Source organism: Electrophorus electricus, chromosome 8 (genome assembly GCF_013358815.1).
Source record: "Electrophorus electricus isolate fEleEle1 chromosome 8, fEleEle1.pri, whole genome shotgun sequence".
NCBI lineage: Eukaryota > Metazoa > Chordata > Actinopteri > Gymnotiformes > Gymnotidae > Electrophorus > Electrophorus electricus.
The window spans coordinates 24,840,674-24,912,762 of record NC_049542.1 but is presented as its reverse complement, the minus strand read 5'-3'; the positions used below and the strand labels follow the sequence as shown (position 1 = coordinate 24,912,762).

Below are 72,089 nucleotides of genomic sequence, written 5' to 3'. Positions count from 1 at the left end.
GTTACCACTTACCAGTTACCCATTATCATTCAATTAACTAATGAGTACATAGACTGTCTGTTGTTGGCCAGAGGAGGATTGGCCCACCCTTTGAGTTCCTCTCAAGGTTTCTTTCTCATGCTCTAGGGAGTTTTACCTCATCACTGTTGCCCTTGGCTTGTTCACTGGGGGCTTGGACTCGGACATTTGTAAAGCTGATTTGTGACAACTGTTGTAAAAAGCACTATATAAATAAATTTGACTTGACTTGACTAGAACTGAACTTGGTACAGCTGAACACAGAGGTACAGAAAATAGAGGTGTAGCTGTGAGGTAGATATACCTAATAAACTGGCAACTCAGAATATATTTTTTAGAATATATTTGTATGTCTATAAATGCAGTCCAAACATTTCCAGCACTGTAGTTTTCTTAGGTTTGTAGCTTTGAAATATAGCAGAAAAATGATCCAGAAAGAAATGCATAAAAACAGTTTAAAAAATCATTGAAACTGAGAGGACAAAGATCAATGTTTCACTCTTTTTGTTTTCCTAGGCATGACTATTTCCTCATTGTTAATCATCCTCATCTTTATCATTCACCCCCTCCTCAGGACTGCATTAATAGCGCTTTGGGAAAATGCTGGTTGTTGCTTTCCAAATGTATTTTAATTCCTCGAGGATAGCCACATATCCACACCAAACTATAGTTATTAAACTATAAACAGTCAAGGTCAAGAAATGAGCCTACAGTCATGACTAGAAAAAGGAGTGAGACATTGCTCTTTGTCATTTCTTTCTCCCTGATTATTTGTACCCAGTTTTCTAGCTTTTGTAAAGAAGAAACCTAACAACAAAGCCAAGACATCCTCTGGCTGAAAAAACCCCCCAAAAAACCCCAAAAAACTTTTGAGTATAACGTGTCAACAATGGAGTTGACACTTTATAAAAAAAGTAATGTATTAAATCTAATATAAATTCATGATATCATTAGTGTGACAAACTCATCCATAAATGATATATAGTATTGTATTTGTATTTATTTACACTCTTTTTTTAAATCAAATGTGCATTATTATCTACCTATCTTGCTATGATACATCACGGATGTAGTTATTGCTGGTAGTATTGTTGTCATCCTTGCTTTGTTGCTGCAGCTATGAGGTGTAATTTCCTCCTCTTTCTGTTTTCTTTCCTTTGTTTGTTTTCATCTCCTTCTTTTTTTAGAGTGGTCTCGTTTATTCACACTGCATAAAAGAAACAAAAAGATAAGATATGTGTGTATATCAAAAACACCTTGTGGCTATAGACTTAGAAACTAAATATCTAAAAATAAGATGGAATACACACATTGGGCATGGTACAGACATCAGGCCTTATTAGCAGTTATTCTTATAGCTCAGAGTTTTGTATACATAACAAGTGCTTAAATTCTCACTGGCCCTCACTGGTATTGATTTTTCACTGTATGGTATAATCACCACAGCATGATTCTCTGTGGAAATGTATTACAAAATGTTCTGATAAAGTACCTAACCAAATTTGCTCCTTTATCAGGCATGATAAATTCATTCGTATGCAAAAGCCTTCACCATGTTCTTTTGTGTTCAGCAGTGACTCAACTGCTTCAAATGTTTCATATCAAAGTTCGTGGATGGGAGTGCTGTGATGGGCTGGGATGCGCACACTGAATTATGCTTTTAGTACTGAAGGCATAGTCACTGAAATTCTTCATCAAAATCTTCATAGCATCCTCAGTATCAGACTGAAATATTTAATAGATCATTTCAGAAAGTGCTGCCAATCCTTTGAAGGTGACAGATGACCCTGCTGGCATATTCCAGAACTGGAAGCCAGAAAATCATACTGTAAGTGTTACTGGTTTTATTGTAGGTCTAAGATATCATACTAATATGACTATTTGCAATATAGCCTATTATCAGTGTTCCAGTGTCACGGCACATAATCATCAGTCCACACAGGCGCTGCTGTTCCCTCTGCTGTGTGGCTTTGCCTCGTGTCTGCAGCCTATGAAATGAATAGATAAATCCTCCCACTGATCATTTCTGCATTTTAAGTTGAGCTCTATCCCCTCTCCACAGGCACATTATTCTTCACTGTGGTTGATGACATGGCCCTCTTCATGCATTTTTGTTCTATTGCTAAATTTGCCATTGATTTGCCATGCTATTTTCTACAAGTGTGGTCCTGCTTTTTGCAGTGTGCATTTGCTTGTTTTACTCTTGCATATTAGTCCTGTTTGGTGCGATCGAACGCGATGCTGTGTGTTAATGGGAAAGCGAGCAGAGCCGAGTGTGGACCTGCATTCCTAATCCAATCATGCATGCCTCGCAGGGCCCACCCGTAGTCCCCTCCCCTGCTGGTGCTGGCCGTAACCAGGCCAGTCGCGCTGCGCCCTCTTCTCTGCTCACACTTCTGCCCTCAGGCCCCAGCAGGCTTGCCACATATTCTACTGCTGGTGCTGAACACTGGCTAGGAAAACTCACCCCCCACACACAATCATTTGGGTTTATTTATCTGTCCCATCTTCTCTCTCTCTCTCTCTCTCTCTCTCTCTCTCTCTCTCTCTCTCTCTCTCTCTCTCTCTCTTTTCTTCCTGTCTCTCTCTCTCTATGCCGTTCTCGTTTCTCTCTTTCTTACTGGTAGCAAATCCCGCTGTCCTGAGTCTTTCCATTTGTCATACGATCATGCATGTGCATGTGCATGTGCACGCGCACACACACACACACACACACACACACACACCCACACAGATTCACACACACACACACACACACCCACACACACATTCACATACACACAAACCTTTTTTATAAACACATGCATACATACATACAGAAAGCGAGAAGGAGTAAGAGTATTCCATCCCCATCATTAAGATTCTTTTTCTCTAATTGCTGTTCCTGTGACTTAGCCTCTCTCTTCTTCCCCCTCTCGCTCTCCCTCTCCCTCTCTCCCATTTACTGTCTTATTTCTTTCTTTTCTGCCAGAGAAGTTATAATTTTCAGTATACAATAAAAAATATGTGTGAATTTGTGTGTATGTGACTTTAGTGTTTGTCTGTGTGTGTTTGTGAGCATGTGCTTGTGTGTATGTGTGTTCATGTGTCATAGCCTCAGGACACATTCCCTTAGCTGTTGTATATTACGATTTTTTCCATAAAAATGTCTCAACACACAGTGACACACTTTCTGTAATAGTAACACTTGCTGTGAAGTCCTGATTGAAGTATGACCCCACATGGAGTGCAGAAAGAGCTACATGGTTACTTTTACAATCATAGCTTTGAACTGGACAGTAGTATAAAATGCAACAGGGAGCAGCCAAATCATGGAACAAAAAAATCCGACTGGGAGAAAAAGAGAGACATATTTTTCATTACTCAATTTCTGACATGAAATTTCAAGGACATGGATGGATTTGCAAAAAAAGGAATAGCTTTTAATAGAGTTGATATTCATGAGGAACATTAACAGAGCCTTTTTTCTTCTCCTCTTCCCTGGTCTGAGAAGAACTTGGGTCTGCAGGCAGGGAAATACATGCTGTGACCCATTCTGTTTTGTGCCCATATGGAGATGCAACAGAGGCTCCTTTAATCTGACATGTGTAATTTACTTCTTTGTCACTGGAGTCTTTGTTCCAACATAGTGAGGCGTCTTCCTGCTGTATTGTGCTGGGGGTGGGTGGGGGTGATTTCTAGGAGGAGCCGTGTAAGCGCGCATGCGAGTGTGAGGAGTATTGTCTGAGTCATACGCTTTACCCTCTATCCATCCAGGCTGTCGACAAGCTTGTGTGGAAGAACAAAAACAAGTCTGTTTGGGAACTGAACACTGGGTCACTCAGGGCAGAGGATTTACAGGGTTGGGCAGGACTGTGGAAGGGACTGTTTTGATGAACAGATATAGCAAGGAAGAGAAATATGGAGGGTGTAAGAGAGAGAGAGAGAAAGAGATGGAGTGAAAAAGGTGATAGAAGGAATGAGAAAGAGAATGAACGTCGGTGAGAAAAGCCCAGTGTTCTAGTTGGGTATCACAGCCTATTTTGAGCCAAGCAGCTGTTTCAGAGCCTCTGCTCTGTGTGGAGAAGTATTTTCTTGTCACAATACAGTTACAATATGGTACTGTTTGAGGACACTCATCCAAATAAATTATTTACATCTGAATAACATGCAGCACTGATTCCTACTCTCATTCAGGTCATGCTGGTAATTATAAACATTTGTACAGGAGTTTCTATTGTGGTGGATTTTAAAAGGTCAGGTAGTAGAGTCTTGGCCTTTATTTTCAAGAGTGTTGACTGAAGCCACAAGAATTGTGGGGATAAAGAATATTAAACAGTTGCTTGTTGATGGAAGATGTGTGGAGCAGTAACACTGTTCTTGACAACAAACACACATTGCCACAGTGTGCACTGGATTTCTTAGCCAAGGCAGGTGATGATGTCGATAATTATGTCCAACATTGACATTCACAGGACAATGTGGAAGCAGACTGTTCATCAAAGTAGAAGCTCAATCAAAGGCCACTAATTTACTGGGAGATCAGGAAACAGGATTATGTCTGTGGTAAATCTTATAGTATAGATTAATGTGCTCAGCATCGTTCAATATTTACATGTGGTTCCTCCTCCAAATCATGGCCTCTGATCATCATAAAGTGCCTGAACATGGATCTCTATTGAGCTGCTTTGTGCTATATGCTATTTGAAAATACAAGGTAAAACTGACCTGACCCTAATGCACTGAGATTACTATTTTTACTGTCTCTGCCCTAACCAAAATGCTAAGAGTAAATGCAGCCTGATCAGCTAGTCTATGGTGGTCAGTGAGAGGCTGAAACCTTGGTCAAGAGGAAGGTTCTTTCCAGTAGGTGATTGTTTCCTCTGCCTCCATAATTAAACTTCCTGTTTAATCAACTGCTCTGATGGCTGTGAGGCTGGTAGAGCCTGTTTTCAGTGGTGCCTGTTTATTGAAGAACATGTTTTTATTTTCTTGAGTAGGGGTGGATAACCTCATCAGTCGTAAGACTCCCAGTCAAGTTTACAAGCTGATTTTGAAGGGTAGTGTGAAGTACCAGCAGTGGGACATAGTATCCAACCAAGGGTGAGGCCACAAACGCATTATGGGGTGGGTGTGAGGTTTAGGTGCTTAAGCACCAAAAGGAAACACATGACAAGAGGAGAAGTGAAGTTAGAAAAGTCTCGATGTATTTATAGTGAAGGACTGCTCCGATTACACTCTTGTACTACATTAATGCCTGTCTGAGCACAGTGAAAGGAGCACTCTTTTATAGAGTAGGTGGCAGTGAGGAGATGACCCTGATGATCCGTCACAGCTCCATCTCTCTGAGGGAATATGGATTCGGTGTTATTCTTTCTGACTGACGGTTCGGCAGCAATCTCTAAAAGGTGTTTGCTCTATAAATCAGATGCTGGCTGGCTGCCATATACTGCCAAATGACAGAGAGCCAGATGGAGGTTTTGCTTGGAGAGGAACGTGCTATCATGTGTAAATACTGACTGCTTTGGAGACTTTGTTACTGTTAAAGGGCATGGACAGAACAAGACTATCAACCTTCTACAAGCACACGTTTAAAATCGAGCACAATGATCTAGCAGATTTACATAGCTCTGGGTACAGACAATCCAGCAGAGAGGGGACAAGTAACTCTTAGCATAGTAAATAAAGAGAGTAGCTGCTCTGAGATTCTGTTCATAAATTTCATAAGGATCCTGACTGCTAGCACAATGACATGAGCTTTATTTAAGTTTTGGGACTCAGGGACTACCAGCACAATTCACATGTTAGTGCAGGCAAATTCTTTCCATCAGAGAGATAGATTTCTGTGTATAGCTGGGAGTGAAAGCTCCTGGTGTTAGCAGTTAGCGTGACATCATGCTAGATAAGTGATGATGATGATGCCAAAACTATTTGACCAGTTGGATATCTGTGATATGCTATGCTATTGCAGGTTTTGTGTTGTGTTGAAGATGATCAGAAATTTGCTGTTACATTGTACATATAAAAACGTTGGGGCAGTAGTAGCTCGAGTGGTTATGGTACTGGACCACTCATCAGAAGGTTGCCAGTGTTAGTCTGATCCCTGAGCAAGACCCTTAGCCATCAAATGTTCAAGTTGAACTCAGAAATATTTGTAAGTGGCTTTGGATAAAAGTGTCGGCTGAATTTATGTAGCTAGGTAGTGTGAACCTACAGTGGAACATAGAAGCTTTAGTTTATTTAATAATAGATCAGCAGCTAATTGAAACAGGAGTTAAATCTTCACACTTTATTTATGAGGTACAATAAAAATGCTCCAGCTCCAGCTAAAATGAGACGCAGTGTGTAAGTGTGCGTGTGTATGTGCGTGTGTGTGCTTTCGCATGAGTGCACGTGTACTTGAATGTGTGTGTATGTGCGCGCATGAGGTTATGACCTTGTGGACCAGGAGGGGGCAGAATCTAACTGGCAGTTACTGACGGCAAAGCTGGCAGGGGTAAGAGACACGCAGGGAATAAGAGAGGAGGAATCTTAAGACGTCCTGGACTATTAGTTTGCCACGTCTATCTATCAACCAACAACGACCAAAGATGAATTTCACCCATTTATTCCCTAGAGTGGCAGAAGGTTGAAGAGCACATCTTAAATGATACATCATGTGTCCAAAACATTCTGTTGCAATTCAATGTCAGTTTGTTTCTTCATGCATTGAGTCTGGTTCAGCACCAAGGTTAGCAGAAGAGGATCCTGTCAGACAATAGTGCAGTGCCACCATTCTACCTGAAAGGCAAAGGCTGATGGAGATAGATTACAAAGGAAATTACTCCACACAGGAAACACTAGACATGCACATATGGTATAGCCTTCACTGACCACAGCCGCTATAGCTAGTACTGTGCTCTGTGCATGTAGACAGTGGTTCTTGGTTTTTATCACAATAAAAACATTTAAATTGTTTATAGAAGAACTTTGGTTGACTATAAGTTAGTATATTATCAAATTAAATAAAAGCATTTGTAATTTGTAACTGGAATGTGGAGAAGTGAAACACTTTGATTGTTATTTCAATATCATACTCCACTAACAAGAACCAAAGGCAGAAGTTATTTGAGAGAGCAGGTTTCCCCTAATTGCAACTATGGTTACTAAATATGCATGTTGGCTTTGCCAATCAGAGTAATATCTACCAAATTTTTAGTTGATTAATACTTGAGTCCAATTATTAATGAATTAAAATACTATTTGAATGGCTTATACTATGGATTTAAATCCAAATGCAAAAGTCTTTCTTTTCCACTGAATAGAGTAACCATTCTCTATCAGCCAGCTGGTGCTGGTACTTTCCCCTTGTGAGAAAAGTCATGAGAATATGCCATAGCTTGTTGGTAGAGCCATGATACTGAGGGAGCCGTTCTGAACTCTTTGAACACGGTGGTAACACTTTATAGATAAACAAATACTTCAGTATTGAAGCTTACCATGTAATGAATAGCTCTACCTACACAAATAATTGAACCAACAATGATCAACAGCACAATTTAATGTGTAGTTCAGATGTTTTAGTTCTCAGGTCTGGCCTTTTGAAGCAATGCAGTAAAATTATTATAATAATATCAATTCTGAAATTGTAAAAGCACTGTTTTGAATGCAAATCCTCATATAAAGCATTCAATGTAAAAATATTTACTAACTTGAGCAGGTCTACAGTGTTGTCAGTTTTGTGATCAATATCACAATAGTGCTGTGTTTCATAAGAGTGCATTTATGAAATCTAACATGTAAGCACACAAACAATCTTGGAGGTTAATTATGATATGAAATGCATCACTGAAAGAAAAGAGAGAGAGAGAGAGAGAGAGAGAGAGAGAGAGAGAGAGGGGGGGGGGGGAGTTAAAGGTCAGAATTAGTTTGATAATGCTCTGGCTGCCTACTGAGTGGAATGGCTGTTGACAGAGATAGGCCCCTACCTTTAAGAGCAAAGAGGGAGAGGCCTTTATAGTCCTCCTCTATTAGCAGAGGCCAGAATGATATTTCTCACCATGGCAACAAAAATGGAGGGCTTTCATCATGGACCAAGTAGCCATGGTGTTCATTTTTAAAAAAGTACTTTGGACTCCACAGCAATCAGGGAGAAAATTGGAATCCTTGAAGGTTTGGCTGCAGTCTCAGGGGCAAGATGATTGGAGCAGCTCTGGGAGACAGTACTGATGAGATACACAGCATCAAGACCTTCAAAACTACAAAGTGAATTGAAAACAATGCAGATTAATATGTTATGATGAGAAGCTTGCAAATATGACCTTACAACTACTCATTGCTAATTCATGATTGAAATGCTTCTTAGGGTTATATGCTGGCACTTTTAATAAGTCGTTGCTGAAACAAAATTTGACAGCACTAATTCTGAGATCCAGAAGCTCTATCACTGTGGCATTAAAAGATGCAATTAAAAAAAATTAATGCTACTAGTATGGCATTGCATGTTGCCTGTCAAGCCAGATATTATATAATGTAGTGGATAAGAGGAGGTAGTTTGATTAGCTATAGAGTAGAAAAACAAAAACAAACAACATAAACCAGACTATGGGCATTGTTGGTCCCAATAGATTTTGACAGAGAAATCCTTGAGATCCAGCCTGGCATTGGTATTTAGGCAGTGTGCCAGTTCTGTAGATTAGCCTAATCTCACACTAAATTATGCTATAAATCACTGTTCTCCACTCACAGTTCATCTTATTGTGGAATAATGGGTCCACTCTGAATCTCTGGGGAAAGGGCTGTGTAAGCGCATTACTCACGTTTAGGTTTTCCTGCTGCAACACACTTGGTTTTAGTTAGGCAGCTCTGCTCTGTAGGGACTAAAGCAGGAGTGGTACAGGACTAAAGCATGGAACCCAGATCATACTCAGAGATCATAAGTCATTATAGGTTCTCCAATTGTGTCTGTGAAAAAGAAGTGAAATAGTTCAAGTTAAGGGGGGTGTGGAACTGGGGCAGGTAAGATGAAACCTTTGTTGACAACATTGTCTAAATGATGTGACTGCTCACTTTTCTACATGGAGTAAACACAAACATGAACAAACAAACAAGTAAACAAACAATCAGAATGCTTCACAGAGAAAAGGATGACACACTGAGACCAGGGTGAGACTCATGTCAGTGAAAGCTGATCACTGAAAGCCACTTCGTTCACTGATAGCTACATTAGTAGCTAGATTACAAATCAAAGCGCAGTTGTGCTGATTAACAGCTCCACAACATCCCCTCCCCCCAACCCAAATGAAACTGAACTCTGCATCTGTGTCTCTGGTCCTGCAGTGCAGATCTCCCACCCGCTGTGTTCTCTATCACTCTGTCTGTCCATGCTGCAGCAAGTGCCTCCTCTCACCCATAATGAAACTCGTTCCCATTACTAATACATAGCTCATCTCCAGTTCCCTGCATTGTCCCCTGAGGCACCTGTCCAGGATGTTCAGTGATACAGAGGCGTGTTGAGAGGCCCACCACACCTGCCTCCCACCAGCTGCCTGCATGGTACCTGCACTTCCATCAGGCCCTCACCTGGAGCAATGGCTACCCAGCTTCCCATGCCCATGACAAATGGGCCTCTGTCTTGCCTTTACAACACTGATCTGAGCCTTTTATGCACCACAGGTGTGCTATAAGGCCAGTGTGTAATGGTAGGTTGGGTGTCCCAAGTCCCTTTGCTGTACTCATCCTGCATCACTTCATTCCGCTTGATGTTTCCCAGTCCTTAATGGCCTTTTCATTGCCCCATAATTCAGCACTAGCTATGATAATAACTGAAGATATAAAAAATATGCTTACATTGATATATAAAATAGATATATAATGAGCTATTAAAAAATTAAACATGCTATAGCCTACCTGATTATCTGCAAAGGGAAAAGAGGTGCTTTATGTGGTGTATTATATATTAATTTTTTTTTTCTTTCAAAGCTCTCTTGACATGTAGGGTTATGCTTAACATTCCAACTTACATGCAATATATCCAAATGACCTGTCCGGTTACAAAATTAAGAGTATAAGACTATTACAAACCTTTGTGATTGTGACTGTAATCTACTGAATATTACTTTGTACCTAATATAATTGGATGTGACAGATGATTAAAAAAATCTGCAAATCCTTTTGGTTAAGTGTATTGAAATCCATTTGAAATTACTATTATAATTCACAATTTGTATTTCTATCAACCAAAAATCTCTACAGGACCTCTGAGGCAACAGTCATTACTATGCAAGAGCTTAATCTTAGTCAAACAGATTTAAATGAAGAGCTGAATTGGAGTTTAAAGGGTTGAGGTGGAGCTAAAAGGGTTAGAGGCATTGGTGAAGGGGTTCAGGGTGGAGCTGAATGTGTTAAAGTGGAGCCTACAGGATTGGGTTAGAGCTGAAGGGGCTAGAGTGAATTCAGTAAAAAGTAAGTAAAAGGTCACAATTTTGGATCACAATGGAATAGAAAAATATCAAAGATCATAGATAATTAGTGATAAAATACAATAAATTAGATATGAAAAGCATTTTAGAATTCCTGATTGTGTATTTATTACACTTACTGTGAAATCCAGCATGAACTTTTCTTTTTTTTTTAATTATAAAAAGAAGTTCCAAAAAAACCCCCAAAACTTGAATGTGGTATTCTGTTTTGCAAGAGATTCCTCTAGACACAGAGGACAGAGGGCTGTGGAGTGCAGTATATTATCTGAACTCATTTAATAAAGCCTAGAGCACTTCAGATAAATACATCCTTTCAGCCCTATGGGACATCATACACCTTCACAGCATCTAAAGAGGTTATGGCCAGTAATGGTGTTGCTTTCTGAGCAGTCTAAGAGAGTAACAGTGGACAGGTAAAGGATTATAGATTTAATATGTAAAACAACCACCACCACCCTCTCTAATAACACCAATAACAACAACAGCAACAACAACAACATTAATAATAGGGAACATTAAGTGTCAGATATGATTGGTTAGTGTTATGGTAGGGTAGGGATAGGTTATATGTAGAGTTGATTAGTTAATGTTATAGGTATGATAGGGCTAGTAGGCTATGGTTGATTAAGGACAAGAGTATTTGCATTTAGGAATTTCAGTTCACACTGGAAAGAGTAATTAGATAGGGGATATGTAATTCCCTTTTCTCAGTTTCCACATTAAGCAAAAGTAAGAAGAAAGAAGATTTGGTAGATGAGAAAATTATTTCTTTTAAACATGACTTCTGAGGTTTGTCCTGTGTAAGTGACATTTTTTCAAAATCCTTCATGTCTTAGCCGAGGAACATTAAAGGCTTTCAAATACAAGGTTTATCCTTCCCCGATTTACGCTGTTAACAAACCAGTGTTATTTTTCCAACAGTTCCCACATTTGAAAACCAGACCAAAGCTAGCGGTGCTTTGGAGATGTTGTGGTTTCACTGGGTGTGACTATAATGTGCTGGAGGACAGGACGATGGCTGACATCATTCATGTCCTTGCCTCAGAAATGCTCCATGTGTCTCCAACACATACATATCTCTGCACACTCCCATCCCGTTGGCGTCTGAACCCACTGAAGTCATAACATTACATTGGTAAATGCTGAAAGCCATATTTGTCATGCCATTCAAAGCATGTCTACAACTGTTTATAATACTACTAGACAGTCCAGGGTCTTTGTTCACTGTAAACAAGATTTTTATCCCCTTCTGAGCTATTGTTAGTTCACTGATGCATAAATTCCCTTAAACCACATGCTTTTTTAATATGTATTGAATGAATATTTGATCAAAATGTTTCATGGTATCAAATGCCTAATATATAACCCTTCTAAATGGACTGAAGCCTCAGCTGACCACATAATGTGACATGTCTACCAACCAAATTCAAACAAATGATCGGTGTTCAGATATGGCAATCTTTGATATTCCTGTCTTCTGACCTATAAACTCCCAGATACTTGAGATTATGATGAAATAAAGACAATAATTGGCACATTAACCACTACAACATAGATCATTTGGAAGCAGCATCAAGGAATTGTAATTACTTGCCATTCTCATCACTTCACGTCTGCTTGTCATTCACATCACATCACGTTTCCAATCATTAAAGTGACAGCGGCAATGAAGTTAAGATATTGTGGCGCATGTATGAAGCCTGTAAACAATGGCCCAGGATAGCGTAGTTGCTTTTTGCCCAGTGTCCTAAAATGGCTTTTCAAAGGTTTTATATGTTTCCTTTTCCAGTCTGAAACCTGCACTTCCCCTCTTAGCAGGAAACCTACAGAACTGCAGGAACCTATAAATCACTGGTGAGTCATATGCTAAATTAAATCAATTATCTGATCACATGGGATTTGAAAATATAATATGCAAGATAATATACATACATACTCATAAATATGACATCACTGAATGAATAACTGCCTGCTTATATTTAACCCCCCCAAACTCTTTTGAAGTGTTTTAGTCCAGATCTTCGCCCAAAGTGTCATACACCCAATTATTTATACACAATGACTGGTCCCACGAAACAAACCAGGTTGAATAGAAAACTTGGATTTATTTATTTAACCTGAGTTCTAGTTCCATGTCATCGTAAACTCAGTAGCGTGCTTACTTACTAAAACAAATACCTCTTCAATTTCATAGTGGCGTAGAAGTACTTTTAATAGTACATTATTTTAAAAGGCAGGCCAATAAAAATCAGTAAGGTAGAATGAAAGTAATGTTTTTAGTTCTGAGTTCTTGAAAAGTACTCGCATACGGACGTGAGAAACTACACAAAACAAAGGCCTAAATGAAAGGCCTCCAAGACGTAAAGCCCACAATAAATTAACTATAGTTGCACCTACAGTCTCACGTCTGAGTAAAAATGCATCACCAGATCATTAACATGGACGAGAACATAAACATATATAAAGAGCAGTGATATGCTTGTAATAATAAATGCGAAAAACAATTCGGAAAATCTAATTATGCGTCGTGTCGTGGGTCGTTAAACGCTTTTTAAATGGCCAACAAACTCCGATTCGGCTGAAGAGCGACTAAAGCCCCACCCTCGGGCTCGCTCCCGATACGATAGGAGGAGACTTCACGCGATGCTGCTGTCCTGTACGACTGCTCAACGTTTTCCCGACTGGGAGCAAGCTGCTGTGTAGCTGGGGGCCGGACAAGGGTGTTCAGAAGTTTACTTACGGAGATCTCCGCGCAAGTGAAAACTGACAGCGGCCGTGCGAATTCTGTGAGGTAAACCATTTGCTAATATGTGATCTCCGACAGGGGAGGATGGTTTAGTTGTTCTGCGGGTGTAAGGATGACTTTGGCGTGAATGCATGACAGTCGTCGCTCTTTCTACGTTTACGAGCCATTCTGAATCCTGAATCCATTTCTGAAACGAATACACTCATCGGTTGTTACTCTAGAATAAGATACGAAAAACTTCGTTGCTTCCGTCTTGGCCATTTTTTTTTAAAGAGCAAGAAATAACGTTTTCGCGGTGGGCTAGGATCACTTTGCAGAGATCATCGTAGCGTCTAACTCGTGTGAAGCAGTGTCCCTCGTTGCAGATGCGAAACATCAGGAGCTGCCAGAACGACCAGCTCTGCAGTTGCGACCCAAACTGTCACGGTCCTATGTTATTATGTGCTACAGCTGTTTTATCGTGACAAATTACAGCAGTTTGAAAGTAGAATTGGACACTGTGACAATACAGGGAGAATTTCCCCACGCATACGAAGCACCCTGTGTTATATGCAGCAGTGTGACACAAACCGGGGTGCTTTGTGGTTATATGCAGATGAGTTGTTGACTCATGCGACAGAACCAACTGTATTTAACAGATGCCATCATTTTCATTCATTCATTCATAATTTTGGCAAATCTCTCCTTGGAGCATGTGTGCGTCGCTGACTCCGACACCATCGTCGCTAGCTCACTCACTGCATAAAATTAATTAAGCGGTCTAATGTGAGGAGGTAAGGGCGGGGCATATGTGAGGGTCATTCGATCAGATATTAATAAGCGATAGCTGGAAGTGCCACACCTACGTCAGATTCACCTGCACCGATATCGTGACGGAGAGCGCCAGCCCCAAGTTGGTCTCTGAGAGCTCCCTAGAAGCGTCGGGTCGGGTGCGTAGTTACAGATTTACTGCACATTTACAGTCTTTCCTCTAATACGAAGAGCGATTAAGTACAAAGTAGCTCGGTTACAGTCAACTAGAACTCGTCGTCCTCGTGGAAACAGCCGTCAGTCAAGTTAAAAGACACATGAGTGCGTGTTTAGATACTGCATGGGGGAAAAAAAGCGATAGATGTTCCGGTTTTCAAATTATTTTATGTATAGATCCCATGACTGGTTATGACTTAATAAATAGTATTTTATGTGCATTTGGCAATGTCGAAATTCAAGTATTGGTATTTAGGGTTTGGAAGAAAAACTGTTGCCATGGAGGCTCGGGAAACCGACTGGTTGATTGATAACCGACAATGCAGGCCAGACTAATATTACTGAGAACAGTGGTGTCTAACGTAAGATTTTCCTTAACTTAAACCTCATTCTAATGAGATGGTCTGGATATTTGTTATTTTTTCACATTGTTAGATGTGCAGTCCAAAGAGCTGAGTGTTCTTTAAACATTTATTTATTTATTTATTTATTTATTTATTTATTTATTTATTTATTTATTTATTTATACAGTGAATTGTAGTGCGTAGGGTAATAGAAGGGTCATGACTTTGTCACTTTTTTTTTTTGCGAGTCTGTCGGACTTAATACATTGTGTGTACAGTTGTAGATGTGCTTGTGAGTGTGTGTATGCATATGTATTGTGCATATGTGCAACTCTGTGCATTAGTGTGTGCAGGTGTACTTTAGTGGTTTTATGGGTCATGGTCGCGAGGTAGAATATTGTTTGCGGAACACGGAACTCTTCATCACTGCTGACATTTAGCCCGACTGCGGGTTGGCCGCGTTCTTTGTGCCAGACACCACCAGACACTCAGCTGGAGTCTGGATATAAACACAGGGATTTGCAAGTTTTAGAATGTAATGCATGTTAAGACTAAGATTTTACATCTGTGCAAAAGTGTAACTACTGAGCAGTATCTGACTGTATAATGTCTTTGAATGAGCATGTAATTCTGGTCTGTGTCATGAAATGTCTATTGATGAATGAAAATGATTTGGCAGTCAAGTCAGTTTGCACTTTGGTTGTTTCTTGTTTGTTTGAAAGTCCACAGATAGGCTGGTTTGCTAAAATTGGTGATGCAGCAATGTGTATTGGGACAGTAGAGTCAAAGCTGTTCATTTTGCTGTCCACTCAAGCAGCTTGGATTAAAGATGATGAGACTGTAATTGCAGAGTGTCCAGGGGCAGTCATCAACCAGAACTCTCTGTCTCAGAATCAGAGCCATTTGACCGTGCTCATACCACCGTGCCATTAAATTACCACCTGCCCATGCTGCCATATCTTCTGTCATTTTCCCTGTTCATCAGTGAAGCTACTTGGGCAGTTTTTCAGCCTCCTGCTCTATGATTGGTTGCTAGAACTTCTACAGATCTCTGGTGCTTCAAGAGATTTGTGTTTGCATATTACCAGTTTCACTCATTACCTTGTTTTGTAGAGGTCCCGTAAATCCTTATGTTTTATGCATGTTGTAGGCATGGTTTGTATATAGGTTTATATATACTAACCCCAGAGTCAGGCACCACTGACGGACTCCTGGTGATCTCAGTGGGTAATAGACTTGATGTAATTACAGTGTGTAAGGGCTGTGCAATCAATAGTAACCCTTAGCTTTAATCTGCTTTAAGTTCATTTGTTATAATAGTCATGTACATCTAAAGCTTGGTCTGAATACAAAAAGGTGTTTCAAACCACAAATCACTTCCAAAACAATAAAGACATTAAACCCACACATTAAATGATATTTTCTTAATTTTTTCTTCAGAGTTATCTTTTTAATCTGTTTTCAGTCTAAACTGCTTGAGTGGAGTATGAATGACTTTTGCTGTCACACTTACATATAGACATACAGGAACAAGCTGAGAGACTGACGCAGGGGCAGTAAAGTGTTAAATCATGTTCATAATGCTCCCATAGGTGTATGATGAGTTTTGTTCATAATACTCTTATAGACTTATAAGATCATGTCCATAAGGTCATATTTTATAAGTTTGTGATGGGTTAAGATATGCTTCCAACATTCCTAAAGGTTTATGATAGATAATGTTCATCATCCCCATACTTTTGTGACACATTAATTCATATTCACAGTGCTCATATGTGCTTGATGGTTTTAAGTCATGTTTATAATATGTATGTATGTATGTATGTATGTATGTATGTATGTATGTATGTATGTATGTATATTTAAGTGTTAAGTGATGTCCATGGTGCTCATATAGGTTTGTGACAGTTTAAGTCATGTTCATAATATAGCTTGGTAGGCCATGACTGTCTTTAATCTCTTTATCCTCAACTTGGGTCTAAGGCTTTGCAGAAATAGAGGGCGGTTTTGGTTCTAGGAGAGAGAATCTTTGTACTAGGGTATATGTGCACATTTATTCCATTCTTTATTAACTTTTTTTTTAAAGTTAGAATATAGTTAGAATTGCCTATGATGATATGAGTGTATTACTAAGAATTTGATGAGAGAGAGCGTTAGGTGTATGTGTGTGTTTTTCCTCGTGTATGTTTTGAATAATGGCTGCCTGAATTAGGGAGGTACCAATATATACTGTTATAGTACAACAGCCCAGAGTCTTGTGTGTATGTTCAGGTCTGCTCTGTGTGTAATTTCTGAATGTGGGCTTGTGAGTGTTTGTGTGCATGTATATGCATTCTTGAGAGTGTGTTTTTGTGTATGTGTGTCTATGTGATGATATATGTTGACATTTTTGGTTCTGGTCCTGGCCTTCTTTGTCAGACAGAGGTGTTTGATCTACTTGCTTATATAACATCCTGCTTATTACACAACCTGCCAGTTTGGTTCAGTCCTCTCTCATTGCTTTGACGACAATTTTCGCTCCATGCTCCAGGCTGTTCTGCAACTGTACTGAAACACATGAACATCTCCACTGCAACAGGAAACATGTTCAGATGAACGTGACAAAATGTAGCCTTTTCAGTTCTTCTTGGTGTGTGTGTGTCTGTGTGTGTCTGTGTGTGTGTGTTTGTTTGTGTTTGTTAGCATCAGTGTTTCTTTGTGTAAATGCATGTATGTGCGCGCACATGTGCGTAAGCTTGTGTTTGATTATAGTATAAATATTGGATGGATTAGCTAAGCTCCAACTTCAGACAGGCCTTTTTCTAAATCCTCCTTAAGATGCTGGATATATACCTTTATCACTTATCATTACCCTGCAGATGTAACAGGCATTCATGTTTGGGCCTAAAAGCAGAAAAGAGCTTTAATTGTTTACATAAGAAAACACCCATATTAGTGCATGAAAAGCCGGATCAGACTGTACAGCCTTTATAGCCATGATTTCTCTTCCTAATATGTAGGTGTTCCAGGCAAGACAAGGAGTTTGTAATTGGGAAGGCTTTTAAGTAACCCATGGGACAGGGTGTGTTTGTATGTGTAATGGCCTTTAGCAGAAAAGAATCCAAGCTCTTTCCATGTACTGTTTCAAACATTTGGGGAGAGTCTGTTCTCCTGGTGCTGAATGTCTTGATCTTGCTGCTGTGTTGTCAGAGAGTACTGCAATGACATTTGTGGTCAGTAACCAAACATCAGCCAAAACATCTGAGAACACACAAATTGAAACATTCTTCTGTACTTTTATCATGATAATTTATTTGTTTTTTGGCTTTCAAATTTGTCCTATTTTTTCCAATACCCATTTGTTCCAACAACGTACATGTTAATTCCTTAGCATGTATGTGGTGGGCAACACACAGTTTTCCTCTAATGGTGTAATCCATAGGGACTGGCAGCCCCACCAGTGTTTTCTCTAGTGGTGTAACCCAACAAGAGTATCTCCTAGAGACTGCAGTAGTAAATGTTCCCCCTCATTTGGCACCGAGTCACAAAATTTTGTTTGAGCACTGCTAATGTCTCTTGCATAGTTTAATGTCTCTCATGCTTGGCTGTGTGTGTTTAAGTGTATGATTGATGGACAACATAAAGGTTCCCCTGTGGCCAATACCATTAGCAACTTGTACAGTGTTGAGGCGAGATCAGCGTTCTTGGCGTGTAGTGCAGGGCTGCAGGAAATGTTAGCTAGTTTACTTAACTCTGCACAGCTGCTCCAGAACACCTGTTTGAGATTAAATGTGTAGTTTCACCAGTACAGTGGATCTCTTGGTGACTAGAAGACATCATCTCCAGTCTGGAAACCTGAAGGCCGGTCCAGGCTTCTTGTAGGGCCGGGAAGTACTACTTCAGACGAACACGGCTAAGCAGTCACCCAACTGGCTAGTATGTCAGATAGCAATATGGGAAAAGAAGGGCCCTGCCAATGAGAATGTGGGCAGTAAGGACCTGCTGCCACAGACTGGAACTCAAAGCTTAATCCCATTCTTACAGCTAACATGTGCTTTGCCTTTGGGATATGGTTAAATTGAGCTTGGTATTATAGATATTACTGTGAATGTTTTTAGTTTACATTCTTACAATTGATATTCATTAAAATAGATATAGAACATTCCATTGCAAAGGCTGCACCTATGCAATGTTGTATAAGTAGTTATGTCTTTTTTGCCCAGTTTTTAGAGAGAAGGGAAATGTAATCCATTGTTGTCTGAATGCAATCAAATGACTGGAGGAAGATGAGATGCACGTGTATAATGCCATAAAGTTAGGTAATATGGGGCTTATTTAGTTTCTTCAACAAATTAATTAAACTTTTGCAAAAGTGAAAAATGTACATGTTTAACAAATGAGCAATGTCTTGACTGTTAAGCAGACACGTGGTACAAGATATAATCTGTCCGTAGGTTATTTAAGAGGGTCAGATTGTGGGCGCTTATGTTTTTAAGCTCTCAGCAGGTCAAAATGGATGCTAAAATGAGGTTAGTAAAATACTAATATCATAGTGCACGTTCCACCTTTCATATATATGAATGTCAGAGTAAGCGCGATTTAGACCATACTGTTTCTCTTGCTCGCTTTAGTAGTCAGGGTGGATTCGTGATTCAGGATGCATGATTGTAAACATAATGCACAGTAAAAAGAGTGATGGTGATACACTCTGAGTAGTCCAAGCTTGCATTTACAGAAATAATTAGTTCACTTGTGCAAATAAATGCATAAGTTAAATTACATTTGTTGAATGACAGAATATTAGTTGACCAAGAATGCCATGACTGAATATATTGATTTATTGACTTAGAGGGGCAAGTTGTACGGATACTATTGACCAGTATAATATGCCCTATAGCTAGAGCAGTTCATATAGCGGAACACTGCTTGTTTGTTTTCTTGTATATGCAGCAGTCATTAGCAAAACCATGATGAGCTCTCGTCTCTTGCATGGTTTCTTTTATCCTTCTCATTTGTTCCTTTCTTTAATCTTTTGTCTCTCTTTTGAAATCTCCCTCTCTTATCTCCTGACAGGTGTTGACAGTTTTTATTTTTGTTCTGTGTTGAGTTATTCCATTAGGTTTTACAATAGCAGGCCACCAAACTACTGACATAGTTCTGTGCCTATGTGAGGGTAATAGATAGATAGATAGAGAGAGAGAGAGAGAGAGAGAGAGAGAGAGAGAGAGAGAGCAGTGGCAATAGGAATAAGGTTTGGCTGTTTATACTAGTGAGCACGGTGATGATGTTTCCCCTGTCAGACAGCATCATTAGAAAATGTCAAAGCAGCTCTGTGCCCTTCCTGAGTATTGCCCACTAGTGAGGCCTGGCCCAGTTTGTCTACATGGTTACAAAAAGTTGGATGCACATTTTTTACAGGGTGACAGTCAAAATAAGACAGCAAACTCAAAAACAACATTACCTCCCACCAACCTAAACTGCCATAACCCAAACAGGGCATATCATTCTCACAAATATGCCCTCAAGTCCCACTTAAGATGAAACCTTTTTCTGCATCTGTTCATTTTCTGTATCTGTTCATTTTCAAACACACAATGCTGCCTGCTTGGCTAATTAGAGAAATAAAAGCTAATTTCATGGATAGCCACTGGCACCAGGAAAAAGAACAGCTATTTTACTAAAGCACCACCATTGGATTTTTAGCATTGGTGTAATGTCCAACACTTATTACAATTAATAAAATGCATTCTGGTTAATAATGTTATCAGGTGAGTGGGGAAACTTGTGCTGTACCTGCCAGTTTGTGTGGTGTGTGTGAGTGTGTGTGTGTCCTCTGATTGAGTGCTATGTCCTCTGAATGTGTTCTGCGTGTCCCAGGCAGGTTTGAGGATGCTTCAACTTCCTCCTCTGGGTCTGTGTTTAATATAACAGATGATGTTTGGTCAGTATTTCATATTTTATATGCTGCTATCTTGTGAATGATAGTCCAGATGGGTCTGGCTGTGTTAAATGTGCAACGAATTCCTGGAGATGCAGTGAGATCAACACTGCAATGCTTAGAGGTAAATAAAAAAGATGAGAGGCAGTGTATGTCTGGTGTTGCCTTAGCTTGAGGAGCCTGAATGGTTTGCCAAAGGAATCATGTTCTTTGTTGTTGTTAAAGTCAAATTTGGTGTAAGTAGGAGAATATCTTAAAAATGTCACCCATTCACAGTCTGAAAGACATGTTCTTATTTACATTCTCAGCTCTCTCTGTGTGTGTGTGTGTGTGTGTGTGTGTGTGTGTGTGTGTATCAGGCATTGCCATTTTAGGGATAGATAATCTCAGGTTCAGGCTGATGTGTTTGTGTTCTTATCAGAAATGTCTGTCGGAAGAGTGACATAGCACATGGCTGTGGACTGTTTTAGCACACTCCTGAGCAGACGTGACCTTTTTCCGACTTCCAGTGTGACTGCTGCTACAGTGGTATTAAAGATTTCTGAGTAACCCACACCACTGCACCCTGGTGGTCTGGAGGAGATAACCGCAGCGTGATTGTTTGAGGGCAAGGACGCTATTTTTAATTGAGGATAATGAGGTAGCATAGTGTGAGGAAAGAGAAAGAGAGAGAACCAAGGAAAGAGTAAGACAGAGGTAAAAAGATAAGAGAGACAGATGATTTGGAACAGATGGGGTGAAAGAGGTAGATGGGCAGAAAGAACAGTGGTGGGGTGGATAGTCTGAGTGAAGAGGCGATATAAGGGAGAGAAACTGATGAAGGAGCACAAACAGCTTGATTTGCTGCTACTAAAACTGTTTCTAAGAGATTGATTGAGTGGTGTTACACTGCCTTTCAGTTTCAATGTGTGAGTGTGTGTTTGGTAAGCTTACAACAGTCTGTATTTAATCAGAAGCTATTGGAGAAAGAACTCTGTAGGAACAGTCAAGTCAGCAAAATTATGTTGTATGATGTTACATGGCTGTAGTAGTGACTGCACAACAGCAGATGCTAAAATGTAATCATACCTGATGATTACTTTAGACTACTGAAGACATGTAATTCAAATGAGTGAAAGAGCTTCAAAATGCATGTATACTAAAAATTATTTTTCCATTGTGTGTCCATTTGTGTGTTTGTGTGTGTTTAAGATTATGTGTGTGTGTGTGTGTGTGTGTGTGTGTGTGTGTGTGTGTGTGTGTGTGTGTGTGTGTGTTAATCCCCAGGGGATAACTACTCTATGAAGATGCAGTGTACCACACTTGCTGCTGTAAGCATTTCAGTTAATGCCTCAGTTGGGAAAGAACTGCCTGGGCAAATTAACATTCTCTCTCCTCTCCATCATGTGCCTCTCTCTCTCTCTCTCTCTCTCTCTCTCTCTGTCTCTCTCTCCATCATATCTCTCTCTCACTCTTCCCTGTTTTTCTTTCTTTCTTTCTTTCTTTCTTTCTTTCTTTCTTTCTTTCTTTCTTTCTTTCTTTCTTTCTTTCTTTCTTTCTTTTTCTGTCAATCCATGCAGCACAAGTCCCATCAGTTGACTGCTCTATCTCTGTTCATCACTCCCTTCTGTTTATCTCTCTATATATTCATTTCTCTCCGTTATCACTACTATTTCCCTTCTTTCTAACTCTTCTTGTTCGTCTCTCCCTCTTATTACTTAAATTATCCTCACTTCTCTTTTATCTTTCTCCTCCCCAGTCTCTGTTCTTCATCTTTCTCCATCCTTCTCTCCCTCTGTGTCCGCTCCTCCTTTTTCTGCCTTCTTGTGTCACTCCATCAGAACCAGTCCCAGGTGCCTCTGCTGACATGATGAGTCTTACTGCCTGGGTGTGTAAAGCCATAGAGCTAGTGAGGCTGCTGCCCTCTGTCAGGATACTGCCTTACCCACATTGTGCTATTGTGTCCACATCCCGCTGTCCTGCACATGTCCCGCAGTCTTGCTGGCATCGTGTCATCTGTTTGTGCCCCTTGAGCCCCCCAGACTCCCTCCCCACGGCTGTCTTTGTTGTGGTCCCTGTGAGACTGTGTTACGCCGCTGCATGAAAGATAACAAACATTACTGTCTTTTCTAGGCCTGTCAGCCCACGGCTACTGAATCACTGCGCATTAATTAAAAATAGCACCAAAGAGAGTGTTTCCACAGGTAAAGCTATGCTAAATGTCTTGTGAAATGATGTCGTTTGTGCAAGAGTGACCTTTCTGTTGATTGCTGGACTGGAACAAGAGCGAAATTTTATGAATGTGTATTGCAGAGTTTTACGACTGTCTTTACTGGTTATCTTTGTCTATTATGGAGAAAGGAAATGCCTTGTGGATGGTGGGCTAATAACACTGATCCATATGGATGCTTATAAATGACTCAGAAGTTGAGAATGTAAAGTTAGTTTGTATAAACTAATCCAGGAAATTATAACTTGCCATTTTGGCTGAAGTAATGCCCTTTTTATTGGTCTCTCTGCCAAAACCATTGCCAGACTACAGCACTTTGAAAGCTAAGCAGCTAGAATTCTTAAATCACACCAGGTATTCAGCTCACATCACCCCCATCCAGCTGCACTCGTTCCTTGTCTCATCCCAATTTCAATACAAATTACTCCTCATAACCTTCAAAACCCTATATGGTTTCTTACTGAGTATCTAACTGTCCTTCTCCATTCATTAACCTCTACCTGTACACTCAGGCCCTTTGGTTCTAGATTATTTGTGATCTCTAAGTTTAGATTCTCCTCTGTGAGTAGCAGGTCATTTAGTGTTACAACTCCCAACCTTTGTAATTCATTTTGGCACAGTTTCTGCGATATCTTGTCGATTGCATCAAAATGATAAATCCATCTGTTCTCACAGTGCGATCTCTGCCTCCCTCCATCCAAGAATAATAGTGGAGCTAATATGCTTGCTGCGCCCTCCCTTATGAGCAGCGTGCAAAGGTGGTTCTGCCGTTTTCTCTCATGTGCTCATGCTCATCCCTGAGAGAATGAAAGTTTGGATTATTCATCAAGATGGTTGAATGTGACTGGTTCTGAAATGAAATGGTCAAATGGAAATAGAAGACTTCACTGTTATCATCAGACATGGCTGGTAGGAATTTTCTGGGGCAATGTATTAGGTCTTTGACATTTATTTATATTAATTTAGTATATAACAAAAGTATTTAAACTGGTACAATTTCCGTTATAGACACAACACAGCACTCCCACTGTCCTGCACATTTTCATGTTTTAATAACACTTTAAATGCGATCATTACTTGGTTAGCACGAATTTCACGTGGCAAACAGCCATAGCTGAACTTTAAAAGGTCATATAGGAGGCCGTTTATTTTGAGCTGAAGAACTAGAAGCTGATGAGAAACACAGGGCGAAGGACAGGAAGAGTGGCTACAGAGCAGCATGTGGAACACAGTGATGGCTTTGCTTCACTCCAAAAATTACAACGGATTTACTGCACTAGCCGGATGGTTTTATCCAGAGCCACTTACATGTTTATTAGTATGACAGTATATGTGCTCCTGGGAAGTCCAACCCATGACCTTGCTTTTCATAATAGAATATTAATATATGTGGTGTCATATGCACACTTGTACACTTTTAAGGGATTTCTAATGAGGTGACTTTCCATTTTTCTGGTCTAGCTCTAAGTGAGTCAGCTCACAAAAGCATTCACACCTGATGAGTTAAAGCAGACAGACCAAAGTACTGAACACCATGTGCAGGACATGTAGGCTATGATTAACTCTGTAGTCCACAGTGAATCATTGTGTAAAGTGAATCATTGTGTAAAGAAACTAGAGTGTAGTGCAGTGAGAACAGGACATTACTCAGAGATAAACAATGAAAAGGATGCAACTGTGCAAATGTTTGCTCATGGTACTGAAGTGTTTAATATTTGTTCTGCCAGTATTTTTTCTCTCTGTTAGCATCACCTGCATACTTATAGGATTCTTTTGAATTCTAATTAAAAATGCACAATATTGCACAGTAGAAAATCCTCCATTAACACCACAGCTAAGGGCCATTCAGAAATAACATAATGTGGAAAAACACTCCACACTGGGAGTCCAGCTGTAAAATTGCTAACATTTAAAAAAGGAAACAAGAAAATAAATAAGGCCAAATGCTTTTTCCATTGTATAAGGTTTATGGTGTGACCAGATTCACAAGCTTGTATGTCCTTTCTCTGAAGATTGCCTGGTCAGTAAAGTCTTGTTCCCACACTTACTCTTTGCTTTTTGCATTGTGGTGCCATCCTCTGCTCTGCTGTTGTCCTGAAGCTGCACTTTACTGTGAGACTAGCTGGGGTTGCTCTGGGCTGGCTGGCTGAGGACTGCTATAGTGTGTGAAGGTGGGTTTATATTTGTAGTTCAGTTTCCTTGGTCTGGATCCAAGCAGAAAATCATAAACTATTATGGTTAGCTTAGTGTTCAAACAGACATATTTACCATCCAGCCAAAAGATGTGAACAAAAGTCGGATGGATATGGTCACATCCTGAACAGCTTTTATGATAATTCGGACCGAACTGCAGCAATACTCTCTGCGGGGCTGAATGCACTTGTGAGGTGTGTATGTGGATGAGGTGTGTATATTTCCTCCGATGCAGAAAGTGCATTTTGAATACTTAAGCATTTTTCCTTGTCTGTTTTTTCCAGTGTAGTAGAGATATGCTCGTTGTAACAAATGTAAATGAGGTACTCTCTACCTCCTCACTGCTTCATGTGTTCCCTCATTTTCACCACCACCCACTTTGTTCTCTCACGCAGGTGTTAACAGTAGCATCTTGTGACATAATGTCGTGTGTTTGGTCTGTTTAGTGCCTTTTTGGGCTGTAGTGTGTTCATGCTTCAAACGAACAGCACCAGAGTTTGTTTGGAAGTGAACCGACAATGAACTGCTCAGGGGATCGTGTTGCATGCTTATTTGATGCCATCCAGGGTTCAAAAGGCAGTGTTCACTGCCTAATGAACTGCACTAACAGAGTAATTGCAATAAAGTTCATTTTAATCAAAACAAAGATACCTAGCTGATGCTGCTCTGGGCTGGCTGTGTGATGACTGTGGTGGCAGCTCTGGACTGGCTGGGTCAGGAGAAGCATGTCTAATGGGATGAGGCCACTGATGAATGCAGATAGCAGATCCCTGCTATGGCTTTGATCTCTTGCCTTCTGTTAGATTTGGTTGAAACACTGCTGGGTGCTTTTAAAGCTCAGCGTTTTCCTGCCTTTTTGTTATCATGTATAAACATGTGCAAGCTCATCAGGTAGTTCCAAAAAGCACTGTTGTTGTTGTTGTTGTTGTTGTTTTTCAGGTGGCATAGGTGAGTTATAAAAAGTGCAAGTTGTTAATGATTTAACTTAAATTCACTTCACATATCTCTCATCAATATTGCAGTGATGATACTGTATTCTTTTAGTAGATACCTAAAAAAAGCAGAACTGAGTGTGATGCCGAAGAAGGGCAGATTTTATCTCATGCCGAAGAAGGGCAGATTTTATCAAGTAGTAGGACTTTGCCAAAATACCTGTTAAAGTGGAAATCTGCATAGGTCTGTCTATGAGATTCTTTCATTCCTGACATAAGCAGTTGTTTGTGGAGGCTCAAGAGCTAAAACAGAGAAAATGAAGAGAATGAAGAGCTTATTGCCTGCATGGCTGGCCATAAGATTAAACAATGATGCAAACTGTTATGGCTGATTCTAATAACATGTTTGATGACAGGTTCTAGACCTAGAAAGCTCTTTTGAAGCATTCATCTGAAATCATCCTCTGGTTGACACATGCCTTCAGCCCTGCCCACTCACTCACTGTCCCGCCTCTCTTTGGTATCAGATTCAAACGGCTGTAGTCGCGCCGGCATGGCGTGTGGTTACAGCCCCTTCTTTTTTTCACATGGTTGCATTTGAAATTGCATCAATAGGATGATGCAAATCTACAGGTCACTAGCAAGGCAAAAAAAAAGGCTCTGACTTCATAACACTGCAGAATAAACCCACAGAGTCACCTAGCGTTCCCGAAGGACATGTTTGAAACATCAGTAAGGCTTTATAATACAGCATAATGCTTTATAATATGCTATATATTACAGCATTTATAATTCTGCTTTACAGTATAACTTACTGCCATTTTAACATCCCAGAGCACACAGTGAAACTTCAAGGATGAAGTACATGCCTTCCAAAGCATGCCTGTTGTGAGCTACTGCAGTGCTGGATGAACACGCCTGCTAGGAGCTCATTTTCAAAGGTACAGAGCCATTTTGTGACTTGGTCCTATTCAAAATCATACAATGAAGTAGAAAACATGAGCACAATAAATCCCCGGAGTGTGGGTGAAAGTTGTCTGTCGAACTTGCATGCATAAAAATCATGGTCACAACTGCCATTGGCAAAAGCATTTGTTTTTATTGCAATTCATACAAGGACATTCCACCATAAGTTCCAGGTAATTATGTGGTACATATCAGAAAGTTACACTATGTTGCCAATTATTACTCTCTTGATCCTTCTTGTCTTTTTTCATCTGCTGTACCTACAAGTACCAACTGGAACTGGTAAGTGTTTTATATGTATTTCATATGGGGATTTCATAGTATTTCATACAGGGAAGTTACACTGTAAGTTGCTGGAAATTAATTGTTAAGCGACAGGAAGCTGCATTGTAAAACAGGGGTAATATTATTATTATTATTACAGCATTACTGTACGGGCCAGAGACTTGTTCTGAAATGTTTAAATCATTTGTTATATAGTCATTGGTAGACTGCTAGGGTTAAGTGACTGCTAATGCCTAATAATGAACTAAAAGGATCTCTCTATATGAGTAGCCTTTTCCTGGTTTGGACTGAACTTGGTCTTGGTGTTGAGACTCTCCTTGTGGTCACACCTTTGTTTTGTGCTTTTTCTGTGACTGGTGTATGTGCAGTATAGACAATATCTGTTCTCTTTTTACTAATGTGAAGTTCTCACATCATATTTGCAGCTTCCTAAATAGTGTTATTTTTAAAATGGCTGTTTTTCCCTTTTTGTTGTTTGTAATGTTTATAGACGGAGAGCGCTGATTGTAAGGAATACATTGAAAGGTGTTTTAATCTTGTCACCTTATCTCCAGAAGAATTAATTTGCACTCACCTTTAATTGGCTGTAGTCAGTCACACCTGGCTGCTTGGTCTGCTTCATCTCCTGAGATGATCACTTGGCAAGAGGGGTGAAACTGTGTTAGCGTAATTACTATGTGTCACAGACAAGGAAATGGCTTTATTAAAAAAAAATGATATATCAGATGATAACTTGAGCCCACAAAAAACAAAACAATATAAAAGCTAGCAGCAGAATTTGAAGTTAATTATGAGTAATTTCTCCCCCTCTCTCTCTGTATGTGTGCATGCACTCGTCATGTAGGTGTGCATGTCAGTTTGACCTGATTTAGTCACTGGTAAGGTTCTGGATTACTCAAGTTTTGCAGAAATTTTAACATATCTCTTATTATGAATACATAATGGATGGTTATTTCAACAGGCTTTTTGAATGTTATACTAGAATTTATAGTGACGGTGCCATTGGTAAGGTTTAAACATGCAAATTCTTTACAACTAAAAGTAAGTTCACAAAAGTGTTATCAGGGCCTGTTCAGAGCACCCACACCTGCATAGAACAGACTGTCTGCCTGTGTATTGGCCCAGCAGACATTCCGGTAAAATAAAGCCCTTTCGAATACAAGGCTTTTGATTTATTGGGCTGTCGTGCGTAAGCAGCAGTGTCAGGGTCCTGTACATTTAGTGAGACACTGTTTGGTTTGGGGATGCTTTCAGTGGTGATGGCACCTCACCCCACAGCACGCCTCTCAGTCTCTGGTTCAAACATAACTCAATATTTCTCATTTAATTTAAGGCAAAGCATAAAGGCTTTGTGCCAATGCAGATTTGACTCCTGATTCATGGTGGCACTCAGCTAGCTTAGCAAGGCAGGCAACAATTTTCTGTTGTTCAAAGCATGATGAAGAAAAATAATAATGACGAAAGCCTAGCAGCAGACTGCCAACAGGGGCAGTTTAGTTTGTAAGGCCCTGGTGTTCACTGTAATAAAGACTTCAGAGAAACACAGAGAAGCTTGATGTATCATCTACGTCCACTAGGAGTGGGAAATATGTTACTTTTAATGTGATAAACTCTGCTATAGTTTACCTTTCTTAGCATATTGGGGGTATGGGCAGTACTTCTACAATCACTGACTGGAATGTTTCAATAAAAAAGAAATAGAGAGTCAGTATTGGTATCGCATATTCAGATGAAAATACATAGTAACAGGTAGATGATATTAGCCCGTTATGGCAATGCTGTATTCCATTTATTTGTTTGAGTTTGTGTTTACTGACTGATTTTTCCCCCTATTCCTTCTAAATTGTTCAGCTTTGTTCCATTGTGAAGACATTTGCATTGAGATCCTTCAGTGTCTGTTTCACTGGGCAGCACTTTTACGAAAAATGAGCTGTAACAGGGACACAGCATTGTCATATGTCATAACTGCTGGCATGTTGGACACAGGACATTTGTTTCCATGAAGTCACTAGATCCTCAGCTTATCTGACAACTGTTTTTCTGGTGCTGACACATTGCTGATTATAATTAGCTATGATAGCTGCCCCTATTTTGCTAGCTACTGGACATGTGAAGGTTTTGCAGGGACACATAGGTTTTAACAATGTGAAATGTGTTTATTATTAGTCAAAGGCAGTTTTGTGAATTGACGTTCCTATATGAGATAACAGGCTTACCGTATCAAAAGCTGCAACAGTACTGGGCCTGCTAGCACCTGCGTCAAGTAATTTGTGTGCAGCTGTTAGTAAAACTAATCTTCCTCTTCTGCTTCTGGGCCAGAGAGTCGTTCCTCTCCACTGTGATCCAGAAAGAATTTACCAGTGAAGCACCTGAGCTTAAACAGGCTCTCTCCTTATTACTGGAGGTCAACAACATGTGAAATGAATGTAGCTGTAACACATTCACATTCATTCAGAGCTGCTGGCCTTTGTCAAGTAGCTTGTTGAAGCGCTGTGGAACTCCAGCCTCATTAACTCACACAACACCTGACAGACAGGCTGGCTGAGTCACTCCCTTGACCAGGCTGCACTCTTTAATAGACAGGTACTTCTCTGAAGCAATAAGAAGCATTCTTTCTGTGGTCTGTTGGTTTCGTCAGTTGTCTTAGGTTTCACTGTGGTTTTCACCATTCACCACCTCCACGTAAGACCTCCGGGAAAAGCTCCAAAGGAAGCCTTCTGGGTGATGAGGATTTTCACTCTTTGTCGATGCAAAGCCATCCATCATGCACACGTGCTCTGATCTTCCCCGGGTCACTGGTTTTTCCCTTCGTTGTTTGTTTCTTTAATAAGCAGGCATGCTGCTTTGTGCTTGGTGATAAGCGAGAGCTCGTAGTCTCCAAACAAGGTTTACGCTAATTAGAGAGCCTCTTGCGGCTCATGCAGGAGGAAGGCTCCATGACATGTGTCTGGAGACAAGAGAGCCGATTGTTTTGAACAGGCACAGCCTGCTGTATCACAAGCGGCAGAGAGGCGCATCCGTCATATCCACCTGCTGCATTTGCACGGCCTGCTAAAGGGATCGGATTACGGGGAAGACAGATAAAAAAGCTTCTGTCACCCTACCGATATGTGTGTGTGTATGCTTGTGTGTGTCTGTTTGTGAGCCAAAGTGGAGGGTTATTCCAGTGTGTCAGAAGTGGAGGTTTATTCCAGTGTGTCAGAAGTGGAGGGTTATTTCAGTGTGTTAAAGCTGTTGTGAAATGGGAGACTAGCAGGATGTTCAGAACCTCATCCATCACCACCTTCTCCTCCTCATTAGTTAGCAAGGCTTCATGGGGACACCAAGCATCAGTTTTAAAACCTATTCTAGATATCAGTGCAGATTTCTCAACTAAATTTAGCTGCGGATACCAACATCATGAGGCCGCTAGCATTTCTGAAGTGAATGATAAAAGGAATTTTTTTTCCCCACTGTGGACGATCACCCTTATGGCTTCACTGGAGGGAGGAAGATTTTGCCTTTGAAGTTCAGAAGTGCATCAAGATGCTGAAGATCCGCTGTCTGTGACCTCACAGAGCCATCGCGAGCTGTGCATAATTTTTAACGTGTCCCGTGTAAACCCTCCTCTCAGCCTAAATGCCCCATGAGAGCAGCGAGCAAAGAACATGGTACCCTCATCAAGGCTCCTTGACTGAGACTCACTCACTTTGGAGATTCTGTTTTCAAAATGCTCAGAATTAATGGCACTGCAAAGAATGTTCTCCCCCTTTAGTTTAACTTTGACAAAGATCATTTGTCACCTGGGCCTTGAAATGTTTGATGATTTTCTCTGCAAAACGGTCTCCCCGGAATGCTGTTCTTGCCAGGCAAAGGAGTAGATAAGCGTGAGGACAAATAATGACCTTCCGCTGAAGGTTTCTCAGATTTGACTCTGGAATTTTATTCTCATGGCCACTGCATTTTAACAGCCTCTGTACTGCAGGATAACTAACTGGCCTTTTTGGTGGGTTCATGGGGCTAGTCAGAAAACATTAGAAGTTCATTTAATGGATCTCGTAAGAGTTGTAAATTGTGAATTGAGTTGAGGGATCATTTACAACTGTACCCATCTGTACACTGCAGTGCTGCTTGGTGTTTTATTGTGGTCTGTCTTACCAGGTGAACAGAGCCCATCTACTGGTCCACCTCATTCTTCATTTAGACATAAATCAGTGCCTAGCTGGTGGTTTCTAATCTGCCAAACACTTCAGATCTGTTACCTCCTCCTGCCTTCCACTGACTCTTTCTGTCGGTATTTAATCTCTCCTTAGGGGCTCCTACTTCCTGATATTTTCAGTAACATCACTGAGTAAAAGCTTTGAGATGGCTTCAGCTGGCCTGCCCTGAAGGTTCTGTCCCTTTATTCCTGTGTTTAAGATGGCTGAGAAGTTGATCTCTGTGCTCCGATCACCAGATATCTCAAGTTCCTCTGATTATATCAGAAAATGGTGCTGTCGGGCTTTGAAGGCCATGCAGCTTCAGCCTTTGTCCTTATAGGGACCTTACGAGACAACATCATATTATCTTTAGACTTTTTACTTCTTACAAAGCCAATTGGAAACCAAGGAGCATTAGCCAGCATTTGTAAAACCATTAATGGAGACCTAATCTGCTTCAGAGTGCTGGAATACACCGTGTGCCTTTTGACTGTCTGAAACTCCAAACCCCCAGCAGACCAGTTTGTGTTTAGTGAGGTTTAGAGATGCATGTTGCAGTGGGAGAGAGAATTGTGGTTGTTGTTGGGAGTTGTCATGTCTGTGTTTGCCACCTGCTCTGACACTGCTTTGTCAGCTGCAGAAAAACCAATGGCTGCTCTGCTGAGAGGACTGTTTTTTGATTTCAGTTCACAGTTTAGTCTGACAGTCCCTTGGACCTGGAAAATTCCCAAATCAGTTTGACTTGTAACAGTGCACTCTTGTTGTTGGGTTTGTTTTTTTTAGTACCTATAGCACAAGACCCCGATGCCAGAGACCTCAGCAATATCTCCTTCTCATTTAGTGCTAATAAAAAGGATTTTATTTGTCAATTTTATTTTTGCTTAAGCAAATGAGCCCCACAGGTTTAGCAGGTCCAGGTGTGGAAACTTCTAACACATGGAAACAGGACCATAAGCAAATATTTAAGGAAGCTGTGAATAATGACACACTGGTTTAATATAGTTATAAAGTTTAGGTGACACTGTTCAGTATTAATTTAGATTGCTTGAACAAGCATCGTAAGAAGCTGGTTTAAGAAGTTAATCACAAACTGTCAACTGTTGAATTTTATAATCAAATTATCTTGCTAGCTACAGAACTAACACTCACCTATAACATAGTACCCCTTTCACTGAAGCACATAACTTTATTTCCTAAGTTATTGATTAGTTAAATATGCCATTAGTATTATTGAAACTGGCACTATATTTATGCAGACATCAATTTCACACAGTAATAAACTATATATACTACAACACATGATCATATCTCTCGCATCCTTGCTCATAAGTACATAGTCAAGAATGCTTTTTTAAATATCCATCACAATTACTATTAAAAATAATATTTTTTGCCTTTTATTTTATTTTATCTTAGTTAACATCTGCTGTATTCCCTGTTCTGTATACTATCTGTAAAACTGTAAATATTTCAGTGTGTCAGTCTGTTTTGTAACATACCTGGCAAATAAAACTGATCCTGATCCTGATGTTATTTCTAATACTTGTGGTCCTATTTTCAGAGCATGTAGTATATTTATATATAGCTGAAAAACCTAATGCGTAGGTCTGCCACTATCACAGCATCTCTCCCAACATGCTTCAGCTGCTTTCGCTCCATCCCTCTGACCGCAAAACCCCTCTGTGGGGTACAGGGAATGTCACATGCTCTGTAATCGCGGTCTAAGTGAGGGAGGCTCACACAATCTTCATATCAGCTCCAGGAGTCTGGCAGGAACGCATTCTCTGCCAGCACCGAGCTGAACTAAAGCCTAGTTGTGCAGTCACCCTAAGTGTGTTGGCCCCCTTCTCTACTGAGCCTTCCCTTCCTCTAAAGAGATCTCCTCTTCTACAGAAAGTTCCTCCGCCACTCTCTCTATACAGTCCTCTCATTTCTCTATAGATCCCCTCTTCTTTGGAGCCCACCCCCTCTACAGCACCCTTTTCCTTCTCTGCAGACCCCTCCCACTTTTCTACAGAGACCTCACCTTCTTTGCAAAGTACCAGTTGCCCCAAATGTAGACCTTAAATAGCCATGTTTGAATGCTATATAAAAGAATAGTAGTTAATAAATATTATTCAATTCAGTCCTGTTATAGTGTAATGGGGAAACATAGTTTTTATTTTCAGAATAACTACCCATGTTTACCTCACTACTTTCATACTAGCCAGGAAGAAGCATTGATCTGCTAAATGATATATTACAATATTTTGTGTCGTTTTTACTTTGCAGTTTCTAGTTACTTGTTTACTATATGGGTTAAATATTATTGTATTTCACACCCGCTGTTCTAATTAATACATTAATACAATTAATACATCCACACATCCAAAATATTGAATGAATACTCTAAAATATGGAATATCTACCTGTAAATTCTACTAAAAGTATATGCCATGAATGGTTGTGCCATTGAAACAGTAAACATTAGGTACTGTGTATAGGTAAAATACATAGATAACTCAGGTGATTATAACAGGTTGAGCACTGTGAATGTTAGACTGAACACACATACGTGCTGTAGTGAGGTATACCGGTCTTAAAGACAAACATACATGTGCGCGCACACACACACACACACACACACACACACGCGCACACACATCATATATAGGGTTTTGCTGGTACACTTCAAAACCCATATCTCCTATGACACTCCCTCAACAGCTGGCTGGAGGTAAAAAAAAAACCCATGACAGGTCTGCTGGTGTGGCATTGTTCAATTCCAGGAGCTCTGAAAACGTCCTCAAATGCAGCCTTGGGAACTGCCAAGGGATCAATGTGTGTGTGAGTCTATTTGAGTGAGTGAGTATGTGTGTGTGAGTGTGTAGGGTTGGGAAGTCAATGGGTTACAAGGAACTCGTCCATGAGAATCCTTCCCCTCCCAACACTGTACAGTTTAGTGTTTCCTCATGGGCTTATTTTCATAAACTTCATCTATCACCCTCTTTATGAGCTAAATCAGGTGTGTTGGAGCAAGGACAGTAGTTTAGTGTTTCGGCTCTCTACTAATGCATTATGAATATTTCTCTAGAGCAGTGTCCTGCCACAACACACCTACCTCAACCCATCTGTTAACAAGCCCTTAGAGCAGGGAAAACTCTAAAACATCCAGGGCAGGGTTTCTCAAAGGCCGGCACTGAGAGAGCACAGCAATCGGGGAGTCTATAGCAAGAAAGGTGAAACAGTGTCTGAGGAAATTGGCAGGGGATATGTGCTTACCGAGCAGGTCAGTGGAATGTGCATGCGTAGTGTTTTTGTCCAGCACAGTTCAGCAATATTTTGAAACAACTTTTAAAGTAGTCACTTTATTGGTTTAACTTGTAAAATTTATTTCTTACTTCCTGTCTAATTTACATTTATCTGCAGTTAACTATGCTGTTTGTATACATTTTTTTATTTAATTGTTTAAATGTATTTAATTAATTCATTATTTTTTAAAATCTGTGTCCCTGGTTGCCTAGCGTCATCCAGCTGGCTACATTCTGGGTGGGATGAAAACTTGTGGATGTCACACCTGCAGCTCAGCTGTGCAGTCAGGGGTGTCTTGGGTGAGTGGGGCATATGGAGAGTGTGGGACGTGTGGGGCGCATGGGGTGTGTAGGGTGCATGGGATTCAAGTTGCTTGATAGTGCTGTGCCTAAGAGCACAGGCCCCAATAGGGAAGAGGGACTGGGGTCAGGAGAGAAATGGAAAAACGGGGATTTAGGGCCCAAATCAGAGCATTTGAGTCAAATGAATGGCAAAGATGAAGCTTACAGGAAGGAGAGGGAAAGAGGGGGAGAGCAGGGTATAGTGGACATGAGTTTGCCTTGGTTAAGAGGTCGAGGCCCTTCTTTAGAACAATGGTCAAAAAAAGACACATCCTCCCTCTTGTTTATGTTCTTTCCTGACTCCATTATTTCAGGCCAGAGGGCCACTCCAGTGGCCTTCAAGTCTTCTATTACAGCTCTTTACTGCAAGCGTGCACACACACACACACACACACACACACACACACACACACACGCACACACACGCACACATACGCACTGGACAGAATTGAACATAGAGAGACCTAGCATATCACAAAAGAATCTTTTGCACTGAAAAACAACGTCAGACTCATAACAATGAGTAAAGGTCAGTGGTGCATTCTGTTGTTAGCACAGTATGATGATAATAAGATTAATGAGATACAAGTAATGAGGGTTTTAAATAAAGGCAAGAAAAGACAAAATATGCCATATATCAAGAATATAGCTATAGTAGGACTTACCTGTAATAGGGAAAAGCTACTTTGAATATAGGAATGTTAACTGTAGTGTGTGTGCAGTCACTTTGAAACAGTGGCAGTTAGGCTTTCCTGCCAAAGGTGCCCCTGCTTTATTTCTCTCTTTCTTTTTTTCTTTTCTCGAAAAACAAAGACAAAATTATTTTTGCAATGGAATGGAATAATGTCACATTATGTGTTCTCAGAGTTTTTTTTAACAGATGCCGCATGTTGTGTAGCTGACACAGCCCCACCTCTTTGGATATATACCCACCACTTTTAGAAGTCAGCTAGTCTTCCATTCCAGCAGTATGCCCCTAGTCAACTAGAGATGCTAATTAAAGCATGATATGAGGGCAACGAGATTAATGAGAGGAGTGAGTGAGAGTAGGGGGTAATTGTAATGATTTTAAATAAAGGCAAGAAAAGAAAAACATGCTATATATCAAGAATGTAACTATAGTAGGACTTACCTGTAATAGGGAAAAATCTACAAAAAATCTGTGTGTGTGTGTGTGTGTGTGTGTGTGTGTGTGTGTGTGTGTGTGTGTGTGTGTGTGTGTGTGTGTGTGTGTGTGCGCGCTGTAATTATATGTGTGGCTTTCCTGACATCAGTCATGATTTCTATTACCTATTCTATTATGTTTTATGTCAGTCACTGAGGTCAGTGTCACAGTGTCACAGTGATGATTGTCATTTCAGCGCCAGAACATCTCTGCTTATTTAGTACTAGCATGTGATATGGGTTTATTTTTGATGTACATTATAATGACATTTTGAATCTGATTATTTAAATTTTTTATGATCCTAAGAAGGAATAGTTTTTGGTTTTTTAGTTTTAGTTTTCCCATCACTCTTTTCTAGATTAAGGTGATCTTTTAGATGAGGCTTCTCATGACTTTTGAAGAGTAAGGAGAATTTTTATAATTCAGCCCTGCGGGCAGTGTTCCCTGTCTTCCTGTAGAATACCCTTCCCAAGGATGTGCTTTGATGTTTGTACCTTAGAACAAAGCTTTGCTTTGTGAAAGGTGCTATATTTGCATGGACTACTAACAGTGGAGAATCGGTTCTGTGAGATAGAAATTGTGATTAGGTATTTAAACATGAATTTACTGCTTTTAATGCATGTAATATCCTGTGTGCCTTCCCTGATGTTTAATAAGCACTGAAACCTCCAGTGTTAATACTTGAGCTTGCTTACATTCTGCTAATATTTTATACAGCTGCTTAAATATCAGTGTTGTTGTGTATAATTTGTACAGTTGCTTATATTGTGCACATTTACTTATATTGTATACGGTTGCTTATGTTGTGTACAGTTGTCTATGGAGTCCCTAATGTGAAGCAGAAAATGCTTGTTTGACATGTTGATTTTAGTTTTCTGGAACTTCATATTGTTAGATTTCCCTTCTGCTGCCAGGGTGTGGCTATGCTGCTTCAGCAGGTCCAGGATGTGCTGTTCAGCTGGGGTCAGGAGGACCAGCTTGTGGAGAGCAGAGGTCATGTCGAGTGGCACCACATGATGCAAACTCCTCTGAAGTGGAGTTCCCATTAATGGGAATGTTGAATGAGGTTGGGCTTAAGCGGCAGCTGAGATTCACTACAAGTTCCTGAAAAAGGAAAACGGTCATTTTATTTCCAACCTTTGCACTGAAGTTGTATGTGTAAACATGCACATGTCATTTTCCAAAATCTGTGCATCAGCTGTTTTATTCAGTGTCTGCTGACTCACTGGTAGTCTGCACCAACAAACATGTTACATGTGTGTAAAAGCAGTCCATGTTGCCTGTTTGAGGATATGATGCAGTGATATCATCACAGGATATTTCATCTTCTGTCATCATGTTTTCCTGCTTTCTCTGAGCCTTGTGAGTAAAAAAGAAAACCTGTGGCTTGAAAAATTCAAACTGAGTTAAAGGAAGATATAAGCAAATAAAATATATGACATCTGCTGATTTATATATAATCTTGCTAGAATCAGCTACATCACTGGTAACACACTTATCCACACACACAGAAACAAACAAACACACCCACACACACCCACACCCACACACACACACACACACACACACACACACACACAAACATCAGTTTGGCAGTTTAGTCTCTCAGGTTCAGAATCGATTATATTTCTGTTTATTTGTACTCTGGCAGCCTAACTGATGGACTGAAATTCAGATATAGTTCTGTGTAAACATTTATTCACTGATTCATATCTGCCATGAAACGCACATTAACTGTAGGGAAACATAACAGCCGTGCTAGCATACGTGACCCATATAAATGTTGTCCTCAGCTTCTGTCTGCGTGAGAGCTGCAAACAGCCCTTCAGGGGAGCGTGCTCAGTCCCATTAGTGGAAATATGCCTTGACCTCTACAGGTTGCACTGCAGCAGTGGGCTAGAGCAGAATGGCATCTTAAACTCACATGAAACCAAAAGGCCCTGTTTGGTCATTCCATCCTATAGTGTAAAGTAAAGTTACAGCACTTTGCCTTTGACATTTCAATGACACACTTCCAATTTGTGCAAGTAATCTTAATGTACTCTGTTGTACTCTATGTACAGTACTGAAGTCCAAAGTCATGCTAATAATAGTTAGTTAATGGATACACACATCAATCTTCAAATCAATCTTCAAATCTCTAGTATTTTGTAATGTTTATTTATCATTTTGACCAATTCTATGCTTTAATTGCATTTTAGTTAACTAAAGATGGTCCCTGGATGCTATTAGCAACACAGTTAAGGTGGCAACGTCTCTCTCTCTATGTGTGTGTGTGTGCGCGCGCATGCGTGTGTGTGTGTGTGTGTGCATGCATGCCTGCATTCTTGGCTTAGCTGTAATTAATGGTTCCAGGAAATGCAGGGTGCATGGCGTCATAACAACAATTAAAAAAGCAATTTCCCAGATGCTTTATGTCCTCATGAGACGGTAAGAATGTGACTGAGTGAAAGGAAAACGGTGATTAATTATAAGTGGAATGGATGAAAGAGAAGGGCACTGGAAGGAACGAAGATGAAAGACAAATAGAGATGATGAGTCAAGTCAGGCATGAGCACCACCCCAATATAAATCAGAAGCATGAGTGGCTCACCATGACTTCCATCAGTCATATTATTAGTACAGAAGCTCTGTTGACCAGCTTCAAATTAGCCAAATACTGAAAGAATAACTGAAATACATGAACTTTGGTGGTGTGAGAATTAAGTCACGCTTTATCCCTTTGGCATGTCAGCAATGGCGAGGTCTGCAGGCAGAGGGACAGGATGTTCATGCCAAGGTGTAGGGTTGAGCCATGGATGCAGTGCACCAGCCATAGAGGAAGGTTGTTTTTGTGAATTTTCTGGAGAAGCATGTGTTAACTACTGGTTTATTTTGTTCATCAAATAACTTTGCTTTGAAGTGTTTTAATTTAATGCTGTGTTTTATTATGTGCAGTTTGGAAGAAGGAACGTCTGCAGTTGTCATTTTTTACTGAGTAGGAGCTCACAGTAAAAAAAAATCCAACCCCTGTCCCTCAGTTCACATTTCTATAATATTTCAAATTTTGGTCATGGGTATTGTTTTTTATTCCATCTGGAAACTATGTTTTGAGGTGCCTTCAACACTCTTTTTGTCAGAAGACAGCATCACCCCTGGAGATGGTGTGGTTGCTGAAATCTTTCAACTTCTGTCTATTATTCAGTGTTTTTATTCAAAAGTGTTGTTTAGCTGTAACTGCCAGCCATTGTTAGACTATAATGCCTCCTGTCTGTCACTCTGTGTGAATTTGTTTCAGTAGTGCTTTCCTTTGTTCCTCTTATCCCTCATCGGCATGCTGTTGCACACATTCAGTAGGAATACTCAGTCTGACACCTTTATTTAACAAGCACGTCTGGATTCATCCTTCTTGTAGTCTTGAATCTGGGATCTTGGAAAAAGCCTGAACATTTCAAGATATCACAGATAAGCAGCAGTTGAATTTACCAAGCCAGTACTGTAATAGACTATTTCCACACGAATCCGCAAAGATTTAAAATTGCCTTCCATTATAAAACTCTAACCGATCAACCTGTACTGCAACTCAGTTTCTTTACCTGTGTGTCTTACTGCATTACATCATTTACTGTAGCCGTCTGAAGCCATTACGGGTCTGAAATGTTTATAAGTCAAGTCACTTACTGAGAAACTGAATTTAATGAATTCACAGAGAGTTGCCATGCTTCTCTAGAAATAGCAGTGAAGTTCTCTTCTTTCCTGTGGCCTGGAGGGCAGTGGAAGTGACCTGTTTTAACATCACTCATGCGGCGTAGCACTCTCCTCCTCATGCCATCACCCCATTACCACTGGCCTAATTATACTCAAGCATTAAGCATCAGTGGGGATGGGTTGACACAGCACCCACTTCCCATGCTCTTCTTGGACACCTGTGCTCCTGCTCATCATGATCTGGCGTCGTGAAGCTTCTGCTTTAGGGACTGCAGGGATTTGTGCATCAGTTTCTGTTCTCTTTTAAATAGCATTGTTTGGTAGTCACGAGTGTGTGTTCTTGCCTTTGAACTGCTGCATGCTGTCACTTATTTGGAAAGCAGGGTCATCGGCAGAACCAGCGTTATTTAGTCACATAATGTCATCCAGTTTGGCTTCACTTTAATGCAGCTTGAAAGAACTAGGGCTATTCCTCTAAACACTGGCTTGCCTCATTTGTCTTTTTTCCCTGTGGTTTTAGAAGAATGATGATTTTTTTTAGTGGTGTTTAATGATTTAAAAATGAGCTAATGGTTAATTATATCACTTGCAACAGTTATTTGTAGCTAATCATGTTTAGGATTTTATCCAAATTAGGCCCTAATTAACAACGTCTCAGTTGGATGAATGTTGAGTAGCAGGTGTCTTGTAATTTATATTAGACTGTCAGATGAGGTCTGTGGGTAAAACTAACAAACAGCTACAATCCTATGTGATGGATTATTAACACAGTGGCAGGGTAGTCACATGGTAGGCAGGGTAGTCACAGGTGGGGGCTGAGCTTGTACAGTGAGGCTTTTACATCTGTGTTACTGCTGGGTTGAAAGTGGCCTACAGCTCAACATTATCCAGCCAGCATTGGTTCTCTAGACAAAAACTGAGCACTGGAGTGATATTCTAGAGAGGGGCTAATATAAAATATTCACGAGCAGCACATGGGCTAGAAGAAGATGCTAGTAAGAGCAAAGTCATGGTTTCACATCCCTGTAAGCCTACTAACACATAAAAGTGTATATTTGCGTAGGACCGAAGGGTTCACTTCTGTACTGCTGGATAAGGGCATCTGCTAAACTCTGTGAATGGTGCTAACTGTACAATTCAACCAGGGTCATTTTAGCAAAGTGGCTGGTGAGTGTATAAATAATATATTGTTCCATTACTGTTGAACAATGTTGTTCCCAGTATTGATTTGTGAGGCTTGGATACAAAGTGATTGAAAAAAAAACAACAACTGTAGTTTGTAACTGACACAGGTATTTTGAATTCAACTACTGACAAGCTTTTCCAACAAAGGAAAATAATTCTCATTGTTGGTAGCTTTGTTGACAGATCAATAAACTCAATAAACAAAGCAAAACAATGTTCTGTGTTGTCCAAATCTGTCGACCAGATCAAATTTGTTGAAAGAAATTTCAAAATACTATTGAAATTTTATTCTCAGATCATTGTTTCTACATCTCCCTTTTCCAGACAGCTGGCTTTCAGACTGGACCGTGCAGATGTCCATGCAAAGTAAGTCTGTGCAGTGCTGGTTATCTGTGTAGAATGAGTTTGTGTCTGGGTTTGTCTACTGGTAATTACTGATTACACAAGTGATGCCTCGATTATATGCCAAAAGTAAAGATCTTATGAGTCCTTTATAGAGATTTACTTCCATTGATGGTGGTGGATATTAGTGTTCTCTTTGATGAAGACACACTCATTGTCTTATTATGAGTTTTAGCAGTCCTGGTTGGGCAGCATGTGTTTATTCAGCATAAACAATGTCCAAAGAAGGCACTTTAGACCATTGACCATTGAACACAAAGAAAACAAACAGAAACATCCATTGCTCCATTTACATCTCTGCCCAGTTAAAATTAGGTGGTTGCTGCATTTCTATCAATTGTGTTATTTCTATACCATCTTATTGCAAGGGCTTGAACAAGGTGACTTTGACCAATCACTAATGTAGAGGGCTGGATTCCACTGGGTTTCTCTCTGTCTGTGTGCAGTGAGTGAAGCTGACGGAGCCATGAAGGTGGCGGAGTGGCAGCACACCTACTACACCTCTGACTCTGGGATCCAGTCTGGGGCCACGACCCTGCGCGACGAGGACGAGACCGAGAGCAGCAGGAAGTTTAGTGCCACTTGCACTGTGGTAGAAAGCAATGCAGGTCGGTCTCTCTCTCTCTCTCTCTCTCTCTCTCTCTCTCTCTCTCTCTCTCTCTCTCTCTCTCTCTCTGACCTGTTCTTGCTCACTCTGCCTCTCGTTCTTTTTTCTCTCTTTCTCCTCCTGTATCCTGATTTCTCTTTTATCATCTTTTTCTTTTTCTCTTTGTTTTTATCTCTCACTCTATCTCTGTCTCACACACACTCCCTCCACTTCATCCTAAGGGCTGATTTGAAACTATAAAGTATTTACCATGGTGTTAAACACAATCTAGAGTATACTGTGTGTCCATCATTTTACAGGGTCCTTTAGATTTTGCTATAGAGTGCACAGGTACATTATGCAGTCTGGTTATGGATGAGAATCAGAATGTTTGCTTTATTAAGGACAATCTAAGCAGCACAGTGATTATAATGGTCTGAGGTTGAAACATAGAGACATGAGTGCAGTAGGCAAACCAATGATCCTAAATGGGTAAATGAGAACAGTGACAATAACAGATAGAGCATTAATACAGGGAACTTTGAACAAAGAGACAAGGGAACCTCAGATATAGCAGCTTAGTGGCCCACGTTAATGGAGCAGGTCTTTGTAAGCAAAACCAGAAAGGAACCTGATTATATACAATAAATGAAGTGCTTCAGCATTTTCTAACTGTTACATTTGTAACATATGGTCAATTAACCATAGGCATAACCATACGTTTCCTAGTACTTTGAAAGAATGGAAAAATTACTTGTCTCAAAACACAATTAAGTTGAAGCATAATGGAAGTTTTGTTTCTAAAATTATTATCCTTGATAATCAGCCATACTCCACAAGGGATAAAAGACAGGTGGCAATAATAATCAGGGGAAGGTAGACGGGTGGAACTTGAAGGACCAATGTCAAGTGGTCAGCTGGACAAGAGGGTGGAGATTCAGGCAGGAATATCAGAAGGTGGAAGGGGGAAAGGTGTGCAGAGAGGGCAGAGCTTCAGGCAGAAGCATTTGTGACAATGGTCATGTTCTGCAATGATGTGCATTACATGAAATTAGTGCACTCAGAGACTCTGGCTAGCATCTTTGACTTTGATCGAGGCACACTGCAAGGAGCTGAGACTTTCAAGGGAAATTAATTTTCTACTTCCTGAGCCTTTTGCATGGCATTCAGGGAGCACAGGATTAAGGGTGAGGGGGCACAAATAACCCCAGGGTCTGTGAAGAGCTAATCTTGTCTAATCAGGTCCAGCAGAAGAGCAAGTGGGGATTCTTCAGTGAAAATCCTTTTTAGTATGTTGTTTAAAAACAGTCCTCAAAGTCATAGCAAACCCAATACATTCATCCTGTCCTCTGCCACAGTTCATAACCTTTTATGACAGCAATGTCTTTGAGAGCTGCGGCTGAGAGACCCAGAGAGAGACCGGGGTGTGTAGGAGAGAGACCGGGGTGAGTCACTGAGAGGGCGAGAGAGACTGGTATGTAGGTTAGAGGGTGAGAGAGGTGGGTTTCTTAGGGTAGCTGGTCCAAGCCCTTTGCAGTAGGGCATGATCGCAGCCAATAGCAGTGTCACAATAGCAGTGACATTGGCTGCAGGAAATGTGTATATAATGTAAAGCATTGGAGTATTAATATGTTTTTTGGGTGGTGGTGGTGTTAGGTGGGACTGATAAGTGTGGATTATAAAATTTTGATGAGCCATGGTTTGCGCAAGCAGAGATTAATTTACACGCACGTGGTGGTAGCTTGGTGTGCCTATTAAAAAGATAAGCATTAAAAACCGCAGCAGTAATCACAGCTATTACTAAATCCCCACCTCCATGTCAGTTTATAGGAAACTATGAAAAACTAGTATGACAGACTAATGTGAGAAGATTAGTTGTTGAGTTGTAAAAGATGGGCAGCAAAGGTCAACATGGAGTGATGTAAGACACATTTACAAGTAGAAAGACTTGGAGGATGTTTTGGGTATATTACCACATCACTTCCTGTCCCACTCACAGACATGGAGGCGCAGTACACACTCACTCGAGCTCAGCGTGTTCGTGCTGCCATGTTTCCCGAGACTCTTGTTGAGGGTGAGACACCCGTGGCAGCCGCTCAGAGTGACGCCCCCCAGCAGAGCAATGTGCAGAGATTGGCTGAGCCCTCACAGCTGCTGAAGACCGCCATCGTCCATCTTATCAACTACCAAGACGATGCAGAGCTGGCCACTCGGGCCGTGCCAGAGCTCACCAAGCTTCTTGTGGATGATGATCAGGTAGGCTACACCCACTGGATACTTCTGGAAGGCCATGCCCCCCAGCTACTGCTAGTAGATTTCCCTCTAGTGATGAACACAAGCCTGAATACAGCAGGCTGCCAAATTGCGCTTGGTTTGTCAGAAGCAAAACAACTTTAGCGCTTTAGATTGTTTGCGTTTGTGTCACCGGATTTACATGTATGTGGGCAGATAGGCAAAGTTTGTTTTGGGGTGGCCTTATTTATTCTATACTCATGTAACTCTTACAGGGGACAAAAATCCATTAAAAAATAATTTAAACATTTGGAGAATTTATATTGCATTTAGTAACAGTGTGCATGCATTATCATTTTGGGAATGTGTCCACCCGCAAAATTGTTAGGCTTGCCTCCAGTATGTTGTGCAATTATGAAGCATCCAGCATAACTAAATCACTCACTCCAGTAATTGAGAGTATTTCATTACGCTTCACAGACGCACAGAACTTTGATCCAACTGAGGCGCTAGTCCAAGTGCCTTGTCACTCAAATATCTCTCCCTCACCCTCTCTTTCTGTCCCTGTCTTCCTCAGTGCTGTAATATTTGTCAAGGTCATCTGCTAACTGAACTCATAGTGCTTTTGCCAAAGTAAGAGTTCGTTTGTTCGATACATATGAAATGAATTTCTGCATGACACACAAGTCTTATAGCAGTGTTTATAGCCAGTTAGGCTCCACAGGACTGATAGGACAAAGAGTCTTTCTGGTAAGAAGAAGGCTGGATAGAGAGACAGTCACATATACAGACAGACAGACAGCCATACAGGCAAGCAGACAAACAGCTTGTCTATCCTATAGTAAATTAGTAGCATTGGCTTATGTATAAGTATCGTTTACAGTGCTAAACCTTCTTCACAGTTGTTGGACTGTTTTTTTTCTTCTTCTAACTCAAAACTCTAATAGCGAAAAAACAGAAGCATGTCACTGTGCTCATCAACAGCTGGTGTGTACTGCTGTGATTGTGGAGGGAGAGGAGGTTTGTAGTGGGGAGGCTGGCGCATGCCTGTGAAGAAGCTACACGTTGTAAACTGGATCTGTTTGTGTTTTTAATTGCCGTTGTTATCAAAACACCCAGGCTCATGAATAAATGAAGGCCAGCCCCAAGACCCTCTGTGCTGCTCTAGCCACTGAGCTGTTTTTACTGTGTGCAAGGAGAGAAAATGAATTTTACTGGGGTAAAACCTCTGCAGCTTGTGTTTATATTTTTCTTGTTTGTAATTCTTTGCTTTTCTTTTTACTCATGCAATTCATTAAACATATCCAACCAGTCTTTAAAAATCATACATGAACATTACATTACATATAGCTTTTTTTATTATTAAAAAAATACAGAATTACATACCACATATTATTCATTTTCAAGTCCCAAACAGAGGAAAATCCATTTCCCTTTTATATAGATTCTTCATGTGCATCCATTTCCGGTCCAGTCCCAGATGTCTGTAAAGCTGGTGTGTCATTGTCTTTTTGTAAAAAAGAAAGAAGAAAAGCCCAGAACTGGACTGCTCAGAATAGGGGCTGATGCTAGCAATAGCTAGAGTACTCAAAATAACTGGCGTTGGTGTTGTCATAGATCCAGAACCAGTGATGAAATACACTGTAATGCATTACTACTTCATCGCCAACAATACATGAGAGCTTATGGTATACAGTTATCATGACATTACATGTGTAACGTTAATTGGCACCTGCTAACATACTCACCATTGCTGACAGTTTTGCTTCTGATGCTCATCCACCCAGGTGGTGGTGAACAAGGCGGCTCTGATTGTGAACCAACTGACGAGGAAGGAGGCTTCACGGCGCGTGCTGGTGCAGTCACCCCAGATGGTGGCAGCAGTGGTGAGGGCCATGCAGAGCACAGGCGACCTGGAGACGGCTCGCTGCGCTGCCAGTGTCCTCCACAACCTGTCCCACCAGCGCGAGGGCCTGCTCGCCATATTCAAGTCTGGAGGCATCCCCGCACTTGTGCGCATGCTCAGGTTAGCTGAGAGGTCGGGGTGAGGGTGGACGAGTGAGTGAGCACTGGACAAGGACAGCACACTGTTGGAACTGCTGTTAATGTCGGAAAAAATGTTCAGCGTGCTAGAATACAGATTGGTTTTTTTTATAGTCATTGCGTGTGGGTGTGCAGGTGTTTTGCAGTGATAAAAGCATAGCAAATGACAGACAGGTGAATTCGCATGTTTAAAGACTCGAGTACTGGAAAACAAATCGTGGACTTGACATCAGAGCTTGAAGGATGTCACAGGTGTGACAAAAGATGGCATGACATTCAGGTGACAAAAGATGAGGCTAGATGGAAGAATTGATGGTTTGATGAAAGGAATGAGTGATTAGTTAAATACTAAGTTAAATACTGGGTCATTCTTTAAAATGTTATAGGTCTTTAATATTTATGTATGATTCACTCCTTTAAGATTCTGTTGGGCATGCATAAGCATTGGGCTTCATTGTATCGATGGATGTTTTTTGACACTGGACTGAAACTGGATTATCAACCAGTCAACTAAAATGAACTAAGGTTAATTAATTAAATGTCTGCGTAATTCTTTTCTGTTATAATTATTATTCTAAATACTGTAGCCCCTGACAACCTGCTCCAAAGGCATCCATAATTCTCACCCAATATGTGGACAGCCAATGCGAAATTAACCTGTCTTAATCTAGTTTTTTATTTGATGGATGGAACACGTCTCCCTGAAGTCCTGCCGGTGAAGGCGCGAAGTGTCCGATCAGCACAGAACTTTCTGCCAGCCGTGCCAGCTCCTCCCCCCCCCCCCCCCCCCACCTTGCCGTCCCCTGTGCTGTGCCCCAGGAACAGCCTGGGGTGAGACACGCTGCACACACAGCCACTAGCGGTGGCTGGACTCACACCGCACGCCGTGTTCTGTGCTGTCCTCCTGCTACCTTGCTCCGCCTCCTTCCCCAGCACCGTCCACACGGGCCCCAGGCCACCTCATTATAATGCTGCTCCAGTGTTTGCCAGGCATGTCTGCTTTGCAGGGGGATCCATTCTGATGATGAGGGGGAATGTGACTCGGTTATAATTATGAATTATTAAGACCATAAGTACATAAATAATAAGTAATGAATAAAACAATGTACTGTATATGTAACAATCTGTATGGTTTCCCTGACACCACACAGATTGTTAGGCATTATCAAACATCACAAGGATAAAATTAAAGCACTGTAATTTAAAATATCACTTCCCGTTTCTCTGCTTTGCTTTGGCCTCAGCTCCCCAATGGAGTCGGTGTTGTTCTACGCCATCACCACCCTGCACAATCTCCTCCTCCACCAGGAGGGGGCCAAGATGGCTGTGCGTCTGGCTGACGGCCTGCAGAAGATGGTTCCCCTATTGAAGAAGAGCAATCCCAAATTCCTGGCCATCACCACGGATTGCCTGCAGCTCCTGTCCTATGGAAATCAGGAGAGCAAGGTGAGAGTGTGTGTGTGTGTTGTGTGTGTGTGTGTGTGTGTGTGTGTGTGTGTGTGTGTGTGTGTGTGTGTGTGTGTGTGTGTGTGTGGGGGTGTGTGTGTGTGTGTGGGTGTGGGTGTGTACGTGTGTGTGTCTTGGAGCTTTCTCCAGCAGATTTTTTTCTAGTGTTCTCTGTTCTACTCTTGTGTTTTTTTGAAAGATACTTTCATATAGCCTTTCATGCTATACCAAAGACGCAGAGTCTATCCTATATTCTGCATTTTAACTCAGATTTTGTCTGAGCATGTCACATTGTGTTGAGAACAAAGACAATAAACACCCGTTTTGGGTGTCTCAGTGTGCCATTGCTGTAGATGTATTCTCTACTTCTGTTTGCACTGTAGCTGATCATCCTGGCTAACGGTGGCCCAGAGAGTTTAGTGTCCATCATGAGGAGCTACAACTATGAGAAACTCCTGTGGACCACAAGCAGAGTGCTGAAGGTGCTCTCTGTGTGTCCTAGTAACAAGCCAGCCATCGTGGACGCCGGTGAGCAGACATGTTTACTCGTGTACTCGGGCATGTGTGTGAGTGAGTGAGTGTGTGGGCTTGCAGCTGCTTACTTGCGTCATACGAACATTTTTCTAAGAGGAGTTTGCTGCTAGTCTGTTTGGTGTTGCACACAAAAGTGCTTCCCACTTGCTGATACATTAAAGGTGCATTAAAACAGGACAGCGTTTGTTTCTCTGAAAATTCAAATGTGGCTGAGCAAGTGCTCTTTCATTAGTTGATTATTCGTGCAGAATTTGGTTACAGGCTGGTCTTTCTTTCTCTCTGATTGGCTCTCTTTTTTCCCTTTCTGTCGTCACAAGGGTTGGTATTAGGTTTAGTTCCAGAAGGACATTTTAGAATGTTTCTCCCTTCTTAGCAGGTTGGATCCCTTTCTTTCTGTTTTGCTTTTGAAGACAAATCTCCTTTTTTGGCAGCCTGCTGCTGTGCATTATTCTGCCCCCTCTCCCTCCTTTCAGCAATAAAGAATTCAATTTATCTGCATAGGTTTCAGAATGCATCTCTTTTCGGCACACTGTGGGCGGTGTGTGGAGAAGCCCAGACGCTTATCCTCCCCACTAGGGAGATTTTCAGTACTGCTGGACAGCTTCCTAAGTCCCATTCTGCTCTGCGGCCAACTCTGAGTTCAGTTAACATGGCACCTCTAAAATCCCGGTCCCTGTGTTTGGCAGGGGGCATGCAAGCACTTGGCCAGCACCTTACTGGCCCGAGCCAGCGTCTGGTTCAGAACTGCCTGTGGACACTGAGGAACCTGTCTGATGCTGCCACCAAACAGGTGGGTTGTGTGGTTTTTCTTTTGGTTGTTTTGTTTTTCTGAATGTGGTGGTGGCTGTCTGTGGACTGGGATTGAGTGATAAGCAGCTTCTCATTTCCGTTTACGAAACATGGGGTTTATTTCTGTCTGACCACGGCAAAATGTTATAATTTATTCTCAGACTTCATTTATTCTTTTAGACTTCATTCACTGTGAAAATGAATCAGAGCCAAAAGTAAAAAAAAAATTAAAAATTAAAAGGACCATGTGCAGCTTCCAGTGGATTTATTTATTTATTTTTTGGTGTTGCAACAACTGTTTCAAAAGGTTTTGTGATTACATTAATATGGTTTGTGAAACATCTGGTAGGGAGGGTTATATTTGGCTTACTTTTACAATCACAGTGATCTACACCATCATATAACAATATCGTACCAAAACGGTGCCCTAACACTACGACTGGACAAGTCCAGCAGAAGTACCATCAAACAGGTACTGGACAACTTGTAACTTTACAGTCAAAAGTCAAAAGATAAACATTAGTTCCACAGGGTCCCATGGTAAATAATTTCAGTTAGTTGTTCCTTAGGAAACAGAAAAGGATTCTTTCTTTTCCTCTGTCCATGGAGTTGAGTTGTAATGCCAGTCCATAAACCCATTAATTTTCCCAATCTATATGACACATCTGGAAATCATACTAGTACTCTACAGCCCAGGAGAGAGAGAGCAGCTGCTGTTTTGGATGCACTACATTGGAACAGGGAAGATGTTTTGTGTGTGTGTGTGTGTGTGTGTGTGTGTGTGTGTGTGTGTGTGTGTGTGTGTGTGTGTGTGTGTGTGTGTGTGTGTGTGTGTGTGTGTGTATATATATATGGTATGGCCTACATTTCTCTTCTGAAGCAGAGGATGAGATCTGTATGGCCATGTATGTTGTATTTGAGCACTGAGCAGCAGGTTCCGGGTGAATATAGCACCTGTAATGTCTAATCCTTCTCTTTCCGCACTCTCACTCAGCTAAAGAGGACTGTGTACCACAGCTCCCAAACCACAGTACTCATTTTACATGCAGATCAGCCAGTATTATGTCATTTATGCATGTCCTCTATGTCATGTGCACATTTCTAACCTTATGTAGGAACACAGGCAGTGGAGTCTTCAGGGTAGTTTTAGGGTATTTTTAACTAGTTTAATTGCCATGCTAAACTAATGGCTGAATGTTGTGCTTATTAAAAGCCTGTTTTACCATATGAAACATCCATAATCCATTTTGGATTATAAAACTCTCCACCTGAGATGTCTAGTTTGTACAGAGGGCAGGCTCACATACAGTAGGTTAATGATAAGTCATTATTCAGCAATCCCTGTCAATGTATCCAAAAAATATAATTTGTAATTTTCAAAATAATGCTGAACTCTTCCAAAGTACATATTTAAGAGAACAGCTAGTGTTAAACATGCATATATAAAGAGTTGCATGATAATTAATTAGTTTATTGATATAAAAACACAATTAAAAAAGCTGAGAGTGGAGGAGGCTGATGATGTAGAAGTGAATCGTGGATGTAAAACTGGTTAGCGTGTATGTGTGGCTGTGTACTGGTACATGCCTTGTCCTTGTTAAGGTATTACCATCAATTAAAAATAAACTGCAAGTACAAAAAAGGGACAACCATACAATCCTGGCATTTGCCTAAATCAAAGCAAATTTCAAAGCCCACAGCTCAGGGACAGTGCTAGCAGCAGTGCATGCACAATCAGCCTGGCGATTTTTCACGCTGTACTCTAACAAGCAGTGTTTTTTAAAACTGGTAGACTCAGTCCCTTTTCAGGGAGAAGCTTTGCTGTACTTTAGTTTCAAACAGTCGCGTTCATGTAATTAAGCTTGCTTAGCAGCAAATCAGGTTGGGAAGCTTCATGAGCTTCTGGTGACAATCACAGGGTCAGGCGTTAGCACCCTGTGCTGTGTCTGTTCATTGTCACAGATGCATATTTGATTGGCACTTTATTTTTTGCGGTTTATTTCATTACGATCCTGTAAACCGAATGACTGTGTAAGTCACCATGCTCTTCCATTCCTCTCTTATCTGCTTCTCACTATGTTCTCTGTAATAGTCAACGTGTTTCCTTCTTTATCTCTATTTTTCACAGTTTTGCCCTCAGTGTCACTTTGTTCTGTATATTTAAGTCTCCTGTACTAAGCAGTATTGAGACTCCCAGAAGTGAAGACAATTGGCAGATGGCCAATTTTTTAGTCAAGGATTAATGCATGCATAGGCAAGCCAGGCCTAGACCTGCATCTGCGATGGATATTTCAGAATAATAATAGTAAAGTAATGGCTGCTAAGAGCTTTACACTTGGTTGGAGAAGCCAGTGGTTCTGGCTCAATTTAATTCCAACAAGCTCTCTGCTGTTTTAGTGTCAGGATTTTTCTTTACATTATTGTTCTCATTTTGTGTAATTGCTGTATGATCAAATAAGGAACCTTAATTATGTTTCCTTCTGAGTAGAGAACAGCCGTGAACAGATGTGGAAGTTGGAAGTTCATTAAGAGCCAGTATGTTAAAAAAAAAAAAGAAGCATACTATCGAATCTCCATTATGCTCCACTACTCTGTCTCGGTGTGTGTCATTAGTGTACAGGGCTTGCCTATTACTGGAGATACCTAAGGCTTTCACTGGACAACAGATTTTTACAGAAGGCATGATTCTGAGATAAAATTAGCCAATTTTAATTAAGTTGAAGGTGCTGAGCACGATTTTGACAATAGAAATGCTGACTTGGCTTCCGTTTCTTAGAAATTCACTGTATTTTTATGCATTAGAAAAATTATGAAATAACACATACTGTAACAGAAGTCTTGTCTGTTTGTGACTTTGCTTTGCCTGTCGTTTGTGGACGTGCTCAGGATAATCTCTGACTAGCATCCAACAGTAATCAGCCAACGTAGAAGTGGACCACTTCCCCTGGTATCTTTTCTCAAATGCTGAAATGTCCTGATGAAAGCGTTCGCCGTGCTCATCGCTTACCATGCTGCAGTTTTCAGGGAAAAATTCCAAATGGGAATGAAGGAAATGGATCTTTAAGGACATTGTCGATCCAAGCTTGTGATACACTGACAACATGTCTTTAACCAATTCCAGCCCTGACATTCCCGAGGAAGTTAGTTGACACCAGACGAAATGCATCCCAAGCCTTTTTCTCATCACCCTTAAACAGGTAGCTGAACATCTTGTCTATGAAGACTTGACGGATCTGAGGACCCACAAAAATTCTCTCTTTAATTTTTGCTTCACTGATCTGAGGGAATTTCTCAGACAGGTATTTAAACGCTGATCCATTCCGATCCATGGCTTTTACCAAGTTCTTCATCAAACCAAGTTTGATGTGTAGGGGTGGTAGAAGTATTTTTTTTCCGGTTCTTCCAGTGCTGAATGCTGCACATTCTTCTCTCCAATCTTCAGAGACTTCCTCAGGGGCCAGTCTTTCTTCACATAGTGCAAAGAACGTGCTCTGCTGTCCCGTTCACATAGGAAACAGCAGTACTTTGTATATCCCAGCTGCAGACCCATCAACAGAGTGACTACCTTAAGGTCAGAACAGATATGCCAGCCATACTTGCTGTATTCAAGACAATCCAGCAGCTGCTTCATGTTATCATATGTCTCTTTCATATCCACAATGTGTCTGACTGGAATAGATTTCCATAATGCACCAATACTGCCTTGAGACTCATTTTTGAAGAGTCTATAAACAATCACTATTCTTGTGGGTCATGTTGGATTCCGAGGGCATTCAACAAGCCGTTGACATCAGAGCAGAACACAAGCTTATCTACCTTCTGAAGAAAGGCTTTAACTGCAGATGCCGCTTTCAATACAATCACTCATACTCACTCGTCACTTGTACATTTTCCTGAAGAAGATTCCATTGCTGAAGTCTTGAGCCTAGTAATTCTGATTTGCTCTTGGACAGCTCCAGATCACAAATGAAATCGTTCAGTTCTTCCTGCGTTATTCTGTGTGGCACAGATGATGCACCTTGACTAAAGTCAGGATCAGTTTCCTGACGATTATCCGACGTGAAAGGCCCAGGAAACTCCAGAGTAATTTCGTCTCCATCGTCATCGTCTGAAGGATCATTAGAAACTTCTGTCGGAGGTTTGGGAACAGGAAGTCCTTCGCCATGCGGAACAGGTTGGATAGCAGAAGGTATATTTGGATACGCTATTGCCCACTTCTTCTTCTTTATAATGCCTCAAGAAACAGGAGGCACCATGCAGAAGTAGCAGTCAGTTATGTGATTGCTGGGCTCCCTCCAAACCATCGGAATGGCAGAGGGCATCGACTTTCTTTTTCCATTCATCCACTGTGACAGATTTGTTGCACACATACGACAACATGTGTGTGGGGCCCAGGACTTGCCCTGGTCACCGATCTTGCATTCGAAATACAGATGATATGCCTTCTTCACTTTTGCATTTGAAGCAACGTCCTTCTTCTGATTTCCGAAAGTCACTTCCCCACAAATGTAACAAAAATTGTCCGCAATATTGATACAGTTACGAGGCATTGATACTTGTTGATTGACACTATCTGAATCACTTCAGTAGTGTTTATAAAGCAGCTGAAATAACATTTAACATGACATTTAGCACAAGAAGTAACAGAAATAAATCGTTTGTCCTATGGTGTCTTGCTTTATATATCTCCCTATTGCATAATCTTACGTCAGCGATTGCGTAATCTTACGCCAGACTGTGATGCAATAGACCTTCCTGGGTATGATCATCATGATCTGATACAATATAATGCAATATTTCTCAGTATTTTGAAATATTAAAAATTTTCATCTTATAGCTGGACCTAATACAATGTCTCTTATGGACCACATGGGGTTATCGTTAAAACGAGAGCCAATAACAAATTTTCATGGTTATATCTGCGTTTAGGATGTTGAAATCATTGAGAATTGCACCTTATTAACTCAGACGCATTTTTCTTGTTGTCCACTTATTTGTACCTATAAGTTGGCAAAATAACTGTTTGAGAGGAATTTGATTATAAAAACATATGGAACAAAATGTGTATTAGTTTTGGTGTTACTATTACACCTCCCTGTACCTCACTCCCATCACTCGTTCACTGTCTTTCTGTTTTCCTCCACCCCTCAGGAGGGTCTGGATGGACTTCTCCAGGTACTGGTGAGCCAGCTAAGCTCAGATGACGTGAACATGCTCACGTGTGCCACAGGCATCCTGTCCAACCTCACGTGCAACAACGCACGCAATAAAGCTCTCGTAGCCCAGAGTGGAGGAGTGGAGGCCCTGATCCACGCCGTGTTGCGAGCCGGGGAGAAGGAGGACGTGGCCGAGCCTGCTGTCTGTGCCCTGCGTCACCTCACCAGCCGTCACCCGGATGCAGAGTTGGCCCAGAATGCAGTGCGCCTACACTATGGGATCCCCGCCATCACAAAGCTCCTGGGCCAGCCGCATTACTGGCCTGTTGTCAAGGTGAGCGCGCGCGTGTGTGTGTGTGTGTGTGTGCACGCGCATGTTTTTGTGTACAATTATAAACATGCAAGGTAGTGACAGGATGCACTGCAGCAGTTTTAAAACAATATATCCTTGTTTCTCTGGTCTGAAGTCAGAGGGGCACATGGCTTGTCTCATGGAGCTGGCTGGGATATGCCTATGATGGATATGTGATTTTTGGTTAGATTTTGTCCAGCAGAGGGAAAACCTGCATCAGTTCTAAGTATGACGAGATGAAGAGCTCCCAGCAAAAACACACACACACACACACACACACACACACACACACACACACAGAGAGAGAGAGACAGAGACAGACAGAGACAGACAGACAGATAAGCTATGTCCTCTGCTGCTCACTGGCATACAGAAGAATGACTTTGGACTGCATGCAATGCTGATATACACTAGCTAACAAGCTGAGGCGTTTTGCAGTGATACCCACCAGCTAACAAGCTGAGGTGTTTTGCAGTGATATACACTGGCTAACAAGCTGAGGCATTTTGCAGTGATATACAATGGCTAAAAAGCAGCGCATTTTGACAGACCTTAGTTCTTATTTGACCTCAGAATCAGACATTTGTGGTCCCAGGTATATTCGTGGAATTTGAGGAACAAATTAGCCTTCACATCATGAAAACACTTCTTATGCTTGTAAAGAAACATTTAATTACTGACTTCTGTACTATTATAGACTGTATAGTTAAGATATGAGGTTATTAGGTTTGTTTGTGTGGTTCTTCCAAACAAAAGCACCTTTGTCTGGTAATTCTTATCTTATCTCTGTCTTTTAACGTCAGAAGCAGTGCATGAAGGATTTTTGTAGGTATGCATTAGTTCCAAATGTTTTCTTTGCTACTTCAGTGATGAAGGCCTGTTTCAATATAACATTACTTTAGCCTTTCTTTGTAAGACTGGATGTCAGTCTCTCAAGATGTCTTTCCATTAAAGCTAATTTCCAGTATTTTCTTGGCTCTGTCAGGATCAGAAAGCTTGTATTAAAGTATGTCTCTCTGTGATTGGCTGGTTCCAGGATGGATCCTGCTATTCTCTCAGCAGATGCAGGACTGTGACACGCATGATGTCCTGTTCAGGGTGTGTGTGTGTGTGTGTGTGTGTGTGTGTGTGTGTGTGTGTGTGTCTGTCAGAGAGAGAGAGCGACAGAGAGAGAATGAGCTCTGATCTGTTCTCTACAAGCAAATCAATCTGGAAAACACCTGCCTTTTTTAGTCTTGTGCTCATGCTGACTTGCTCTGTCTATGGTACATCCCAAACCAGGAGAAGAAAAACTAGAGGGCAGCGGTGTCTCAGTGATTAAGGTACTTGACTCGTAATCAGAAGGTTGCTGGTTCAAGTCCCACCACTATCCAGTTGCCACTGTTGGTCCCCTGAACAAGGCCCTTAACCAATTACTCAAGATGTACTCAGTCATGACTGTAAGTCACTTTGGATAAAAGTGTCAGCTAAATACTGTAAATGTAGAGGCTTGTATTCAGGGCTCTATTACAAAGACATTGGTAATAGTATCTTTGAATTAGGTAGGATTTTTATAAAGGGTTGACATTACAATAATTTCTTTATGTTATGATGATCACATATCATATTTAAACATAATTATATTGTTTTTTCATTCACTTCACAAGAGTATTGAGTATAGATGTAAAAGAGTATAGGTGTAAAATATTGCTGGTGATGTACACAAGCATGATGTAAAACAGTAATTATATACAATACATAATATAACATGGAACAAAGAGAACACTGAGGAGTTCAGTGTGTTAAAATGCCATCTAAATTTTGATGGTATGGTTTTGTACCATTTGGTAATCATACATTATATAAAATTTGCTTTGGAATGTCTGGCATTGACACAACTCAATTAAAAACCATTTCCAACTCTGTTTAACCAATATTAGGAATGCTGGAGTGTACAAATTGAAGAGGGTGTGGAGAACACGGAGATTCACTTCACAGAACGCAAACGGAGATTCACGTCACAGTACTGGAGCAGAGCCTCTGAAGCAGGGCCTGTGATTCTCTGGTCCACATTTATCTCTTACTGCAAGTGTCCGGCTGCGGGTTCTGTAATGAGCTGGCATGGGAAGGGCGGAATATCATTGGTTAATGGAGTGTAATGAACACTGTGAGGTGGAATTAATTCTTTGCAGAACATCCCCTGTGTCTAGATGTCTGATTAGTAGGCAAACCAAGGAAGACTTTTCTAATGTTGACAGGGCTGTCAGATACTGTAACTGACAACAGAGGACGTGAAACTTTCAGCAAAACAGCAGACAGGCACAGTCAGGCATGGTTTGTCTATATCAGAAGATTCACATGTGCTGTAATGTTAAAACCTATTCAAAATATGATCCTCATTAAATGCAGCGGTCTTTGACCTGAAAACCTTGATTAAAATATTGTGAAGGAGAATCCCCACTTTTTAAATTATTTTAAATATCGTGTGTGCGTTTTATATTATGCATTATTATTAGTGGCTGTGAAAATTTGTGAATGTCAGAGAGTTGACTCTAAATTTAATTAAAAATTCTATTTAGCCTGCCAGGGATGCTTTCACAGGATGGAGGGTTTGTATGCTTCAGTTGGCTAAGAAACCGACATGACTCAGAATAAATGGAGCTAAGATAAATTGTTCATCCACTGAAGCATATTAAGGTTTCCTGTTAATACCGTCTGGTTATCGAAAAAATACCATTTTCAAATATGGAGTTTAATTTGGCACTATTTCCATGTTACTAAGACTCTGAGAGTTGACGGTGAATTTACAAAGTGAGAATAAAGTGAAGTAAACAAACTTAGACAACTAAAGCAGGGTTATTAAAAATTGTGACTGCTTTTACAGTCCACTACTGCTGTTTCCCCATAGGCCACCGTCGGCTTGATCCGCAACTTGGCACTCTGTCCAGCCAACCAAGCTGCACTGAGGGAGGCTGGAGCCATTCCACGATTGGTTAACCTGCTGCTGAAGGCTCATCAAGACACACAGAGACTTGGCTCTAGTGCCCAGCAAACATACCAGGTCAGTTGTCAGTTCCCTACAGGATAGTTCATCTGTAAAACGCAGGGCCCATTGTATTCTTGTCACAGTGCTTCAATGTCATTAGCATTTTCTGTCTATTACAAGTCAGAATATAATATCAAGTCTATGTTGCACATCAAATACAGTTTATAGAATCAATCACATACTCTGTGTAATGCACTGCCTGTGCTCTTTCAGGTCATCCCCATGACATTTCTTGTCATACACAGTAATGATCCTAACTTAATATGTTATGGCCACTTGGTGCAGTGTGTTCATCTTGTAAATAGGTGCCTTACAATTGCTGTGAAATTTTAGCAGAGGCTGCCAGTGTTTTCAAATTACCATGGAATATATAAACAGATAATTCTAGGTGTCCAAGTCCCCTTAGAGACTAACAGCTTTCTTTACGTGGAGCTATGTGCTATTTAACGCAGTGCTGCTCCCATGTACGGCTGCAGCTGTCAACAGTTCAGTTCTATTTTCATCAACTGGAGCTCAGTAACTAAATAAGTTCGTTGTGAGTTTGACTTGGAACTGGGGAAAATAAAGGAATTATGATTGCTGATTGCTGATGCATCAGTACTGCCAATATCCTTCTCTCCTTCTATCCATGACTTCTGTCATGCCACAGGTCAAACAAACACACAGTGGTATTATTTCCTTCATATGGTTGAAGAAATGGGGAAAATTGAAAATCAAATTGACTTAGTTTTACATAAACAATATATTCTTTTCACTCTGGTTTCTATTACCTCAGAAGGAGCTGTTGAGTTTTGGGTCTTATGTTTGCATCTTTCATTTTGAGATTCTGTTGCTAAGAAGTAATGGAATTGCATCTTTACTGGAAGTCTTTTTTGTGTATATAAGTGCAAGCCCAAAACTTCACACTTTTTCATCAAACCACATCTGATTCTTACATAATGGCACAAGGCCCTGTGATAACTGTTTTATGCAGAAATAAACCCAAATTCACTGCATACCAAAAAGATATAACTTTAATGGGGGCATCCATCATGCAAATGTGTGAGTTATTAAGATGATAACTTTCTATAGATCTACTTAAATACTTTCTATAGCTAACAGAGTTTAAAAAATGGATGGCCCTTATTTAAAAAACAAAAGCAATTGCTTAATTAAAAACTAGGTTACATTAGCTTCACAGTTAAACTTGCCTTAACAGTGTTGTTTTATGCAAGTCTGGAGATTTGGACATGAATTCAGAAAAAATTCCTGGTGAGACTTCCATTACTTGCTAGCCGTTAGACTCTTAGCTCCAGTGCAGAACTAAATAAGCAAATGTCGGATACTCTTGGCTGGTTGACTACATTTGGAGTAAAATTGTGTAAATTCTTTTTTTTTTAATATATATATTTTATTAATATTTTCTTCAAATGAATAGCCTGACCATTTTAAATTTATGTTAAAGTTTTAAATTACACTAGTGAATATTGAGCTACATAGTATGTTAATGTCAGTAATGCTGGCAGTAATGTTCTGGAATTAGGAAAGATTTGTGTTAGATGTTTTTTAGATACAATATTTAATACTGAACTGCTGCTTTCCAACCTTTCAAATAACTATAACTATGGTGAGTGTTTTTCTCCTGTTTGTAGAGATAATTGATTTTGGCCATTGTCTGACTATGTGTAAAATGGCTGAGCTGATTAAATGGCTTGCTAAAGTGAACTGCTCATAGGAAGCTTAGTAAGTCTGTTTAATCAGTCTTGCGTTCAGTTTGAAAGGGTGAAATTGTGTGTGTGTCCCAGCAGACTACAGCTTAAGGTTTTCTGTCCTAGCCTCAAAGAGCCGACCCCTTTAGTCACTTTCTTATGTAGGTCAGAAACCCCAGAAGCCAAGCACAAGCTAAAGACAATTAGCACTCGAGAAAGAGAAGGAAATTCAGCAATATAAAGCACAAGATGTTGGTGTTAGTGGTTGCAATCAGAACATGGTCTTTAACAACTCAGTTCCTTCTCACACTCACTTTCAGTCGCATCTTAATTGGTAGAGAAACAAAAGCCAGTCAAGATCATCTCTCTCTCTCTCTCCCCCCCCCCCCCCCCCCCAGGATGGTGTGCGTATGGAGGAGATAGTGGAAGGGTGCACTGGAGCGCTCCACATCCTCGCCAGAGATCCGATCAATAGGGGCGAGATCGCCAGTATGCAGACAATTCCTCTGTTTGTTCAGGTATGACACTCAAGGCCTTGGGAGTGAGTGTGTGTGTTTGTGTGTGTGCGTGCACGTGTGTGTGTGTGTGTGTGTGTGTGTGTGTGTGTGTGTGTGTGTGTGTGTGTTTGGCACTGAGCTAGTTTAGTTATTTTTCTGTGCAAGCATATTCTTCCTGCTCTTGAAAATGATACATTAATAGTCAAATCAGTTTTAATTCAGAAGTGCTCTTCTGGTATAAATTTCACAAATTAAATTATTGCCAAATAATATGGATATAAACTGTACAACAAACAGGCAAAGTTAATCATCATAATAATAATAGTCATTTTTCATGTTCTTAATACCTCTTTATCTCTCTTTCTCTTCATCCTTTTTTCTTTCACTCCCTCCCTTCCTGTCTTCTCTCCCTCTATCTCTTCTTCTCTTCTTTCCCTGTCCCAGCTCTTGTACTCATATGTGGAGAATGTGAAGCGAGTGTCTGCCGGCGTGCTGTGTGAGCTGGCCCTGGATAAGCACTCTGCAGAGATGATTGACGCTGAGGGAGCTGCCGCTCCTCTCATGGAGCTCCTCCACTCACCCAACGAGGGCATCGGTGAGTGCCATTATCACGGCATCACAAACAAGGGCGTTGGTGACTGCCATTATCATACAACCACTGACAAGGGCATTGTTGAATGCCAGTAGGAGCCAGTGTTATGTGTGTAGTTTTCTTTGTAGAGCTGTGAAAATATCACCTTAAACCACTAGGGGGTGAGCTGCATTAAGTGATGGGTCAGGTGACAGGTCACGTGTCACACTCATGAGCAGGACGGGGCACAATAGGATTGGGTGGCCGGAACATGTGGCTCTTACAGCTCCCATAGGACTTTGAAGGAAACTGCTTTGCTTGTATTTACCACAGTGCCAATATCACAGCACAACTAAAGTATATGTATCTGCCATAGCACCTCTCCGACTATATTCTTGTAGACTCAGCCAAAGGTGAACAACGGCATATAGGGGCACATAGGGATCTCCTCTCTGTAAGGCACTGATATTAAAACCTGCCGGGGTAGATAAACAGGTGATTTGATGTGCTCCTTGGCCCTGAGTCTGAGAGGTGGTTCAGAAAACATTATCAGCCTGCAAAAGTGTGTCAAAGAGGCAGGATGGAAAGCAGTGACATCCAGAGACGAAGGGACGAAGTGGGTGACTAATGGATTTACTGAGTCAGACATGGCCAGGGGTAAAGATCCTCAGGGAAGACCCAGTGCTGAATTGTTTGTGTTTCATGATTCACATAAAAGTGCTGGCACATACTGTCCCTGTAAACAGGAGTCAGCACATACAGTGCATCATTGATGGGTGTAGGTATCAATATTTAGTGGTTCTTGATGCCAGGCATGGGTTTTTTATATGCCACTTTGATCTGTAGATATCAATACTCCCATTTGCAGCATTCTACAGTGCCCATGAGAATGTTATCGCCAACCTTGGCAAGCTACAAAGGCTATGCAAAAATGCCCTGTCTGTTTATCAGCTAGAAACGCTGCAGTAATGCATGGTTATTTTCGGTGTCCTGGTTGCATCTGTTATTCCTGCATGTGCTTAACATGCTCTGTTCTCCTCAGCCACCTACGCCGCTGCCGTGCTCTTCCGAATCTCGGAGGACAAGAGCTCGGACTACAGGAAGCGTGTGTCAGTGGAGCTCACCCACTCACTCTTCAAACACGACCCAGCCGCATGGGAAATGGTGAGCCAAGTGGCACGCATGTAGCTCAGGCTTCTCCTCTCGCCTACACACACCAGAGGGATCCTCTCGCCTACACACACCTACACACATCAGAGGGATCCTCGCGCCTCCGCACACCAGAGGGATCCTCTAACCTACACACACCAGAGGGATCCTCTCAGCTGACCTGGAGCAGAACTTTGTTCATCTACCAACCTGAACCATGCCTTTACAAGCTCTGCATCACATGTTAAAATGCTTCTCACCGATGTGTGTGTTAATTGGATGTAAAAGCTGACTATTGATACGAAAGCATCCTTGGATATGAGAAATATGCACTAATTGAGTCTAAATAATTTTTATTAATAATAATAATAATAATAATAATAATAATAATAATAATAATAATAATAATACTAGACGCATGCACAGGATTGCTGTTGCAATAGTGTGCTAATATAGCTAACATTGCATTTGTTAATATTATTCTAGAAAAAAATGGGTATTCAGTTCTAATATGTTTTGCTTGGTTGAAGGTTGGTAGTACTTTTAATATAAATTATGTTATAAAATGCCAGTACATTCACTGTTATATTTTGCTCATGGCTACTGCCTGATAAGCAAAGAGTTCAGTGTTCGGAATTCAAAATAATTCGGTGTTTCTTTGTTGTTGTTGTTGTTGTTACTTTGCCTAATTATAGACTAAAAGTTATTCCTGAAGTATCAGTTAATGCAACAGGTACAAGAAGAAATTTTTTTTTAAAACATGTTATTTTTAAATGCATTGATGAAGTCCATGGATCCATACGACTCAGATTAATTGGATAAGCAGTGCTGATCTAGGGTCAGTGTTCTTTGATAATTAACTTAGTCACATGGTAAGGTGAGGTAAGGTGAAAACATGCAAGTCAATGCTTTAAAAATGTAATGTGGAGGTTGTTACGAGCAGAAGCAACTTTGTATTGGGGGAAAAATTTTCCATTTGCAAAAAACTCAATATGAAAGAAGAAGCTTCAACTTGATTAAAGACGATGTGTGGGATCTTCACATGAGAATTATTATCACTGCTCGACCAATGTGGAACGAGAATTATGATGAGTGCTCGACCAATGTGGAACGAGAATTATGATGAGTGCTCGACCAATGTGGAACGAGAATTATGATGAGTGCTCGACCAATGTGGAACGAGAATTATGATGAGTGTTCGACCAATGTGGAACGAGAATTATGATGAGTGCTCGACCAATGTGGAACGAGAATTATGATGAGTGCTCGACCAATGTGGAACGAAGAACGTGGTTCTCCTTTGATACTGCCATTTTCTTTTGCCTTTGAATTGCCTTTTGAAGACCATACATTAATTTATTTGCCATTTCATCGCTGAATTACTTCTGTATTAGGCTATCAGTCTTTGGAATTAAAGGTTTACATTTGTGAAAAACCACTCAACTGTGAAAGGAAGTCAGACTTACCTAGTGTTTCCGCAACGTTTCAATTCATATTCTCTGAAAAAAGAAAAAAGATTCTTAAGAAGGGAGCGTGTCTAAGAATTCTCTCTGTCATTCTAATGAAAACTGGATTATTTTATCTGCAGAATGATACTTCACATGGAGAGTATTTAGCAGTGCACTTGAGAGTGTATGTCTGTGAATGTGTGTGTGTGTGTGTGTGTGTGTTTTTCTGTCTCTGTGTGTGTGTGTGTGTGTGTGCTTTTCTGTCTCTCTTTATATGTGTGTGTGTTTTTCTGTCTCTCTATGTGTGTGTGTGTGTGTGTGTTTCTGTCTGTGTGTGTGTGTGTGTGTGTGTGTGTGTGTGTGTGTGTGTGTGTGTGTGTGTGTGTCTTTCTGATATTCATGTCTTCTTTCTCTCTCCTCCAGGCGCACAATGCAATTCCACTCGACCCTGGTTACACGCGGGATGGTAAGTGCAGAGCGGCATGCCACAGAATGTGCATGTACTACACCATTTGGCAGACTTTATTTTTGCAGAGCAACTTAAAGAAATGAAAACAGCAACCCCAAACATCCCCAACACACTGTACTTGCACCGCTCATTTGTGGGGAGCAGTACACATCATAAAGGCAAAGGCTTTTTGCTGGCAGACAGACTCTGGGAAGGACAGGATGCTGTACATCCTCCCATGGTGTTACTCCGCACTGTAGGCAATGCAGGAACACATAGAATGCTGCAGCTGTAGACAGAAGCACCGGTGCTTGTGTTTACCTGCAGAGTTGGGGGGTGTCTGTGGTGGAGAAAGAGATGAAATCCATGTTGATTACAAGTCTGAGCTGCTTAATGCCATGGCGTTCAGTCTGCCTTCCCAGATTAACACTGCTTTGTGTGTACACGAGGTGCTCACAAAGAAAATGCCCGGTATCACTGCAGTGCACACGCCAACACCCACACACATGCACACACTGCACATGGCAAAAGCATCTTTTATTGTGCTGTTGTTTAGGAGACCCACTGTATGTGTACCCTGTCCTGTACTGACGGTAATGCGGGTAGACATTTCTGCCCTTCACCCACCATTCCTGCCTCTCATTCAGATACATTATTTCCTGCAGGCATAGACACGGTGCTCCTACACACACAGTCACTCACACACACATGCACGGACTCACACAAAACACGTGTGTGCCCTCAGCCAGTGCTTTTGTTAAACTGATTCACAAAGCATTGCGCTCTCTCTCTCTCACACACGCACACACACACACACACATTTTCTCTGTCTGTATTTGGAGACATATTTTCAACGTGTGAAGATGAGGGCTCTATTCTGAGTGCTCTGCTCTCTCCTGTGTATCAGAGAGTAGGGGACAGAGTGCTGCCGGATGCTTAATAGACTTGGCCAGAGTCCACTTGACACAGCTCCTATGTGTCTGCACTGTGCCCTCAGGGGCAGAGAAATGTATGTGTGCGTGAGTGTGTGCATGTGTGTGTATGAATGTGAGAGCAAGTGTGAGTATGAATCAGTCGATTTGAAAAAGTCTTAATGTGAAATCCCCTTGGGTCATATTTCCATGGCATTTCCATTTCCATTAACAGCCATCTATCACTGTTAGCTTCTCTGTCACTGCTCTCTCTCTCTCCTTCTATCTCTAAGTCTGCCCTTTTCCATTTTTCCACAGGTTGCATTAAACAGTAGTTCTCCTTTTGCTCAAATTTTTCCCGTATATTTCTACTCCACCTATTATAATAAAATCATTCTCATAATAAAATGTTGGAATTAGTCAAGCTCACATCTCTCTCCTCCCACATTCTCTGTGCCAGACTTGTGACACCAGTGTGATAGTCTTTTCATCCTCAGCACTTCTTCCTTAATCACTCCTCACACACCAAAGCCCTCTGAGCTGAACGGTCTTCACATTTAATTGAATTCAAAATTGCAGTTAGCAGTATGGGTTCCTGTTAGATATGCATTCACTTTAAAAAGAAATGCACATCAAACAGTTCCCCTTGAAAGAAAAGATGTGAAGTATTTGGAAATGTATATGAAATTTTTTTTTTTTGCTTTGCCAGTATCATAATTTACATATGAAAGGACTGTGTCTTGCCCCTCCAGGTGAGTTTCACATGTCGACAGGCCATTACGCATCAGTCCACTCTCTTTTAATATACCTGAGCTTTACTAATGTACCATACAGTACCATACAGCAACAGGGTGGTATTCAGCACAGCCTGTTTTACTATTTTCCTCTCTATCTGTGTCCCCCTCTCTTCCTCTGTAGATTTAGAGGGTGCATACCCTCCATATGGCTACCCTGACATACCCATGGATGGTCTCCCTCTTGAACCAGAGATACATGAGCGCTACATACCAGAGATGACCTATGACCCTCGACAGGTCTATCCAGAGCCACTTTAATACCACACCAATGCAGGTTAGCCTACAGGAAACTATTGTGTGTATTTTCCTATACAAAGAAGAGCACAACTGCACACACATTCAGGCACATAATTTTATATTAGGTAGAACTGCATCTGTATCAGTTTATAAAAACCTTTAGTCCCATAGGTAAAATCTCTCACTGTCCAGAATGCTCTACTCTGTTAGAATCCTGCTCATATGGTACACTGTGTAGAACGATTCCCAGTTTCTAGAATGGTGCGTAAGCTGCTGTACAAGGAGCAGGAGTAGATTTGATCTGAACCTCAAATAGCCACTGAATTTTTTTACCCCACCCTCAGGGACAGAATCCTGTCTTGGTGCACTAGTTTCACTGAAGTTATTAAAAATAAATATGTACCTTTTACATGGTTGCTGTAATATCCTGGCTTGTCAGTACATAGTGCATACATACCAAATAGAAATATTTGATACATTATCAACAAATGACCAGTGATTAATTTCCCTCAGTTACGAGACACTTATTCTCTTATGCGTATTAACATGGACTAAAAAAACACAACTTGATGCTACTGATAGCTAGTCATCTTGAACATTTTATATTGAGTTCATTTTCAAAAGAAGCCTAAGCTACAATACTTGTAATCAGCAACGTTCATTATAGTAAGTTTTCTAACGTTGCAGTTCTTTTCCTACATTACTAATACAATGTTTCCACCTAGTGGATTCATTGTGAACTACAATATACATTACTTGTGTAACTAGCGATCCTCCTACACAAGAATATCTCATGAAGCAGGATTTATTGCTTAGCCAGTCAAATTCTGGCTTAGTTTGACCGAACCCTGGACTTTGTGTTTCACTGTACTGGACTTATTATCTGGCTACATCATAAAGGCAGCTTGTGCTGCACACTTCACCTGTATCAGGACCAGGTTAAGTTCAGCATAAAGAAACAAAGGATTCTTAACAGCTCTTAGCTGTTAGCTTCCCTGCTGTCTCCATGTGCTCTGTGGAAATGTAGAGGCCATCCTTTAAAATTCTGTACACGTCAGGATTAAAAACTGTGAGACAAGCACTTTAGAGATTGCTAAAAATTCTGCCGAAGGTAACCCAGCGCCCCACCTCCGGTGTGCCCGACACCCAGTCATCAATTCTTAATTTGTTATTTATTGCTGGATGGTATCTTTCTAATTTAATCTTTAAACTGCCGGGGTTGCAGCTAAAGATTAATTATACAAATAATATGAATATAATTTCTGTTTAGACATAAATTGAGTTCAATATATGGTTTGAGCAAAAAAGTAAACCGATGAACTCGACATGTTTTACTGTATTGGCTCTCAGGTTTTGGCGAAAGACTTCAGACTTTTATGTGCACATGTGCAGGGATTAACATCTTGAGCATTTAAGCCTGTACTTTTTAGGTTTTGTGAGCCCAAAACTTGTTCAGGCACCCTGTCTAAACTAAACATGCTTTATGAGACAGGTCCGTGATGACTGTGTTTACTAATTCATGGACATTATGCTCTTGCGACTTAGATCCAGTGAGTGAACTGGAGGATGACTGACAAAAGACCAGGAGGCAGGGCTTAAGGGCAGGAGTCACTCAACAGTGTGGCATTTCTACAAAACAGGGTTTGGCCATACCCGTGAAGAGCATAGAGATGGATAAACCTCCTTTGCTTCAGTTCACCACCAGTCTGTGTACATGTGATGTGAACTCAAAACACACAAATGGCTTTTTTTGTTTGTTTGTTTGTTTGTTTGGTTGTTTTTTTTTGTTTGTTTGTTTGTTTGTTTATTATCTTGTGCAACTAACAGAGCTGAAAAGCCTAGAATTAATGGGATAAGCATGTATTCATAATGTTTCAATTTTGTACTTGGTAAAATTGCTTGACAGATGACATCCATAACATAAAGTCTTAGAAATGTAGCATAGTTAGTTAGCCATTTAGCGCTGGTATAGCTCTCCAGCTTCCCTGGGAGTTCTTCAAGTCTGCATCTCTGAGTCAGATTATCAGGGACTGTTCAAACTGTGGAAAAGCAAATCAGTGTTCTATACAACAATAACATCAGTATATTTCATTAATTCATTATTTGATTATTCAACTACTAACCTCTTCTTTATCAGAAACTATAGATCTGATTGTAGTTTCATGTTTTTAGTTTTTGTTTGTTTGGTTTTGGTTTGTCTGTTTGTTTGTTTCTCTCTGTCTGTTTGTTTCAGCCTTCCTCTTTTAGCTTCCAAACCATTTTGGCCTTTGTTTTCTTCACATAAAAATCAGTAAAATCATGTTTATCTAAAGTAACAACCCTGAGAAGGGAAGATGTACATTAATATGTACTTAATACACATGATCCAAAACCAACTAACCTAATCTCCTCTCATTCCCTTTCTGTCTCTCTCATGCATACACATGTACACACAGTAACAGCAGTCATACCTACATTTTTTATGTCTGTTTTAATATACAGTATATGAAATTTCTGTTATTCCTCTCTCCCCCTCCATGTATAACATGCAGAATTGGGTGAAACACTGATCATTGGTAAATTCAATGATTGTGATGATAAAATGTGAATCATTTTTGTATGTCCTAAATGCTTTGAAGAGTAAGACTCAGTATATGTAATGTGCAACAAGACTTTATGTTTGGGAGCAGGAATGCTTGCAAAAGTCAAAAAACGTAAATCACTAAGGGAAAGAGTAAATCCGCCAAAGAGATTTATTTTGTGCTGATAATCATACAGGTATACATGCCATGTCCATCGCACTGCTTTAAATGTTGGTATATGACGTAGCTATTTGCCGGAATGAAAGCTATGTACTTGTCTGAAAGGTTACACAAGATATATCATTGCAGCTGAACTGACAGTTATGACAGATCCATCTCAATCTACTTACAACACAGTGGAACCATGAAACACACTTATAGGACAAATAAAAAAATGTTTAAAATAAATGTGAAACATTTTTTTACATTTTCTGTCAAAAATAAATTTAAATTAACATCAATTTCAGCATAATTTGTTGTTTTAGAGATGGGACATTTCCTGATTTGTGGATCTGTAACTGACATAGTGTGAGCAGGTCAGACGTTTACTGTGTGGCCCAGAAAAAAATTGATAAAACTTAATACAAACAACCTTACTAAGATATTGTCATACAACGTGTTTCTAATACGTTCCAAAATTTTGGTCTGTCATAATAGACATTTGGAGCTGCAGTTGATAAATAACCTGGAATTACCCTTTGAAGTTCCTTTCAAATTTATAAGAATTACAGATATTTTTTTTTTCATGTAATGTCAAAGGTTTTATACTGTTGTAAAACATTTACAATAAAGAGTCATTGATGTATGGATGGACATCAACACATTTATATTACATATTGTATAGGTGATCTGTTAAAATGATATGGTCGGGCTAAAGTTGGGGCAGTGTTTGAAAAATTTAAATTCAAGATAAAGGTGTCACTTTGTGCCCACTATTGCTCACAGGCTTGTAAAGTACCACTTTTGCAGTAGATGTTTGTGAGGGCTGTGCTTCATCGCTTGTTAAAATATGGATGGTGGCTTATCAGCATTGCTGAGGCCCAGTTAGACTGCAAGATGAGGTGTGTGCAGTCTTCCAGCTGTCATTAACAAAAGAACTCAGCAATTCCTGATAATAATCAGTAACAGGATTGAAGTTAAATGTATCTTAAGTATTTCAGTTTAATTTCAGTCGATTCAGCCAACAATCAACATTTAGACCAATAAAAGACATTTAATGATGCCTTTTTATTTTTTCATTAATTAGCATTTAGAATTTCATATATATATATATATATATATATATATATATATATATATATATATATATATATATATATATATATATATATATAAACTGATGTTTATGTCCCAATACTGGTGAATAGATACCCACATGGCAAAAGATATTTCATCGTTATGGTGATGCAAAAGAATAAGGGTCCCCTTCAGTATTACAAAATAGTTAATGCCTATTCCTTGTTCCAGTTGGAATAGGGCTGTTCTGAAGTAAGTGGTAAGTTTACTGCATCATGTGTAATGAAAACCCATGAGCACTTTCCCATCTGTGAGGAAGACAAAGCATAAGGGGATAAAAAGGCGATGGGTATATATGTGTAATAATACACATTTTTAAAGGACAGTTTTAGTTTTCTTTTTTTTCTTTCTTCATGAAATAAAAAAAATTATATTAACTACAATGATCTGTCATGTCTTACTGGATGTTGCTTTCTTTTACTTATTCTTGTGTATGTGTTTTAAAGTCATGTGAGAGCTTTTTTGCTTGTAGAAAACTTCTCTTTGTAAAGCTAAAACATTTGGATTCTGGTTCAGACTAAATTGTTTCTAATGTAAACTTAGAAACATACATGTCCAATTACATGAAACACCCACGTACCAGTCAGACTGAACAACCAGAACAGCACAATGTTCTTTAAAGTTCTTATTGTTAAATCTGAATTTCCTTGTTTATTTTGATGCTTGGAGTTTGAGGACTGTTCGGTTTTCTACTGCAGTAATCAGGTACCAGACAGGATGTTTTCCACAGAACCCGCACCCCCTACTGATGAAGGTTCCGGTTTCAGGACCATTAGCGCCTGTTCATGTTTTGCAAATGCTGGCCAGTATTCTGCTCTGTACAGAGCCACATGAGCCAGTGATGATCTTGTAGATCTTTATCTTGAGAAGGACTGGAATCTCAGAGCCGATATGGCTCTACCTCAGCCACGCAGCGCTGACTCGTGCACAGGCATGCAGGAGGGTGTCACCATCTGTGCAGACCAAGTTATTGGAACTAGTTGGATTTGAGGTATTTCCTGGTAATATGGATACTACCATCCATCTGCAGCCCACATTCCATCTACTCCGTCTTCTTGATGTTCTGTTACATTTCATTTTCTTGCACCCAGGCATTCCCATGTTTCACTTGTTCAAGGTGCTAGTGCCCCTCATTAGCCAGTAAGAGGTCAACATAGAGAACTGACCACCAACGTGGCATTTGGGCTCCAGTGGTCACCATGTCCATGCTAAAGATGAACAGACAGGGCAAGAGTGTTGATTCTCTGGTGGTCACCAGCTGAAATAGCATTGTTTTTCTTTCAGCTTGTTGCATGCCTGCAGTGTCTACTCAGAGGTAAGCAATGATGTAGAAACAGGAAGTTTTGATTTCAGATGTCATGTGTTGTAGTGTTGCGATACTCTAAAAGTGCAATGTAAGGATCAACATTGCTGCGCTATGACCTGTTCAACAGGCTCTTAATTGTCTGCACTGTTCTCTCCACTTGTCCTTTTGATTGTAGATTGTTTGGGCTGGATGCCACATGTTTAAGCTCCTGGTTTTCTGCAAAGGCCTTAATTACCTCACTCGCATTCTATGGGCCATTGTCATGTATGACAAAGTCTGCATTGCCATGCCCAGCATTGTTGACCCCTCGACCAGTTGCTTTCTGAAAATCAGCTTTCTGATTTCTGGGTACTTTGAGAAGTGGTCTGTACAGAGCAGAAACTCTCATCCACTGTAATGAAACACATAACCTTCTCCCATGATTGTCCTACTAGTGTGTATGAGAATAGTGGATCTATTGGATTGTTGTGTTGGTGCTTTTTGCATTTGGCACATCAAGATACAATTTCTTCAATTTGAATAGTCATTCCTGGCCTGTAGAGAACGTCTCTTGCTCCAGCTTTATACGTGACCATTCCCAGGTATGACTCATGTATTTTGCTTAGAATTTTTTGCCTGAGTTGTTTTGGGACAGTAACCTATTTAGCTTTGAACAGCAGTCACCTGAATAACTAATCTCCTCTCTGAAAGTCCAGGAAGGCTATCTTATTTTTGGCACTGCACCCCTTCTCCTTGGGCATCCTTACAGACCTTACAGGTCTCATCAAGATTGATTAGCCAATTTTTCTGGTTGGTTTCTAATGCTGAAAAAAACATTTGGTATAGAGGTTACACTTTCTAGCACAGTCAGCAGTGGATAGTGTTCCTTATTTAGTGTTTGGTTTAAATCTTTTAGGTCCATGCAAATGTGAATCTTTTTTGGTATGATTACAGTGATCATGCTGTGGACCCATTAATTCAGCTCTGTCTTTGTTGTGATGACTCTGATTAGATCTACTCAGTATAATGCATCATCAATGACTCTGTCCCTGAGAGCAACTGGAATCTTCTATGGAGGATGTACAACAGGCTTCATTGTGCTATCAATCTGTATGTGGTGCTGTCCACCCTAATCCAGAAAATTAATCAGCAAAGTTCTTTTGAATGTCCTTATCTTTCCCAATATCATACAGGCTCTTCACCAGACCTAGCTAATACTGATATCAGTATCAGTATACAGTGTCTTGCTGTATGAGTTCATATTCAATCTTGTATTTTTGTCCTTTGTTTTCACATATCCCATAAGATGAATGTTGTCAGACATTATGTTGTACCCTGCAACACTGTCAAGCTTGAATGTCACATTCCTCTCAGATTTTCTGAGAATTTCATCATGTTTCTCATCTGAAGTGTTAACAGCTCTAATGCATTTCTCTTGATCTATTCCAATTTTGTCAGTAAATGTCAACTTTCACTCTGCTAAACTCTGTGCATCTTGTAGCTCTGTGACTTGCACATTTTTGCGAAATGATTTTTCTTGTGGCATGAACACTAGACATCATGCCATGACTTCTTGTGGCATGACCATTGGATAATTCTTCACTTTATAGTTGTAGCCACATCTACTATAGTTTGCGCATTTTCCTTCTTGTTTTGTCATACTTCTTTCACTTGAGTCAGGAAATTGTGCACTTACACTTCTCACATGCTCGACAAATATCACTTTTTGCACTGTGAGGTCTGTCTCCCTCACTAACCCATCTCTCATTGGTCA

The 72,089-nt window shown here is 40.5% G+C and overlaps 1 protein-coding gene across 3 annotated transcripts; it reads left to right on the top strand.

Moving 5' to 3' along the window:
* The first annotated feature begins 13,106 nt into the window (after positions 1-13,106).
* On the top strand, positions 13,107-68,852 carry jupb (junction plakoglobin b). 3 transcript variants are annotated; one of them, XM_027016070.2, is made up of 18 exons: positions 13,107-13,248; positions 21,697-21,740; positions 22,543-22,613; positions 41,187-41,228; positions 41,711-41,872; positions 43,850-44,106; positions 45,870-46,108; positions 47,370-47,571; positions 47,955-48,099; positions 48,792-48,895; positions 54,046-54,384; positions 57,290-57,442; positions 59,514-59,633; positions 60,057-60,207; positions 61,226-61,347; positions 63,204-63,246; positions 65,058-65,210; positions 66,719-68,852. In XM_027016070.2, exons 4-17 carry the CDS (start codon positions 41,216-41,218, stop codon positions 65,192-65,194), a joined length of 2,187 nt encoding a protein of 728 aa, XP_026871871.2. In that variant the 5' UTR covers positions 13,107-13,248; positions 21,697-21,740; positions 22,543-22,613; positions 41,187-41,215; the 3' UTR covers positions 65,195-65,210; positions 66,719-68,852. The 3 variants fall into 3 exon arrangements, with proteins under 3 accessions (XP_026871871.2, XP_026871870.2, XP_026871869.2); XM_027016069.2 differs by lacking the exon at positions 22,543-22,613; XM_027016068.2 differs by lacking the exons at positions 21,697-21,740; positions 22,543-22,613 and having other exon boundaries at positions 13,108-13,248.
* The last annotated feature ends 3,237 nt before the right edge of the window (positions 68,853-72,089 follow it).

Coding starts and splice junctions, on each gene's coding strand:
- jupb (XM_027016069.2), top strand. Junction 44,107..45,869: donor TTCTTGTGGATGATGATCAG/GTAGGCTACACC, acceptor TCATCCACCCAG/GTGGTGGTGAACAAGGCGGC. Junction 48,100..48,791: donor GCCAGCCATCGTGGACGCCG/GTGAGCAGACAT, acceptor TGTGTTTGGCAG/GGGGCATGCAAGCACTTGGC.